At 41.1% G+C, this 72,089-nt stretch overlaps 1 protein-coding gene and 1 non-coding gene across 2 annotated transcripts; one reads left to right on the top strand and one right to left on the bottom strand.

Annotated features, from left to right (window-relative positions):
- Positions 1 to 13,024: 13,024 nt before the first annotated feature.
- Positions 13,025 to 13,131, bottom strand: LOC124507964 (U6 spliceosomal RNA). The gene has a single exon (XR_006961179.1). It is a non-coding gene; the product is annotated as a U6 spliceosomal RNA (small nuclear RNA).
- Positions 13,132 to 31,251: 18,120 nt separating this feature from the next.
- Positions 31,252 to 61,212, top strand: TNFRSF11B (TNF receptor superfamily member 11b). Its single transcript, XM_047073800.1, has 5 exons — positions 31,252 to 31,403; positions 50,130 to 50,499; positions 54,290 to 54,481; positions 57,523 to 57,747; positions 59,999 to 61,212. The coding sequence occupies exons 1-5, from the start codon at positions 31,374 to 31,376 to the stop codon at positions 60,385 to 60,387; spliced, it is 1,206 nt and encodes a 401-aa protein (XP_046929756.1). The 5' UTR covers positions 31,252 to 31,373; the 3' UTR covers positions 60,388 to 61,212.
- Positions 61,213 to 72,089: the final 10,877 nt, after the last annotated feature.

Below are 72,089 nucleotides of genomic sequence, written 5' to 3'. Positions count from 1 at the left end.
GTCTCATGGTAATGGAGTAAATACAAACAAACAAACACAACGAATCATAAAGCTTTTATTTGACATAGAGAAACTTGCTTGGGCAGGCAAAATAATCCATGAGATAACACAGCAGAATTTACAAGTTGGGGGAATCTAGAAATGCTATATAAATCTGCACCTTGCTACAGGACCAGAGCAGTCATGCCTACAAATGAAAAAAATGTCATTTGATTACAAATGCTTTTCTAATTATACTCTGACTCCATTTTAATATGTAAAATCTATTTTGATGTAGTGTTAGGATGTTAATAAATGTAAATTGCTTTTATCCTGACCTTCTGTTTTATTGTTTCTCCTCAGCTTTTATTACAGAATTGTTATTGCTATGGAAATGTTAACTTCCTGTTTGTATTTCTGGAACCCTGAAGGGCATGGAAGTTGGCCAGTTTAGGCTTTATTAGGTAGCTACTGAGAGAAAAATGTCTGCAGCACTTTTGTTTTGTTTTGCTGCAGTTCACTAAATGAAAATCTGCCCATTAAAAGTAAACTTTGTGGTCAGTGCCTCAGAAATGTCTCCCTTTTCTCCCAGTAACAAACCATAAACCTTCAGCTCATTTAGGTTAATTCTGAAGATCTGCAATTGCTGCTTCTAAACAAATATGAACTTAAATCTAACCATTCCCAAAATGTACACGTCTCTCTGGAATACTGGATGATAGCAGTAGTTAAAATTGGATGACTTTTCCGGATGTGTTTGATCATGTCTGCCTCCCACTGGAGGAAGATTACAGTGAAGAGTTGAGTCCTTGGCTTTTGAGTTCATAAACTTGATTCTGTGAGTTTACTTAAATTTTAGCTCTGATACTACCTCATAAACAGGAATGTCGCTTTACTAATTACTGAGGGAGATACTGAGAACAGTAAGAATGAACAACTAGCTCTCTATTCACAGTCTTTCCTCAGAACAAGGCAATTACAAAACTGAATTAGTGATAGAAAGCTGTTTGATGAGATAGCAGTAAAGGGAACTGAATGCCCTTGAAGGAATTCGCATCTTAATTAAAGGAAGATACACCTCTCTCTAGTGATTGGAACATAGTATGTCGGTCTCCTCTTTTGGATGATTACAGGATAATTATTAGAAGAAATTTGTGCTTTCTTTTTTCTCCTTCTGTAGTGCTCGCATTTGTTCTAACTAACATCCCCTTTATTTCACCAAATAGGTCATTTTCTGTATATTGCATGGACAAAATAGACAATCTTTGCTCCATGGAACTTTAATTTAAATGATGAAAACAGACAACTAAATGTGGTATGTAATATTTTATGTGGTTAAAAAACAACATTGGGAATAAAAATAAAGAAGGGTAAGGAGGGAGACAGCAATGAAGGAATTATTGTTTTAAATAGCATGGTCTAGAAAGGCCTCTCTAAAAACATGACATTGAAGGAAAAGACTGATTTAAGTGAAGGGCAGGCCATATGTGTATGTGGGCAGGAGGGCTCCAGGCAGAATAATTTACAGTGCAAAGGCCCCCCAAATGGGACAGTGTTGTGTGGGTTTGAGAAACCAGAAGGAAGTCAGTACATCTGGACAAGAGAATACCGGGGGAGTGGTTTAAGATGAAATACGGATGGAACAAGGTCATGATGAAGAATTTGGAGTGTATTATGAGTTAAATAGGAAATACCTGGAAGGTTCGGAAGAGAGATATGACACAACCTGATTTGTGCTTTAAAGGGTCTCTCTGACCATTGCATGAAAAATAAACTAAAAATACGTGGTAGGCAATTTCTCAGATGCACCCAGTGATTCTTGCCTCCTTCATGCTCTTATATAATCTCTTCCCCTTGAGTGTGGGCAGGATCTGTGACTTGAATTAACCAATAGAATATGATAAATATGATGGGAAAATTGCTTCCATGATTAGATTATATGAAATTGTAACTTCCAACTGGCTAGCAGACTATCTAGTGCCTTCTTGACTTACACACTTTGATGAAGAAAGAAACCATGTTGGAGAAGTCCATGTGGCAAAGGAGGGTGGATGAGGGTGGCCTCTGATTAGCAACCACATAAGAATTGAGACCCTCTGTCCAACAGCCCCTGAGGAACTGAACCTTGTCTATAATCACGTGAGCTTGAAAGTGAATCTTTTCCCAGTCATATCTTCAGATGACACCTTTGCCCTGGATCACCTTGACTGCAGTTTTATTGGATTCCCTGAAGCAGAGGACCTGATGAGCTGTGTCCAGACACCTGACCCACGGAAACTATTAAATAATAAATGTAGGTTGTTTTAAGTCAGTACAAACTGTGGTGATTTGTTATCCATCAACAGATAACTAATAAAGGAGATAAAGATAAAAGCTGGGAGAACATTTAGGTGAGAGGCACCAGTAACCTGGAATAGGGCTACTGTAGTAGGGAAGAAGATCGATTCAGAATGCAGAGCTCATAGTTTTGCTGATGTTTCAGATGTGAACTATAAGAGAAAAAGAGGAGTCCAGGCTAATGCCAAGCTTTTTAGCCAGAGCCATTCAAGTTCCTGTTCACTGACCTAAGGAAAACTAGAAGAAAAGTTTTTTGTTTTTGTTTTGTTTTGTTTTGTTTTTGTTAAGTTTACCTTATATTTGACCTTGGGGGGGGGCGGTGAAGAGGGTACATGTTGGAAATAAAAGTTTTAGCTTAAATGTGCCAAGTTTGAGATCTTTGTTAGACATTTCCAAGTAGATGTTAAATCTAGAGTCAAAGGGAAGGCCCAGGTTGGGTACACAAATTCAGAAGTTATGCAACTCATTCTCACATTCTCCTTGGGAAATAGTAAAGAAGGAAAACCCTGGAAAGTAAAGAAGAAAGTAAAGCATGAAAATAGCTTTTTACTTAATTCCCTGAGGGTCATGGATTGAGTAAGACCAGGAGAAGCTACAGAGAAGGGCTCAGATTCCATTACTGAGAGTCTCTGGTTTCTTCTAGTTCATGAGTGGGCTGGGTGGGAAATGAAGATAAACAAATGAATGGTAAAGTCAAAAATTTAGTTATAAGCCCAACATAATTCTTTCCATTCAAGAAAATATGGCCACAAAGTAATAAATTAAAAGTTTCAAGTCACCAATCAGGTGCCGTTTTGTGAGGAAGGGTTAGGAAACAGACACACAAATGGTATTAACAAAAGAAGTGTGGGGTGCCTGGGTGGCTCTGTCAGTTAAGCCTCCAACTCTTGGTTTCGTCCCAGGTGATGATTTCACAGTTGGAGTGTGAGCCTTGTGTGGGGTTCTGCACTGACAGCATGTAGCCTGCTCGGGATTTTCTTTCTGCCCCCTATCCCCATCTCTCTATCTCTATCTCAAAACAAATAAATGAACTTAACAAAACAAAACAAAACAAAACAGGTGGTATCTGAGTTGCTAAGTTTCAGTAGAAACTGTACTTTAAATTTTGAATTGGGATCATTGCCCATTCCCCGGAGGGTACGAGCCTCTCTTGTGAAACTGGGCAGGCATAGCAGGGTGCAGCCCCCAGTCAGCCACCTCATCATGGGGGTAAATAACCCCTCCACTGACAACCTATCTGTACCCATACGACCATTCTGCTTTTCACCTTCAGTACAGTATTTAATCAATGGCATAAGATATTCGACACTGTATTATAAAATAGGCTTTGTGTTAGATGATTTTGCCCAACCGTAAGCATTGTAATGTAACGTAAGTAGTAGGAGCACATTTAAGGTTGGCTAGGCTAAGCAAGCTATGGTGTTCAGCAGGTTAGGTGTATTAAGCGCATTTTCAAGGGGTGCCTGACCGGCTGAGTTGTTAGGGCATGTGCCTCTTGATTTCAGGCTTGTGAGTTCAAGCCCCGTGTTGCGCACAGAGCTTACTTTGAAAAATAAAAAGAAAGAAAGAAAGAAAAAGCATTTTCGACTTAACAGTATTTTCAACTTACTATGGCCTTCTGGGGATGTAACCCCATCATAAGTCAAGGAAGATTCATTCATTTAATTTGACCAGTTCTTGAGCTAATAAGGGGATGAGCTGGGAGTGGGGGTGGGAGGCAGTAAAGTAGGAACTCATCCTAAGATAAGAGAGGCTGGAAGTCTGGTTTCACACGGCAGTGTGAGACAGAAGTATCTGAAAGCTGGCGATACAGTCCCCTCTAGGAGTTTTTATCCTAACATGTGGGTGATACTCTGACATTACTGAATAAGGCAACAACAGCTTCCCTGGAACGTGTTATATTTCTCTGGCAGAAGTCACTAGGAGGTGGGGCGCCTGGGTGGCTCAGTCAGTTAAGCATCTGACTTCAGCTCAGGTCACGATCTCATGGTTCGTGGGTTCGAGCCCCGCATTGGGCTCTGTGCTGACAGCTTGGAGCCTGGGGCCTGCTTCGGATTCTGTGTCTCCCTCCCTCTCTGCCCCTCCCCTGCTCATGCTCTCTTTCTGTCTCTCAAAAAATGAGTAAACATTAAAACAAAAAAGAAAGAAGTCACTAGGAGGTGAGGCAAGGACACATACATATGAAATCATTCCAGGACAATTTGTGAAATGTGCTCTCTGTTTTGCGAAGCAATATTGCACAATAATTAGCATATTAACAAGGTGTCTACAGTTTCCATGTCACTTTAAAGGAATGCTGCCTGGTCCTCTATCACTCAGAGCATTTCAATGTTTTTGTTTACTTTCACCCGTATTCCTGAGGCACCTCACATACAAACAACTTCAGGAATATCTAATGGGCATATATTAGTTCATTTAATTCTTATAATAACTCCACTAAGCAAGATCTATTTTTTAATAGATGAAATTGAGGTACAAAGAGGTTAAGTAAACTGGGATTAAACAATTAGCAAGTGCTACTACTGAAACGTTCAACCGAGGAGATCTGACTCCATTGTTCTCACTACAATATTGCAATGGACTGAATGTTTGGGTCCTCCCAAATCCCCATGTTGAAGCCTTAACCCCAAATGTCATGGTATTAGGAGACAAAGCCTTTGGGAGCTAACTGGTCTTTGATGAGATCATGGAGGTGGAGCTTCTAGGATCAGTGTCCCTTATAAGAAGGGGAAGAGACCCTAGAGCTTGCCCTCTCTGCCATGAGAGGACACAGCAAGAAAGTGACATCTGCAAACCAGGAAGGGAGCCCTTAGCAGAACTCAACCCTGATGGCACCAGCTTGGACTCCCAGTTTCCAGAACTGGGAGAAATAAATTCCTGTTAAGCCACCCAGTCTATGGCATTTTGTTACAGCACCCAAGCAGATGAAACCAATTATATTCTACTACTTCTGAAGGTCAGCTGGGCAGTTGTTTGAAATTAAGTTCTATCAAAAATTATTGTGTCCACAGCACCGGCTCCCAACACTTTTTTATATATAGGGAAAACCAAATGAAAATTACTACTTAGGATAATCTTAAAAGAGAAAAACCATCCTAAATGGATACAGTGCAATTGAGGACTTTGGTTTGGTGATGGGCAAAGAAACTGATATTGATGGTCCTTATCTACAGAAGGTATGTTTTTCTTATACTATTTGGAACTATCTATTGTGTCACTCAAGGTCCTATCAAGAAATTAGGCTAAATTGAGGGAGGTATAGTAAAGCATCATTTACCCTAATGTGCAGCACCCTGAGATTTTTACCAGTCCTAGGCCTCCTAAAATGAGGAGATGGCATGATTAATGGAACTCAGAAGAGAGTTAGACCTTGTGAGAAGCTGTGACTTTGAGTAGAGAAGCCCAACCATCCAGAGGGGAACCTGCACGAAGGGGTGTACTCCATGCCGATCAGCATCCCCAGGATGGGGTTGGGGTTTGCAGGTGAGGGATGGGTAGATAGCAGACACATCTTTTTTTCCCCTTTAGTTTGCCTGTCAGAGGCCCTACCAAGTTTAAAATGTGTGTCCCAGTCCTACAGAATAAAGGGGCTACACTCAACCTAATACGTACCCAACTCCCCCTTTCCCAGTGAAGGTTCAACATGTCTAGAGTTGACTTTAGGTCAAGATATTTCTAATGGCAGTGGAAATAGGAAAAGTAGCAGGCAGAGACAGTGCTAACCTGGCTTGATCTTTGGCCACTACAGATTTCAGGCTCCATGCAAACCATGCAAATGTCAAAGAAGTAGTAAGGACTATGAAGAGAGGGGGTTCTAGGTCCAATGACTTGAGTGCAAGCCATCCCTGTGACAAGTATTATCTTTGTGATCACTGGTCAAGTTGCTTAATCTCTTTGTCAGTTTCTTTACCTATAAAATGAGCATAATTTTAGTACTTACTTATAAAATTATTGGGAGAATGAAAAAATATGTATGTGCAAGAACATATGCAGAGAGCCACAGTGCTTTCTGATAAGCTCCCAGAGACATAAGAACAAAAGCACTTAGTTAAACCTGCATTAGAATTCCAGAAAAAGGAGGGGCACCTGAGTGGCCCAGTGGGTTAAGCACCTGGCTCTCAGTTTCAGCTCAGGTCATGATCTCATGGTTTAGAGATGATCTAGCAGTTTTGTGAGTTCGAGCTCCGAATTGGGCTCTGTGCTAACAGTGCAGTGTCTGCTTGGGATTCTCTCCCCCCGCCCTTTCCCTTTCTCTCTGCCCTCCCTTGCTCATGTTGTCTTTGTCTCTCTCACTTGATCTTAGCCAAAAGGCCAAGAAGTAATGTCTTTGTCTGTCCCAAAATAAATAAATAAATTTAAAAGAAAGAAGGAAAGAGAAAAAGGCACAAACATATATTGAGAGTCCGCTATGCTTCAAACATTACTAAATGTTTGACATATACTATCTCACTCAATTCTTTGAACACCAGCTATCAAATAGATGTTGATATTACTATTTTACAGTAAGAAACTTGAGGCTCAGAGACATCAAACAATTTGCTCTAGATCACACATCTTATAAGCAGGAAGGTCAGGATTTATACTAAAGCAATATGAATCTCAATCCAATGTATTTTGTTTGTCCCCCACCCCCACCCCCACCACATCACCAATCCTGCCTAGCGCTGCATCAGGAGTACAGAAAAATCGCGTCTCTCATTTCAGAGTTCTCCTGGGCATGAAGAAGAAGACGGCCACCACCTGCCTCTGTGTCTCTGTGTGGTACCAAGAAAAAACCCTGGAAGCCCCAGAGCCCTCTGCTAGGTAGCAGCCAGGGCTGTGGCATCTCTGCCCAAGCTTCTCCCTGCTGGATTCAATATGAAAGGGTGTTCTGTCTCGAGTTTCAAAGTCCAACACCACCAACACTCCTTCTCATGTGGCAGCAAAAGTACAACAGGGATCTCTGCCTTCCCACCTCAGTGCAATGAAGCCCCACACCGCAGAGCTTAGGAACCCATGGGAAACCCATCATCACCATGCTTCACCAAATGCCATTTGTTTCCAGAAAGGAAGCGAAGTAAACAGCCCTTTGATTTGTTGCTTCTCAACTTCTAAAGAAATCTAGACTGAGAATCTAGTTCAGGTGGGTCTAACACACCCAGAGTGGATGGGTGGTAGATCAGGAGGGTAAACATTTGGTTTTATTTTGGTTTTGTGAATGTGAGTTCCTCCAGATGAATGAGGCATGAGTTCTATAAAGGAGGGCCATTTTGCTAAGTGCAATAGTGACATGTTGTGTTAGGGAACTCAGAGCAGAAGCATCAGTCAATAATGGTGCTATTGGCTAGGCAGGGTGGCACCTTTAGGCATGCCCAGAACCAATATCGACCAGGTTACATCCTTATACGCATCAGATCTTAGTCAGGCATAACTATTATTTGCCCTTACGTCCATGTATGAAGAGTTTTGGCCAGCCCATTTTCATAGCTTTTCCTCTCCCACAGGGATGTGAAATTTTCTGATTGCTTTCCTCAGTTTTCGAATGGTAGTGAGTGGGCTCAGCAAAATCGAGAAGCTCATGGATATAAGGACTCTATCTGGAATTCATCACGTGTGGCATAAAGGATATAATCAGTAAACTTTTGTTAAATGAGTAAGCTAATCACCCCTGTGACCTCGCTTCTCATCCAAACTGACAGGTTACTAAGGGCTTTACATTTGGTTCCAGACTAGCTTGTGTGGTAGATATAAATAGTCCCCAAACATATCAATGATTTAAAACAACAAAGGCTTATTTCAGATGAGCTGGGGGCTCAGTACCATACTACCCTCACTTAAGGACCCCAGTGAATGGGGAGGCTACCGTCTGGAATGCTGATGTTACTTGGAAGCAGACAATGAGACTGTGAATCTAACAATGGCTCTTTTCTTAATAGATTTTTATTTTATTTTTTTAATGTTTACTTATTTTTGAGAGACAGAGACAGAGCATGAGCAGGGGAGGGGCAGAGAGAGAGAAAGAGAGAGACAGAATCTGAAGCAGGCTCCAGGTGCTGAGCTGTCAGCCCAGAGCCCAATGCAGGGCTTGAACTCACCAGCCACGAGATCATGACCTGAGCCGAAGTCGGACGCTTAACTGACTGAGCCACCCAGGCGCCCCAACAATGGCTCTTAAAGACTTCTCCCAGAAGCAACAAATGCCAGTTATGCTCATATTTCATTGGCTAAAGTCAGTCACTCGCACTCTAAAAGAGATGAGAAAGTTCAGTCTTACCTACAAGGAGAAGAGAATGACAATATTTATAATGTCTCTATGACTGTCATCTGAGTGTTAGTTCATTTAAACCTTTTCAGCCAGAATACAGACACTATTTTTGTCCCACTTTAAGGATCCCACTGAGGATCTTGAGGCTTAGCATGATCAACTGAGTTGATCAAGGAAATCAGACAGTTGAACTCAACTTCAATCATTTAACCAACCTGTTGAATGTTACTATTATCTGGCAAGTTCTATATGGAGTGACAGTGAAGTCACAAGGGTGTGTGTCTAGGACAGAGTCTGTGCTTGAAATCACTATGAAAGCCTCATAGATCTGTGCCCATGCAGGTGGTGCCTCTGCTCTCTGATTTATCCTCTCTCTTTACTGGAAGAACTTACTATTCCTTGAGCAGGGTGATAGCTGCTTATTTAAGGCGTCACATGCCGGCCATCATCTCGTCCACGGCTATTTTTAAAAGCTAACCAACAACAGCAAATTTCCTTATTTGCCGATGGTAGATAATACTCATGGAAATTATTATGAAATTCATATTTACAACAGAACTATTATTTCCATAACAAATTCTAGTAGCTCAGACATCAGAAGATTGCAAATTCAATCTGTGGCTCACATTTTTCTTTCCACATAGACAAAGAAAAATATTTCCCAAATGCTGAGATTAGGATGTGGACTTAGCTTGTTGAGGATAAAACGTCAGTTGGCTAGTGACCTACAGACAGTTTCTGTGAAATAAAATGAGCTCACTAAAAATAAATCATTGGTCTAAAGCACCGTCACAAAACTTGGACATGATCAGAGGACACTATCAAGTGACTCTTTAGGTAATTTACCAGTGTGGGCATAATGGCCATAAAAACACTCTTGCCAGCTTGCGTAAATAAAGGAATTTATCATAAGGACCTGAGTGGCTCAAAAAATCAAAAGAAAAGCAAATTACCATACCTCTGGAAGGAATGGAAACAGCACAGCTCTGGGGATCAGGTGAACCACCATCAGAATTCATCAGTTCAGGGGTGCCTGGGTGGATCATTTGGTTAAGGGTCTGACTCTTGGTTTCGGCCTGAGCTCATGGTTCGTGGGTTCGAGCCCCACATTGGGCTCTGGGCTGGCAGTGCAGAGCCTACTTAGGATTCTCTCTCTCTCCCTCTCTCTCTGCTCCTACCCCACTTGCACTGTCTCTGTCCCTCTCAAAATAAATAAACTTAAAAATTAAAAAAAAAAAAAAGAATTCATCAGTTCAAACATCCTTCTCCTGAAGGGTAGTCTCTGTCCTGCACATTCTGGTTCCCAGGGTCCCGAAGAAAGCTTCAGAAAGGCATAGCACGGGTTGTATGCTTACTGTTAACAGTGTCTGGCAGATGTTAGCAGCTCAATAAATTGTTGTTGAGTGAGTGAATAAATGAATGACCAAGTTCTCTGGGCCTGCAAGAAATAACACCATCCTTAATTATCCAACCCAGTAATTTCTAGATGTCATTTTATGGTAGCTTAGGGTTTTATTAATGCCATTAAAAGGGACTCTGGCATTCTCAACGCTAAGATAATTACTTAATTAAAATATGGCCCCAACATTTGTAATACCATGGTCCCCAAACAAAATCCCACTTTGTATCTCAGGTTCTTAATGTTCTATCTATCAAACAAAACACCTTTATTTACAATCATTCATGTTTTTTCATTTTTTAAAATCAGACGTACTATTTAACTTCAAGTCTGAGCCTCTGAGCAGCCTGAAATAATAGCTGGCACTGTTTGAACAAATACTTTATGCTAGTCTATCAGCAAATACTTTATCAGTTTTAGTCTTATATGTAATATATAATTTAGCCCCCAAATGACTGTAAGTATTATTGTTATATTCATTGTAAAATGAGTAAACTAAGGCATAGAGTGGCTACTTAATTTGATGCAGGTCACACAGCAGAGCAGAAATTTGAATCCAGGGAGTTGATCTCTTAGCCCTTATCCCATGCCAATTCCCAGGACTGCCACTCTGGTTAGGTGTCATGGGAGTCAGATGCAAGAAAGTGGCTATGCAAGTTTTGCTTTTCTTTCTATTTCTTTTCGTTTTTTTTTCTTTTGGTTTCTTTTGCCTTTTTTTTTTCTTTGAGGATAAATTCGATTTGAAGAGACTAATAATTCAAACCAGACCTGTACATCAGAATAATTCGAAGAAGTATTTCCAGGTATGTTCGCCAAGTGTAGCCCTAGAGATTCTGATTTGCTGTGCCAGGGCAAGTAGACACCTGTGTGTACGTAAAAGCTGCTTATGTAACTCGACACAGACTCCTGAGGAATAGCCGCTGCACCAGGGTTTGTTAGATGCCCAAAGAAGTGCAGAAATGACATCGTTACCTCCAACGACCTGGAGGAATCTAGGAAATCTAAGTGATGTTAGAAAGTTGATAAACAGGGGCACCTGGGTGGCTTAGTCGGTTAAGTGTCTCTTGATTTCGGCTCAGCATGATCTCATGGTTCCTGGGATCGAACCCCTCGGTGCTGTTGTGATTCTCTCTCTCCCTCTCTCTCTGCCCCTCCTCTCTCTCTCTCTCTCAAAGTAAATAAATAAACTTTAAAAAAAAGCTGACTAACAAAAAGCATACCACAACTCCAAAACGATTGTGAATCCAGTCTAGGTGGGAAGAAAACTTTACAGCAGAAATGTGGTACAGCGCAGTATGGTATACAGCATACCGCTATGAAATTAGAAACGTTTATAGAGGAGGCAACTGCCAATGGTCCTGTGTGGCCCCTTTTCCCGTGTCAGGGCATGCCTTTGTATTCATGAGAGGATAGGGTGGAGTGGAGCAAAATAATAAAACTCCAGATGAAAAAAACACTGAAAGTATATTGTGGTTAGAGTCAAATAGCCTCAGTCATTTAAAAATGGAGCCATCTCCTCCAAGAAAGAGCAGTGGGAAATAACTCCATACCTTTTATTCATTTCTAATGCTTTGCAGTCTCCAGGCAAGCTCTCGCTATTCTGCACAAGGGTTTAACGGACTTAAAAAGAAATGCGAGGAGTCATTTCAAAGGATCAGTGTGCTACAACGTGCTCATACTAATTTTGAAGTCTCTCTGCATTACTTCATATGAATTATTTAAAATAATTCACCCCCCTTTAACACGATGACTCATGTCTCTGTCAGTCTCTATGTGGTATTCTTTTTTGTTGTTGCTATAGTCAGAAGACAACTTTTTGGCTTTCTGCTTTGTTTGTACTTGTGAGAAAGGCAAAGGAAGTTTTTCAAACATGTTAATGGCTGCTTGTTTACATAGTCAATTTTTTCAAATAGACTAATTTCATGCCCTCTTCCTTGTTGTGAGTTTCCATGTGTAATCAACAGACACTAAGTACTTTATTAGGATGTACTGAATTTTTTCCATAGCCCTGGGGCCATCTTACACTCTGTTTTTTTCATTAGAACTTCACACATGGTGTTTTCCATAAACTCTTACTTCCTAGGATCTGGTCTTTTTCCATTTAACTCAGGTTTGTCCCTGATTTGCTTTTAGATTATATAACTGTTGCCAAATAAGACATGGTTTTGTAAAACCATCACCACCTCTCCTGATGTTGAATTAATATTTTAGTTTACCCACCCAGGAGAAATATCAACAGTTACCCATTTGAGTGACAAAATTAAAATTTTTTTCATCCAGTCTTGGACTGGAAAGAATAACCTATTTTACTATTCACTTGCCTGACCTGACATTGATTTTCCATTCCCATGACAATGATCCTACAATCAACAAATATCAGTTGAATGCCTATAATTCAGAAAGCAAAGGATTGTGCCAGAACCTGACTATGAGATCCATTAATAACTCCCCACACCTTCTTTTCCTGTTTTGAAGATGATGTTGAAGGCTGACCCAGCAACCACACCGTTTATCACCTCCCTGCTTCACACATATACCTCCTCCTAGCGGACAGAATCTGCCATGTCATATGGAGACTGCAAATGACACGTATATATATTATATATATATGTATATATGTATATATATTATATATATATGTGTATATATATAAAATATATTTAAATTATATAAATATATACTTATATTTATATACAGGTGTGTGTGTGTGTATATATATATATATATATTTTTTTTTTTTTTTTTTCCCAGCTTTCCTTGCATTTGGAGCACGAACATGCAGCCCGCCATGACCACTGGGATCAGAAAGGAACTCTACTGAGAAAGGGGTGAGAAATGGAGGAAGCAAGGCAAGAAGAGCATAGTTCTTCTCTTTAATAAAAAGGATTTGGAGAACAGTTGTCCCTTTCAGCCTTTTTATGTACAATTGCTTAAAATACTATGCCAAATGACTTGGCTGCCATCTTGCAATCACGAGGGCAAAAAGCTCAAGAACAAAACCCAATATTCTGAAGAAGATGGAACAGAAGGTAGAAGATCTTGAGACTTCAATGATTTTTTTTTTTTTAAATATGGAAGGCTTCATGAATTTGTGTGTCATCCTTGTACAGGGGCCATGCTAATCTTCTCTGTATCATTCCAATTTTGATATCTGTGCTGCTGAAGCAAGCACTTCAATGACATTTTAAGCCATTGAACTAAACCCTTGCCTCTGTATTTTATATTATGTGGAATAACTACTGTACTTCTTATCAAATCCATCTTTAATTGGGTAGTCTATTTTGCAACTGAAGGCTAATATATAAGGTGATTAGCCAACTAATAGACCTCCTTATTATTATTCTTCCTTCAAAACTCAACTGAGACATTAATGCCCTCCAAAACTTCCCTCAAAAGCGTCTTTGACAACCGCCCCCCCGGCACTCCCCCCCCCATCCTCTTCCAAGTGGAACAAAGCAAATTTTAGTTTCGATTCCCGTTACCCTGGCATACAGACACTTATTTTCCTACAAACAACTTAGGTTCTCAAAGCCACCTCTCATCTAATAGCCCTCAAATCCAATGCAATAGTGTCTAGTTGATATGACCACTTGCCCCAACTGTGGGTGGCGGGCGAGTTAAGTTCCTTTACTAAGAGGGGGACTTTGCTCACACCTGGAAGGGCAATAATAGTAGTTTAAAGTTCAGAAACAGAGGAAATTCTATGCTGCATTATATTTAAGTCATCAGTGTCCCAGTCTCTTCCTCAAGGTCCTAAATATCTTAAATGAATGTATTGTGCCTTTTTTCTTTCTTTCATCTCAATTCCTCCAGTGCCCTGCAGATAGGTTAGGAGCCTAGCACAGTAGCTCCTCAATAACTCTGTTAAAATGGACCAATAATTAAAGAACTTAAATGTTAAAGCTCAGTAACACTTTAGAGATCCTCTAATGTAAACTCTTAATTTTACAGGTACTGAGATCTGGAGAGTTTACACAACTTCTCCAGTATGTAAAGTAGGAGCAAAGCCAGAACTACCATTTAGGCCTACAGTCTCTTAATCCAGTGCTCTTTCTATTCTACCAGAAGCTGGATACATTTGTAATCTAGATGAACAGAAAGGATACCTGCGAAAATGTAACTACAAGTGCATACAGAGACAGTAAGTGCCATCCATTGTTTCAAGAGGGAAAAAATATTTTGGACTCTGATGGTCAAGATTGGCTATTATATATGTCAGGTAGCACAGTAGTCTGGATTCTTGAATTTATTGCCTTCACTCTTCTGACATCAGCTTGGAGAGGGCCTCTCTGGCTTCCAAGTCTAAATTTGGAAAGCACCCTGTATTTTCTCTCCAAGCACCTTTAACATTTTCACTTCTCTCAACTCCCCACTTCACATTTATTTATGTCTTTGTTTGTTTCTTTCACTTGAATATCCTCCAGAAGGGTAAAGGCCATGTCTACTTTATTCCCCACTGTATATTCAGTGCCCCACACAGCTACTGATACATAAAGACACTCACTATCTAATTGGTCATTAATTTATTCAACAACATTCCATGAGATGGGAGTACAAAGATGAACAAGGCGGACAAATGTCCTGCCCTCTTAGAGCTTATATTCTGCTGGAGGAAGATAGAAAATAAGCAATATAACATAAGCACAATACTGCATATGACATCAACTTGATGCACTGTCATTTTTATGTCTAAACAAAGAAAAAGACATTACAAACTTTGCCATGCTATTGATGTTTCGATGAATAACTTTAAAGATACAAAAACACGAATAAAGGGGAATCTTAGAAATGATGAATATAGTATATTATATATTATATGAAGACAAATGCGACAGTGAAAATTAAAAGCAGGCATGGTGTGTTGAGAGAGTTCCCTGAAGTGATGAGTGAATTAGATGGGAATGAGATAGAGAGATAGTGGGATATCAAAGGAGCAGGTAGTCGTAGAGAATTGATACATGAATTAGGAACCAATTTTGTATTTACATGGTATGTAGTAACTTTAGTGGCAGCTATATCTTAACCCCAGTCCTTCCAATCATTTGTTGTAAGGGCTTGAGCAAGTTTTTGAGCCAAGGTTTCCTAATTTGGAAAATGGCTATTACAAAATGTGATATTTGAGATGAAGTATGTAAAAGACATAGAATTTAAGGGATACTTAATAAGTTGTAGTGTTTATTACTTTTATCATTTTATTCAGTAACTCCTGAATGGAATTCTAGTTGATTTCCTGCTTATTTGTTTATTTGTTTGCTTGTTTGAACTGTTAGACCCTCTCCTAGACTTGCAGTGCTGGGCTATTTCCCCCCTCAATAAACACTGTGTTTGTATTTTACCTTCTATTTCAACTTGTCACTTATCTGTCTTCCCTACTAGATTACAAATTCCTTGAACGTGTGAACCCTGATCTACTAATATCTGTGATATTTGGAGTACAGTACTTGGCACCTAGAAGGTCCTTATAATGTTTCTTGACTGAATGTAAGAACAAATGTGTTGGGTAATGGGCCTTCCAGGCAAAGGGAAAGTTTTCAATAAAGCCCTGGTGATGAATGCACTGGGCATCCATCCATCGCTCAACAAAACTTCTTTTGAGTGTTAACTGGCAATAATTTCAGAGAATACTGCTCTTTGGAACACATAGGAATATCCCATGGAACAAATAGGTCAGTACCCTATCAGAATAGGGCTTTACCCATCACACTAGTTAATCTCAGTTACTCCTTTCAGCTTGATTTAGATGACCCATTCTAGCAGTATCTTCTCATGGTAAGCTGTTAACTTTATAAGGTTCTAAAGAGATTGCAAATGTTTCTCAACATTTTTGTATGTGTGCCAGGATTTACACCCGCCCCGTGGGAGGGTTGCCTTTTCGATATTGCAAAACAACAGGGCAATGACTGGTTTCCCTGTGTCATTTAGACAAGTATGCCCTGGACAGCATGAGCTCAGCTGTAGGCCCATAAGCTGACATGTCAACCTGCAAAGCCACTTCTTTGAAAATGATTTAACTTTTTCATTTCTTAAGAACTGAGTAGGGCTTTAGAAAATGTCCAAAACCAAACTCCCCATTGAAATTTTGAGGTCTCTAAGCAAAAATAACCTCCTTCTGGCTTCACAGGTCAAGAAACCATCAGAAAGAAACTATCTCAGCTGCCTGAGGATGGTCTTAAGTCCAGCCACCCAGGCGCCAAAGCCAACACCAGTTTGACGCAGATGGGTATTCAGCCAGAAGAGGTAGAGCTCCGTGTCAGACTCTCTCTGCTTCTCCAGCCTAGGAGTGAAGGGAGTGCATGATGGGAAGAGAGGAATTCGGGCCAAAGACCCAACAAATTGCAACATGTCTCATAGCCAACTCAGCTGGCAGAGTCCCTTAATGCTACTAACCAGTTTGGGCACAATGCGGAGAGCCAGCTCCTGTATCAGATGAGCCACTTGTAGTCTTCCATATTGGCACCTGCCCACAGGCCTCAAATAATTAGGAAAGGAAGAATTCTAATAACAGTTGAAAATAACCTTTAGTCTACAGAAGTTTACTGTCAAATGATGAAATTGAATTAAGCAGAAATAGCTAGCAAAAGAATGTAATGTATATAAATATCAAATCATTATGTTGTACACCTGAAATGAATACAGTATTGTACATCAGTCATTCTTCAATAAAAATAACAAAAATATGATGGAGCATGAAAGCTTTGAAATAATCGAGAGTTCAAGCTCTTTATTTAATTTTTAGCCCATTACTTGCTAACTGTGCCATCTTGGACTGGCCACTGGTCCTTGGAGTGTAACTTCCCTCACCATAGAAATACAAAGCATGTTTTAACCAATCTACCTGTCGGTTATTGGGAAGATCAAATGATTAAATGATCTGATATTTTGCTGACTTAAGAACACAGTGCACATGTTTGATTTTGTCTTATGGCTTAAATGATAAAATGATGGGTATATTTAGAGGTACTGTGACAATATAGATATACTTTATGAATAAGAACATCTTTCCTATTTAAACATTTGACCCAGTTCGAAACAAAGGCAGATTCTGTTTCCAGACAAGTAACTTTGCAAAGTGGTCCACAGGTGGTCCACGTCATCCAGTCCCTTTCCTCCTAATCCTTATCTGGGTGTGAACAGGACAATATCTTGCTTTTTGGCTTTATTTGCAACGTGGGTGACATGGCTGGGCAGATATGCGACAAATAATGGCTGCTTTCCTATTGCACTGTCTCACTCTAAGCACTAAAAGAACTGAAGTATGTAAAGTATTTTAAAAAGAATAAAATGGTTGGGGCGCCTGGGAGGCTCCATCGGTTGAGCGTTCAGCTTCAACTCAGGTCACGATCTCATGGTTCGTGAGTTTGAGCCCTGGGTCAGGGTCTGTGCCCACAGCTCAGGGCCTGGAGCCTGCTTCGGATTCTGTGTCTCCCCCTCTCTCTGCCCTCACCTGCTCACACTCTCTTTCTCTCTTTCTCTCTCAAAAATAAATAAAGCATTAAAAAAAAAAGAATAAAGTGGCTTATAAACGGTGCCTTAAGGGGTATCTCAAAAATCTTCTGAGCCTCCACTGTTCATAAAGCAATAGTAGCACCTGGCATTCAAAATCATCCCCATTTTTCCTTCAGCCCCTCTCTTCCCTGCAGTTTCAGCCCCAACGACAAGGTGCTGTCCCACCTGCGCTGCTCACCTTCTCTCTGCTGGGGCCATGCATCCCGCAGCACGAGCTCAGCCACCACCACCACTCCGACTACCACACACACAACACCCCTGCCTGTCCCTGGGTCTTCAGTAGCCTCGTGTTTCCTGCCGGGAACCATTTCCTTCTCATATCTGTCTCTCCTCTTTCAGAGCCCCTCTCTTTTTTTTTTTTTTCAACGTTTTTTTTTTTAATTTTTTTTTTATTTTTTGGGACAGAGAGAGACAGAGCATGAACGGGGGAGGGGCAGAGAGAGAGGGAGACACAGAATCGGAAACAGGCTCCAGGCTCTGAGCCATCAGCCCAGAGCCCGACGCGGGGCTCGAACTCACGGACCGCGAGATCGTGACCTGGCTGAAGTCGGACGCTTAACCGACTGCGCCACCCAGGCGCCCCACAGAGCCCCTCTCTTTCAGGAAGCCTTTCCGGGTGCCTCCAATCCCATTTCAAATGCATCCTTCATGCCCCCTAAACTGTTAAAGACTTCATACCACGTTCACATCAGTATGCCATCTGACCTCGTGCAGCACTTCCTTCCTGTAATTTTTTAAAAAGCATGTGTAACCGCATAAGCCAAGTTCTGATTAAGAGACCAAGTAATAAATTCCCAGAAGACAAGGAAGACACATGGACATCGGTGTTTGGTCAGTTTCCACGGTGCTCGGTGCAGGGCTGAACACACTGTAGGCACTCTCGGACACGTGTTCCAACTGATTTCACTGCCAGGGTTGCCAGATTTTCTAATTTGAATGTCTAGTTTATACTTTTAAACAGGTGGCACAGTCTCTGGAACTATAAAATCTCTCCATTCAATGGCCTAGACAACCACGTCACACAGCCCAAGGTACAATCATTCTCAAGTAAGACACCAGTGAATTTGATTATAGATAACCGCTGAGGTTTGTGGAGAGCTTACTGCTTGCTAGGCATTGCTCTAAGCGACTGGCATATATTTGCCCATTTAATGCTCAGAAAAATTCTAACAGGTAAATAATATTATTAGCTTCTCCATTGTACAGATGGAGAAACTGAGACACAGACAAATGAAAGGGTGTAGAGCAAGGCAGCAAGGTTTCAAATCCTAGCAGTGCAGTTTCAGAGCCAGGGCTGAGCTCTTGTTTTTCACCTAAAAGGGTCCCACATGACTTGACCATAGTCGCTACTAAACTGCCAGATCTTCATTCTTTGCTATCTGAACTTTATCTTCCATGGTGTTATGAATTTTTTTTTATTTTAGAGAGCGTGAGCAGGGGAGAGGGGCAGAGAGAGAGAAATGGAGAGAGAGAATCTTAGGCAGGCTCCATGCTTAGCATGGAGTCTGATGCAGGGTTTGATCCCACTACCCTGGGATCATGACCTGCATGGAAACAAGAATCGGACGCTCAACTGACTGAGCCACCCAGGTGCGCCTCATGGGTTGTTTTTGTTTTTTGTTTTTGTTTTTTTTTTTAATTTTTTTTTTCAACGTTTATTCATTTTTGGGACAGAGAGAGACAGAGCATGAACGGGGGAGGGGCAGAGAGAGAGGGAGACACAGAATCAGAAACAGGCTCCAGGCTCCGAGCCATCAGCCCAGAGCCAGACGCGGGGCTCGAACTCACGGACCGCGAGATCGTGACCTGGCTGAAGTCGGACGCTTAACCGACTGCGCCACCCAGGCGCCCCTGTTTTTTGTTTTTAAAGGTGACCAAAACCCCTTCTTTCACTCTTCTCACTGTGAATGCCCCTTGTGACTTATGCTTTTGTATTCCTTTCACCTCCCTACTTCCAACAACCACTAAAGGAGGAGCAGAGTCTCCTTCAGATGTAAACTGTGGTAAGTACCAGGTTGTTAGGAAACCCAGGAGCTACTGAATCAGTCACTGTTTGCTGCTCCCTCTAACAAATATCTCTTTGAGATTCTAGAATGACTCAATCACACATCCCACACCTGCCAAATAGAATCAGCTACCCTGAGATCTGAGCTGTTCTGAGTGTACACAATTTCAAAGGGCAAGCCCATTTATAGTCTCAGTCAATAAAATGATGCACTAGGGAGGAGAAAACAACTCTCATCTATTAAACATCGAAAATTCAGGACAGGCATCTTAGACAAAAACCCAGGAAATATAAATATTGAAATATGACAAATGATAATACAACGATATTATTCTTAACCAAGGTACATCTCTTTAAAACTGAGCAGAAAAGAGTTTCATCACATTCCAAATCAATCTCCCTCCTGGAGTCAGAAGCCAGGAAGCTTCTAAAATTCAATGCAAAACATAGGTGAGCCCATGTACATATTTTTGGCCAGAAGTCCCACAGCCTTTGTGAATTTGAAAGTCCCAGCTGTGAGGCTTGCTCTTGACAAGAAAGCATCCCTGCTGCACTATTGACTGGAGTTAGACCCACTAAGTCGCCATTTCTAGGTCCAGCCTTTGGTTCCACTGTGCCAATTCCTGCCAAGTGGCCAGGTTTCGAAGTTCAAGAGTGCTTTTACCTCTACTGAACTCCTTCCAGCAGAAGCAACATGTCTTTTGAGAGAAGAAATCAAAGCACAGATAATGTCCTTCTTACTGGGACCCAAAAGGTGACCTTAACTGTTTTTGGTTTTCATTGCTCCCACCTGCCTAATTCTCACTGACTGCCATGTGGCGCCCACGGAAATATGAACCTTCAAAGGCCATTTCACGTACGTGAGGAGAAACGGTAGTGACAGAATTTGGGTTGTTTTTCGTTCACACATTGTTTATATTCTTCCAGAGCCAAACTCCATCCTTTTTCTCCTGTATTCTGAGCTACTTCCTGCACACAACTCTTTCCCCTGTCCACTCCCTTGCTCTGGGTTCTTGTTATTATGTCTGTAATTTATTTTAGAATATTTCAGCACAGTGTGATGTTATATACACATTAGTCAGGTTAATCTACCCCCTACAGGTAGACAGTTGACTTAACTAGGATTCCTACATTCTGAGAGGTGAGTTAGCATTTCAAGAGAAGGTCCATATTCCAGCAATTCAGCTCTATCCATCTCCTGGCACCACCAGACTCTGTTATTTAGTATGATGGTGGAAAAATGGGCTCTTATTTGGTGAAATCATGGATATTCAAGGCCCTGGATTGGCTAAAACATGCATTCTTAGTGGGAGCAATATATCCCACAAGCAGACAAAATTTGTTGGGGGGGGGCCTGAAAAAAGTCTGAGATTTTGCAATGATTTTATGTTTCTTTGGAGAAACATAGGCACAACCCTACCTGAAAAAATCTTTTACCTTGGTATTTAATTTCTTTCTTTAAATTAAGTTAAATTAAAGTTTTCTCCTTTGGGGGCAATAATGAAAAAATAAGTGGGGAAACACTGGGCTAAAGTATTTTGGCCCCCTCTATACCCTTGTAGGAAGATAGAATGTAGCCAGTTCTTTGCTCTTTCTTTTTAGAACTGGTGAATATGATAGCCGTGGGTTTGTCTGTATATGGCCTTTATTATATTGAGATACTTCCATTCTATACCTAATTTGTTGAGAGTTTTTATCATGAAAAGATGCAGAATTGTGTCAAATGCTTTTTCTATAGCTATTGCAATTATCAAGTGGTTTTTATCTTTCTTTGTATTAATGTGGTTTATTAATTTGCATTAGTCAAAACATTCTGGCATCCCAGGGATAAATCCCACTTGATCATGGTGTAAGATCCTTTTAATATGCTGTTGAATTCAGTTTGCTAATATTCTGTTGAGGATTTTTGCATCAATTTTTATTAGGGTTATTGGCCTATACTTTTCTTGCAGTGTCCTTGTCTGACTTTGATATCAGGGTAATGCTATATAATATAATAAGTTTGGAAGAGTTCCTTTCTTTTCAATTTTTTTTTCAAGAATTTGAGAAGGATTGGTATTAATTCTTCTTTAAATGCTTGGTATAATTACCTGTAAAGCCATCTAGTTCTGGGCTTGTATTTTTTATTACTGATTTGATCTCCTTACTAGTGATTGGTCTGTTTAGACTTTCTATTTCTTCTTGATTTGGCCTTAGCGATTGTTTGCTTCTAAGAATTTTTCCATTTTTTTCTAGGTTGTCCAGTTTATTGGCATATAGTTGTCCAGCATAGACTCTTATAATCCTTTGTATTTCTTTGGTATAAGTTGTCATCCTCAATGGTTCAACTTTTCTTTAGGATCAGGAACAAGACAAAAGATGCCCAATCTCACCACTCCTTGTCAACATAGGACTGGATGTTCTAGCATCAACAATTAAGAAAAAGAAATAAATAGGATATAAACTGGAAAGGAAGAAGTAAAATGATCTCTGTTTGCAGATGATATGATCTTATATATAGAAACCCCTACAGAGTCCACCAAAAATCTGTGAGAACTAACAAATAAATTCAGTAAAGTTGCAAGATACAAAATAAATACACAAAAATCAATTTCATTTTATACCCAAGCGATGAACTATCTGAAAAAGAAATTACAAAAGCAATCTCCTTTTCAATAGCACCAAAAACAATAAAATATTTAGGAATAAATTATTTTTAGATCCGTGCCCTAGGTTTGATCCCTGAGCAGTGCTGTATCCTTGTGGCTGCATCCTCCCACTGGATATTGTCACATTTGCTTCAGGTCAACCTATAATACAAATTGTGCTTAGAAGATCAAATATTTGATGAGATCTGAGCCTTCGTTAAAGTATAAATTCATGGGGCACCTGGGTGGCTCAGTTCATTAAGCAACCGACTTTGGCCCAGGTCATGATCTCTTGGTTCATGGATCTGAGCCCCCTGTTGGTCTCTGTGCTGACAGCTCAGAGCCTGGAGCCTGCTTCAGACTCCATGCCTCCCTCTCTGCCCCTCCCTCACTCATGCTCTATCTTTCTCTCTCTCAAAAATAAATAAACATTAAAAAAAATTGTTTTTATAGTATAAATTCATATTATGTGACCATTGAGGGTCTTCTTGCTTATAAATATCTGTATATAGCAGATTCTGATCTAAGAAGAAAAGATAACCCTCATCTACTTTTAACTGTTGGCTGTTACTGATACACCAAATACCTAATTTTTCTGCAGGACAAAATTTACTTCTAGCTTTAGAAAATCCTCAAATTTATTATAAGCAGCAGAGCTAGTAGTTAAGAGCACAGGCTCTAGAATTAGACAATCTGGACTCAAATCCATTCATTAGCTGGTGATCTTGTGCAAGTTTCTTAAACTCTCAGAGCCTTAGCCCTCTTTTTAGTAAAATAGGAAGAATAATAGTGTCTGTACCATGGAAGTTAATAAATAGAAGACACTTAGCACAGTATCTTAAAAATTGTAGACACTAAAAAAATGCTGCCATTATTATTATTATTATCATTATTATTTATATTACCATTACTTTGAGGAACAATTAAACCTCAAGTATCTAGAAAAATATGTAGAAACTTGAACAAATGTGAAAGTTTAGGTACTCAGCATAAATGCTTCTTTTTGCATATTTGCTTCTTTTGCCATTTAGTTCTCTTGTTTCCTTCTTACATCTTAGTCACTTACTCCAAACATAGGACACAAGGAAATGTCTTTATTAGTAGTATTGGAAATTTACATAGCACTTTAACACTAATGAGCTCTTCCACATATGTTATCTGATTCTCCTGGTATCCTTAGGAAGTACGTATAGATACATTAGGTAACTAGAATATTCATTTTACAGACTATAAAATTAGAGGCTCAGAGAAACTAAATGATGTGACTGAAGACAGCTGGATATAAATGATGAAGCTAAGGAGTTATGTCCCCTCCTTGGGCTGCTGAGAACAACAGATACTCTGTTATAGTCTGTTGAGATTTTTTGTTCCTTTTTCCCAACTTCCCCACCCAGAAATATCAGAAATTTGGCACAACCTTTGACAGACATTGCAACAAGGAAATTGTGATGTGTGTTGTAAGCTCAGAAAGCCTTGACATATGTTTTCCTCTGCTCAAGTGGGCGGGGTATACTTTTTAATGTAATTGAGCTCTTTTATTAAAAGCCTGTATCAAAGAATGTACATCTCAGGACCTAAGGGTTTGATGATGATTGTCCTGGTGACAACTACCTTCCTATTTCCTGTGGTCCTCTTGCTTCCTTTCTAGCGCATTACCACCACCAAAAACAATCCTTTTGCATGTATGTCAAATCACTTCACTCACATCCTGAGATAGGCCAGTGGCTTCCCTGCCCTTCAACTGAAGTGCTCAATCCTCCCTGGGTATTGTATGAAAGCGATGAATCATGGGAATCTACCCTCGAAACCAAGAGCACACTGTATAACACTGTATGTTAGCTAACTTGACAATAAATTGTATTTAAAAAAATAAAAATTAAAAAAAAAAAGTGCTCAGTCCTTACTCTGATCCTTTTGACTCTGCATGGTGTGGCCCTGCCCACCTCTCTGGCCACATAGGGTTTAAATCTCCCTCTTCTTCCCTTAGCTCTAGCCCACTGACATTTCTCATCTGGGGCACCCCACTTATCCTTCTCTTGATCCGGAAGACTTTCACCCCACCTCATGGAATAGACCTCATCATTCCACTATCTGATCAGAAGTTGCTTTTTCAGAGGGTTCTTCCCTAAGGAGAACTCGGTGAAAGCAGCCCCTTCTTAGCTAAGCACCATTGTACCAACTTACATTATGGGCTTCAACCCTCTTACCACTCTCTGCAATTGGCTCATCCGCCATCCAAAGAATTTATTTCCAGGTTTACTTCATTACTCTCTCACCCTAACTTCACAGGAAACTTCAAATGTGTGGGAACTGTTTTTGTCTATATCAGGGGTACAATGTCTGGCAGCTACTAGGTACTAAGTAAATATTTGTTGTATAAATGAAGATAAGTTACTTTATTTGTACTGAAATAGATTTCCTTTCTCGGTTTTCTCAATGGTATCCCTTCAGCTGAATATTAAATAATTACCTTCTGCCCTTTAGATTGTATTCACCTAAAGAGACTCCTTTAGGCTAAACGTTTCACAGGCAAACTCTGGTTTCAGGAAGCATTTCTCTCTTGCAGGCTAGTTTCTCTGAAGACTATCTCACCAAAAGCTTTATTTCTAAAGGTTTGTTTTAGTTAAAGGAGGGGAGTTTCCCAGGTAGAAGCACCTAATTGACTATTAAGAGAATAGTTCTAAGAGTTCTTATCTATCATATTTGTATGAGCCAGGTGCAGACAAATTACAGGGAGGTTGGGGAAGGGGGAAAATCTTTGCATTGACACTACAGGTGACCAAATTTCCTGAAGAATTTTTGAAGAGGAACTCTGAGTGCGTATGCAGTATTCCCTAACCCTCTTCAGATATAAACATTTATTTGTTCAGCCTCCCAGTGAGTAGTTGTTTGGGATATGCATCCCTGTTTAATTAAGGAACCAATTTCTTGGGAATGAGTAGGCACTGGATGTATATCTGAGTTTCAGGAAACCCTAGTTGAAGTGACTAGAACAACTGGCAGATAAAGGTCAAAGTATTTATAAACAGGAGTTATGTCCCTTCCTTGGACTGCCGAGAACAACAGATACTCTGTAATAGTCTGTTGAGATTTTTTGTTCCTTTTTCCCAACTTCCCCACCCAGAGATATTAGGAATTTGGCACAACCTTTGACAGAAATTTCAATGAGGAAATTGTGATTTGTGTTGTATGTGCAGAAAGGCTTGACATATGTTTTCCTCTGCTCAAGTGGGCAGGGTACAGTCTTTAGTGTAATTGAGTTCTTCTATTAAAAACCTTTATCAAAGAGTGCACAAGATTTCCTCCCAGCTAGCGGCTTCCTGACCTCATACAGTCAGAGAAACCAGAACCATAAATGGGTGATGTGTTTTATAAGATGTTGTAGGCATAACTATGGAGGCTATTTCATTAGATGGAAGAGGGGGAGAGTCCAGAGAAGGAGGAAAAAAGAAATGTAAGAGAGAGAAAAAGATTGACCTTACAGTTATATATCTATAACAGTAATTGAGACTTGTGGCAAAAGTCTAACTTCCCTGGAAACTTAAGCATGGGGTTGTGTCAAGAAAGAGGAAGGTAGACCTATGTGGCTAAGGACTGAATTGCATTTCCCCCAATTCATAGTTTGGAGTTCCAACCACCAACGTAGCTGCATTTGGACATAGGACTTTTAGGAGCTAATTAAGATTAAATGAGGTCCTGAGAGCGGAGCTCTAGTCCAATGTGATTGGTGGCCTTTTAAGAAGAAGAAGAGAGATAGCTCTCTGAACAGGTACCAAGAAGAGGTTATACGAGCACACCGTGAGATGGTGGGCCACATACAAGCCAGGAAAGAGGGCTCAACAGAAGCTGGCACCTTGATCTTGGACTTTCAGGCTCCAGAACTATAAGAAAATAAATGCCTGTTGCTTAAGCCATCCAGTCTATGGCATTCTTATATGGCAGCTCGAGCGGACTAAGACATGTTTCTACCCTCCACTTCTTGATGTGCTGATAGCAGTTGCTGAGCACTGAATTGTGAATGAGGCAGCTCTCCTCATAGATCTCATTTTGAAAGATCCAGTTTCCCGCTCAAAATGTGCAGGGCTCCTTCCAATGCCAGGGATAGGGGGTACAGGCAATAGTATTAACTGGTTTTACTGATCCCCCCCCAAAAGTGGTAAGATTAATATTAAGAATAGTGACGTATTTGGGACACAATTTGGCAGCAGCTTTTGTAAAGGGGTGGGGGAGGTCTGAGGTGAAATGGAGATTTACCCTCCATTCTAGATGTGTCCATACTATTTGAATTTTTACCACCTGCAGGGATTTAAAAGGTTGAAACCTAGTTAAATTGATACAAATACTTGTGCACGTGTGCTGTGATTTTTCGTGTCAGAGGACTTCTTCTTGAGTGTCTATGTTTGGACCTAGAACCCTAAGAAGTTGGTAGGGAGAAGTTCAAAGAATTCCACCTCATGGCAGCTGTATTGATCATGTCACTTTCATGCCTAAAAGCCCTCTGTGCTTCCCACGGTCCTTTGGAAAAATGCAAAAATCGATGACACTTTGCAGCCCGACCACTGTCCACTCACCTCTCCAATCTCACCCAGTTCACACGATGCTTTGCCTTCTGTGTGTCAGCCATACTGGGCCACTTCAGGTTCTTTTAAATCGCACCCTGTTTCCTCCCGTCTCCAGGTCAGTTGGCCCCTGGCCTCCCTGCTCAAATGCTCTCCTTCCTACACCACCTTCTTAGCACTGATTAATACACATTTTGTTGTTTAAAATCATACTGGGTCAGGTGCTCCTGCTCTAACTTATTTCTTCCCATGTAGCACACCGTCCTATTTATATTTATGCATTCGTGTGATTCTTTGCCAGTTTTCATCGAAAGGGTGATTACAATCGAATGAGTGACAATGTTGGTGTCACACCACTGAGTAGGGGATGTGACAGTAATGGCTACTGACACCGGGTCTGACACTGCCAAGCAGACCCTTAAGTAACTGATGACTTACTCAGAAAGTGCTTTTGGTCCTCAACCTTGCTTTTTCATACATTATTTATTGCAAAGCAAATACACGTTCTCTTCTGTACATAGTTTATAACACCTTAAAAGTCAAATAGCTTTTGTCTAGAATATTAACATTCTGAAAATCATGTGTGTTAGTGAAGAAATTGGCAAACATTAATAAGACAAAAGAAAATCAATAGGCAGGCTAGCTGCATCGTATTTCTCCTCCTTTCCTTCTGTTCTTTCTCCTGTGAAATCAGAAAGGGCTTCATTTTAATAGCAATGAAATAACAAGGAATATGTTTCTCTTCTCCAAGTTAATAACCTTTCATTTACATAACTCAGAACTAGTCTTTCCAATTTTCAGATGAGGGAACTTAGGCACAAGATGATCTAGACACTTGATTAGTCACTTCAGAGCCCACGGCATTCCTGGTCTCCCAGATGACCTAAATCAATTCCCGTCCTAAGTTTCAGGCATTTCCATTATGATGATGGTTAAAGTGGCCTTCTGTAGCAGGTGCTTTGATGCTGTGCTAAAGAGATGAAGTGTTTTCCTCACGGGAGCTCCCACTATGCGGGCACTGTTTCTTAGGAGTGGCAGAAATGAAGGCAGGGGCAATCAGAAATACAGGCAGTGAAGGGGCGCCTGGGTGGCTCAGTCGGTTAAGCATTTGACTTCGGCTCAGGTCATGATCTTACGGTTCATGGGTTCAGGCCCCACGTTGGGCTCTGTGTTGACAGCTCAGAGCCTGGAGCCTGCCTCAGATTCTGTGTCTCCCTCTCTCTCTGCCCCTCCCCCCCTCACACTCTGTCTCTCTCTGTCTCTCAAAAATAAATGTTTAAAAAAAAAAAAGAAAATACAGGCAGTGAAAATGTGTGCAACATGGGGCCTAAGTCAAAGGGTTCAGGCAAGAGAAGATGAGAGTTATCTGAAGAGATGTCACCTAGAAAGTCAGCATCAGACATAATCTCGTGACCAAAAACAGAAGGTTAAATTTACGGGACACTCCATTTAATGTCACCAGTGGCCTCTGCCCATGAGGGATCCATCACAGGAAGATGAATGTAGTCTGCCAAGTTACTGTTCGTTCAAACGTCCCCCCTTGGGTTCAGACCCAACTCCCTGGGTCCATTCCAGCTCAAGCTTCAGATGAACTCTGGCTTCAGAGTGTTCAGGGCCTGCTGCCCATAGCAGTGGGTCACATGGGATCAGCCAGATTGCTCCGGGAATATAACAAACGAGATGACCAATAACTCAGTGTCTGTCTGTTTCCTGTCAGTCAGTGATTAATAAATGATCCGGAGTCAGGCCCTGAAATATGCATACAACAGGCAACACAAGGTCGATTTTGTGATTCTAACCAAATGGTGCCCCAACTTTTCTCAAGATTACAGGTAATTATACCTCCCCCCACACCAGCTGCCACCATTGCTATTCCCGTTACTATTATTTATAGTAATTCCCCATAGTTATAGGGAGCCAGACGCTGAGCTTTAAAGCTTCAAGGAATATCACAAGAAGATACATGATTTTGGCTGTCAGGAGTTTATAATCTTAACTCACCCTGTGCTCATATAAATGTACCAATGAGAACCTCAGATAAGAAGAAGAATAATAGCTGGCAGGTAATGAGCACTTCCTATGTGCCAGGCACCATTTTGAATGCTTTACATGTTTTATCCAATTTAATCCTCATTAACAACCTTTGTAATGCTCCGAAGTAGGTGAGATTTTTATCCTCATTATACAGATACAGGAACAAAACAGAAACACAAATAGGTTAGGGAAAACTTGCCTGAGACCACAGAACTGGGATGTAGCAGAACTGGGGTTCAAGGTGAGGGGTCTGGCTCCAAAGATCAGTTCTTAGATGTTGCTAGAAAAGTCATAGCTGTAATTTAGTAAATATTTCCTATAAGTCAGGCATTTTGCTAAGTTATCTTACATGCATTACTCTATGTGATGCTCACCACGAGTGAGTAACCTCCTTTATGTAAGACCTGTTGCATGCTTTCGTTTGTTCCCTCTTACATTTCTGTAATATCAGTATTATTTTTATCCTACAGATGAGCTTAGAGAGACCTGGAACTTCCCCACAGTTAACACTGCAGAACTCAATCCTTGATCAGTTTTCTCCAAGGTTTGGCTCCTGCATATTGGCATTATATTTCAAGAAAAACGCCTTAAAGGGGCGCCTGGGTGGTTCAGTCGGTTAAACGTATGACTTCAGTTCAAGTCATGATCTCCTGGTTCTGAGATCGAGCCGCACATCAGGCTCTTTCTGTGCTGTCAGTGTGCAGAACCAACCTCGAATCTTCTGTCTCTGCCCCTCCCCAGCTCGAGGTCTCTCTCTCTCTCTCTCAAAAAATAAATCAACTTAAAAAAATGCCTTCAAATAATATCCTAGACAAACATCACCTTAATAAAAACAATAATATTGTCGTTTATAGAGTGGCTTCCTACTGACATTTGAATGTATTTGAGTCCCACGGTAAGTCTGTGTTAGTTGCACAGGCCGTAGACGTCAAAACCGAAGTTCCAGGGGCGCCTGGGTGGCGCAGTCGGTTAAGCGTCCGACTTCAGCCAGGTCACGATCTCACGGTCCGGGAGTTCGAGCCCCGCGTCAGGCTCTGGGCTGATGGCTCAGAGCCTGGAGCCTGTTTCCGATTCTGTGTCTCCCTCTCTCTCTGCCCCTCCCCCGTTCATGCTCTGTCTCTCTCTGTCCCAAAAATAAATAAATGTTGAAAAAAAAATTTAAAACAACAACAACAACAAAAAAACCCCGAAGTTCCAAAGTTGAGATCTGAGATCACAGGACTTTGTCCTCACTCACTGATCTTCATTTATTCATAGTTCACTTAAGAAACCATCATGATGTTATGCTCCAGCACTGGGGAGACAAAGCTGAACAAGACAAGACCCTCTGCCCTCTGTCTTTTGATTCACAGACCAGAAGAGTTGCCATTTTCATCCTGTATGTTCTACTCTGTGGATCCTCTTTGAACTTCTGGTAGAAGGGCCTCCATTTGAAGGGGCAGATGCTCTGATCCCTGTGGGCAGTATTTACCCCTAGGGGGCTCCTTTTGTGAGTCATCCCCTTCCATCCTGGAACTCTGGCAGAGAGTAGAATTTGCCCATTTCACGAAAGCTATCAGGGAACACTTGGTCCTGATGGGGAAGCCGGCTCTGAAGTGATGTTTTCAGCACCTGGTGAAACCCTGGGAATCCGTGAACTGCAGGACCCCTCAGGACCGGACTAACTTTCAGACAGCTTGTGGGAGTCAGTGAGGAAGACAAGAGCCCTTTACGCAAGCACCAAACTTCTTTCAACAGCTTGGGGGTAGTGGAACGACCTTGGAGAGGTAATTCCGGAATTCCAGTACTTAGGATACTAAGGCAGCAAGAGCCCTTTGATGATGACGGTGTTGATGAGGAAAACAGTGGCCAAGGTATCCCACAGCCTGCCAAGCTTTTTCCTGTCTTAGGCGGGAAGTTTTTCCTCTGCTGATTCTCTCTGGCCCGAACTACCCCAGACAGCAAGAAGTGCATGGGAGGAAGGCCCCAGCTCTAGAACCAGGCAGAAGTTAGAGACGGTCCTTCCGCATGGTCTGTGCAACCTTGGAGATTCAGGACCGCTCCCAACAGGGCCCTGGGAGTGCGGTGCGTAGAGGAGAGGCCTTGTTACCGGAGCTCTCAGAACCCGCAGAGAGAGGGCCCGGACGGGAGGGGATCAAGTGTGGGGGACGCACGCCTGGCTGCGCCCCGATCTCGGCTGGGGCGGCCGTTCAGGGCGGACGAGAAGGGTACCGCGGCCCCCGGCGTGCGCCCGGCCCTCCCGCCGCCGGTGGCTGCTGCCAGGAGGCCGCCCGCTGGCGGGAAGCGGCCAGGAAACCTCAGGGCCGCGCGGAGACAGCGGCCTCCTTGTTTCGCAGCCTGGTGGCTTCTTCTTTTTTTTTTTTTTTTTCCCCTGGGAGGGCCAGACATCCCCGCCCCACCCCCAGCCCCCACCCCTCCCGGCGGTTCTCCGCCCTGGCTCTGAAAGCGTTAACCCCGGAGCTCTGCGCACACCCCACGGCTCCCGCCCAAGTTCCTAAAAAAGAAAGGTGCAGAGTTGGGTCCAGATAGAGAATGGATGATCAAAGCCAAGCCGGTACTTCCTGTCGCCCGGACGCTATATATAACGTGATGAGTGCACGGGCTGCAGAGACGCACAGGAGCGCTCGCCCAGCCGCCGCCGCCGCCGCCGCCGCCCAGAGCCTGAGGTTTCCCGGGGACCGCAATGAACCGGCTGCTGTGCTGCGCCCTCGTGGTAAGTTCCCGCCCGGGACATGGGCGCCTGGGAGCCCGCCCGCCCGCTGCTCTCCGACCTCCCCGCGGCCCGACGGGCCCCCCAGCTCAACGCCTCCCGGTCCCAGGAAAGATCTGGGCTCAGGTTGGAAAGGGGGACCTTCCTGGAGAGCTCATCGCGTGGCTCCTAGGGTGTCCCTTTGCCCTGGAAAGTTCCTGCTGGGTTTATGGAAGGGAGAGAAGAGTTCTAGACCTCTTTCGTTTGAATGATCTGTATCATTATATTTACTTTCTTCATTGCAGCTTATTTGACGCCCTCAAGGCGTTCATACCATCTTTGCTTAGTTAGTTGGATATTATTATCATTATCGTTAGTATTAAAGTAGCCCCTTAGAAGCAGAGTAAGGAGATGGCAGTCCTTTTAAAACTATTATAACTAAAATAATATTTGGATGCAGTGAACACAATAGGGTACATGATCAGGCTCATTCCCTACTTAAGCAAATGTTATGGGAAATTTTGCATAAGTGGCACCAGAGAAAAGATCATACATACATATGTATGCACACATACACACACACATTTCATAACTATGCGATTTAACATTCCAATAAAATTTTATTTTTAAAATGGTTCACTTCAGTTCTCAGTTCAATATAATGTGGTGGGCTAATGTTAATTATGTTCTAAAATAGATTTAAATAATTGAAGGTCAGCACTAAATACAGCGACAAGTTATTTTTTTTTTAATTTTTTTAATGTTTATTTCTGAGACAGAGAGAGACAGAGCATGAGCAGGGGAGGGGCAGAGAGAGAGGGAGACACAGAATCAGAAGCAGGCTCCAGGCTCCGAGCTGTCAGCACAGAGCCTGACACAGGGCTCGAACTCACAAACCATGAGATCATGACCTGAGCTGAAGTCGGTCGCTCAACTGACTGAGCCACCCAGGCGCCCAAACAAGTTATTTTTAATGTAGTGTTTGGAAAGAGTCTTTGTGACTTCACTTGGCTTTTTTTTTTTTTAATTTAGATTTTTGACCAATCAAGTTAATAAGATTTGTATGTAGATCATTCTACACTATTGACTCATTTCCTTTATGTTACTAAGGTGTAGAATACATTAAGATATGAATTGGACATTCACAAAGGGATAGGAAAACCCATATTTAAGTCACATATGTGTTTTGAGCGTGTTCGAGTAAATGCTTGAATTTCAACATCTAACCCATGAATAGTGAGTAGTAGGCTAGGAAGTCTTCCAATTAGTTCCCAGGATACACAAGCATAAATAAGTAGATAAACAGCAAAGTCACTAAAGAAAATGTAGGTGAGACAGGAGTGCACCAAGAAGTATCTTATCTACCACTACATGTGTAAGATGCAATATAAAAATTGATCCACCAATATTGGTACCATGGAGAACTTTTGAAAAAATAGACTTCATTAAAACATAACACACGTAGGGAATTGCACAACTCATAAGTGCCTAATAAAGTTTCTCAAAGTGAACACTTGTGATCTAGCACCCAGATCAAGAAATACGGATCAAGAAATACCAGCAACCCAGAAGTTCCCTGGGCTCCCTCCCTATCACTACTATGTCTAATGCCAGAGTAATCAATATTCTGACTTCTAACATCAAATTTGGACTTTATATAAATGGACTTTATTACTTTTCTGTTTCTGGCCACTTTTACTTAAGTTCCATTATGAGATCATTTGACTGTTGGATGTATAATAATTTATTTTCATTGGATGGTATTCCATTGTATGGATGTACCACAATTAATGTAATCATTCTAGTGTTTGGCTAGTTTACATAATTCTGCTCTTAATATGGGGACATTTTATTCTTCCTTGCCCTTTGTATTCTGTCAGAGATTTAATTAATAACAAACATTTTACCAATGACTTTTAAATTTCAGAATTTCCACTAGATAATAATGTATGTACCTAATAATAAGTGTTCCTAAACAATATTTAGGTGAAAGTTTTGATATGTAGTCTATCTAGGGAGATAGATGTGTGCCTAGCTAATACTAATTGTAGATGATGCAGAATTATCAAAAGAGAAGACTTCATATGTTGTTGGAACATAGTACACACTTTCAATGGGAAACATTCTTGTTTCCCTTTCTGTAGTTTCTGAGATTGACTTTGTTTGCTAAATGATCGGAAACGAACACTTGGAACTTACACACAAAGGGTCCAGATGCCCTTTTGCAGGCACCGAGGAGCAGCTGTAAGAAGTAGAAGCGTTATAGGAATTTGTCCTTTGTAGCAGGCGTGCCCCTAGGCACCAGGGACAGAATGGAAAGGAAGATGGACACCATTCCTGTCCCCGTGAACCTCCCAGTCTAATGGAGAAGGCAGACACTGGACTATTAATTCTGTGTCTAATGAGAGTACCGAAAGGGGAAGTGCTCGGTGACCTGGGAGTATAAAAGATTCTGCTCTCCACGTTTTTCTAAAGGAAGCTGCAGTACACAGCAGTTATCAGTTGAACCAAACTTCAAATCCCATAGCATCACTACTTGATCAATGACTGTGGGCAAGTTACATCTTTCCTGAGTTTTAGTTTTCTCCTCAGTAAAACAGAGCCAATGATATGTACACATGCAAGATACCACATACATTTCCTGCTTCATGTTAGCATGAAGCTTCTAGCTTCTAGCATTTTGCTCACAGACAACTGTAGCTAAATCTAGACCCAAGTGAATCATGGAAAAGAAATGCTGAGGATGCTCAGTGGAGAGAGAAGGCTTGGAGAAGGAGTGGAATGTTTTCATTGTTGCAGATAAAATCCACGTGTCCTGAACCGAAGAAGTGAGAGAAAGGAAAATCGTGTAGCAAGCTGGAATTCTAGATTCTTTTGGGGATAGCAGAGGATATACTGGTAGGCAAGCAATGTGGGGGTGTGGCCATGAAGGCCAATGCCAAAGTCCCCTCATAGGCTCTCCGGGATGCTCACCAATGTGTCAAGCAGGGGCCTGCACTGCAAAGTGAGGTAAGCATATCACCAGGCCGTTCCGTTCATGGTTGCTCAAGGGCCGTCTGAGACCCTGGGAACATCCAGGCCTAGGCCTAGATTTTAACTGGTGGCTGAAGCTTCCCATTGTGTAGTGCCCAACCATCCACTGGCCTTCTCAAAGCTAAGCTCCTAATTAATGTCTTGGTGATAAGACTTGGGGTGGAGTGTGCGGATGATGGGTTTGGGGGAAAGCAGATGATGGCTTCTCGGGACTACGGCCTGGTTGGCCTATACTTTAGGATAATGCCTTTTCCGGTTTGTTTTGTTGTTGTTTATTTTGGTTTCCTTCCCCTCGCCCGGTGATTGAGGGTGTGTATTTGTCTAGCCTTTATTTGTTGGCTTATCTACTTATTTTAAGAAAATGATCACTCTGAAGTTTCTAGGAGAATCTGACATATATTCAGTCCAAAACAGTTCTTTTTTTTAAAATATTTTTTTTCAACGTTTATTTATTTTTTGGGACAGAGAGAGACAGAGTATGAACGGGGGAGGGGCAGAGAGAGAAGGAGACACAGAATTGGAAACAGGCTCCAGGCTCTGAGCCATCAGCCCAGAGCCCGACGCGGGGCTCGAGCTCCCGGACCGCGAGATCGTGACCTGGCTGAAGTCGGACGCTTAACCGACTGCGCCACCCAGGCGCCCCAGTCCAAAACAGTTCTGATCCCTGCCCCTAGCAACCTTCCTGACCTTTGTCACCTAGCAACCTTCAACACAATTCCCTAATTTATTAAAGTAAATCTTTAATTTTACTTCTAAGGCTTAAACCACAGTTGTCAGATTCCACTGGTTGGGGAAGAAAGCATTCCGTGCCAGATGTTTTATCCACTTAGTTCTAGAAGGAGAGCTATGGCCGTGTCTATCAAAGGGGCACTAAGCACACACCCAACTATTCTTGCTCTCCTATCCACTAACTTGCCTGCTGGGTTTTGCCCTAAGCAACCCTCAGCCCCCCTGCCTGCATGTTCCCTGTTCTGAAAGCTTCTTGTGAAAAGCATTATTTCCTTCAGCATCTCATTAACCGATAGCATTTTCTTTAGCCTGAGTTTCTCCTTTGCAGCTGAAAAAAGTGGACTGGGAAATAGATTGCAGAGAAAGAGTAAGTGTATAAAAATTTATGTTCGCGTTACTCACGGCCTTGACTAATGATGCCTGGCTGCCTATGATGGAGCTATGAAGGAGCAAAAATGCCCACATTATCAGTGTATTTGTATGTTTTGCCCTGTAGGGCAGTAATTCTCCATGCTATCACTTCTTCCATGCACTTTGAAAATAAATCCTTTGTAACAACTCTCTTGCTCTCCTGAAATGAAATTTAGAGTACATATATTTTACCTACATCCATAATTTTTAAAGTCAATATACTGGCATAACTATAAAGGAGAAATAAAAGGAAAGTAGCTAATAATAAAATAAGCTTCACTGTAAGAGATAATGAAGCGGTGATATGTTAGCATGTTGATGTGATGCCATGAACAGGCCACTAGGAGCAAAGGCTGAAGCCCATGTGATACACTGGGGTTTGAAACCAGGATCAATATTGGCTTTGGTGCTGTGCTTTTCTGAAATGGTGACCAAACCTTGCTAAAATTTTAAACAAAGCAAAGTACAACCTTCAAACCAATTTTATGTTGTTAAATCCTATAAAATTTAGTATGTGTAAAAATCATGCAAACACCACTTTGTGTATATATAAAATGTAATCGGAATCTAGGTCAGGATAATGATAAATAGGTTTTTTGTTTAGATCCCTTAAAAAAATTTTTTTTTAAGTTTACTTATTTATTTTGAGAGAGAGAAAAGCAGAGAGAGTGAGTGAGTGCAAGTGGAGGAAGGGCAGAGAGAGAGGGAGAGAGAGAATCCCAAGCACACTCTGCACCATCAACACGGAGCCCTATGCGAGGCTTGAACTCACGAACTATAAGATCATGATCTGAGCTGAACCGAGTGGGACGCTTAACCTATTGAGCCACCCAGGTGCCCTTAGATCACTTATATCAGTTGTCAATAGGACATTTTAAAGTGTGTGAGACGTGAGATTATTCTTGATTGTCCAGGACACTTAGCAGTCTATAGTGATTGTGACAACGAAATCCCCTAGAAATTTTTCCAGAACTGAAAGGGAATAACATCACCACTTTCTGAGAAACAAAGTATAAGCTCTTTGCAAACACAGATTTCCATTTTCTTCATAACTGTACCCTCCCCAGGTCTCCACAGTGTATGATACTAAATGTGTGTTTGTGGAATCAAAGGAACTATAGTGAGATTTGGTGGGGTGTTATATAATCTACCGACAGTTTCCATGAGTGTCCCAACAGAATTTAGCTTACTGCCAGAGATTTAACATTCTAATGTTGGCTTTGATCTCTTTCAAAATATAAACATGACATCCTATCCACTTGACCAATATTTTAGATATTCTTTTGTACATTTCTACTATGAAAATACCTTAGTGAAGACCCATTCTTCTTTTTTATTTTTAATGTTTATTTTTGAGAGAAAAAGAGAGCAGGGGGAGGGCAGAGAGAGAGGGAGACAGAGGATCCCAAATGAAGCGGGTTCTGTGATGACAGCAGAGAGCCTGATGTGAGGCTGGAACTCACAAACTGCAAGATCATGACCTGAGCCAAAGGTGGACGCTTAACCAGCTGAGCCACCCAGGCGCCCCGAAGACCCATCCTTAAGTAAGCAACGGAAATGAACTAGATCCATGTAGTGACCCCTGGAGGTGCTACCTAAACTCAGTCGAACCCACTTTCTGACCTACCCATACGGTTGGTTTGGACATCAAGTATTTGTTTTTTGGTTGATCGGTTTTACATGTTTGTAAAATGTGCCAATGGAGATGTCAAGTAGACATTTGGATTCAAAATGTCAGAGCACAGGAGAAGCCTGGGCCGAAGGTAAAAAAAATCTGGTCATCGGCATACAGCGGGTGTCTAAAGCTGTAGATGTGGGAAGGGTGATGTCACACGGCGAGAGAGGAGTGGGGGAAGCAGCCTCAGCATGCGTTTCTGATACTAATAGTCCAGTAAACAAAATGCAAATATGAACAATAATAGCAGCCATGTTTAGAAAAGAAAACAAAAATCAAAATAAAACTGAGCAACCCACAATAGCAGGAACTAGTGAATCGGAAATCCTAGCAACATCTGTAAACTATCTGTGCAAGAAGAAAGACTGAGGTATGGCCAACTTGAAATAGATACAAGGACGGTATTTTTATGTGACATGTAATTAGTTTTTGGAACTCACTACCACAGAATATTTTGGGGTGACTAGCATAGAAAGTCTAAAAAAAGAATTCTTTTAAACGGTTGTAAGGGATAAGAATAGTGTGACAACACATTAGGTACGAAGCTGTGTGGTACCCACTCCCTCTCACATTTACCTGGCTTCTCTAAATTAACCTTCCGAGGTCCAGAACAGTCTTCAGACACACTAAAATGGTTCCTCCCAACTACAAGGTGACATGACTTCCCTGCCTGGGTAGATTGTTTTCACCCCAATTTCTGAGAGGCACCTGAATCAGCCAGACCATTATAGGTAGAGGATGCAGGAGGAAATGAAGTCTCTTTCCTAAAAAAGTAATGTGCTCCTAACGGCCTTGATTTATTACTTTCTTATTTTGATTTTTTAAAAAAAATTGCCTCTCTAAAATTATGTTTTAATACTATGAAGACATTGTTTGATTTCCTTGAAGCATCTTGTATAAAAATAAAAAGAACAGCCTTAGGATTTTTACTTCAATTTAGTCTGTACCTTGGAAGCATTTTCTGTAAGAGTTTCTTAAATAATCAACTATAAAATAGGGAAATGGGTGTCAGGATGAATTTAGATTTAAAACAAGACAGTAATTCATCTAAACTTTCTGACTGCCTTTAGTCAATTCAATTTTCTTCTCTGGTCTTTGATTCAGAAACTTCAATTCCCTTCCCCATGTAATGTTGCTTTCTTGTTCAAAAAAGTGATTTTTTTTTTTTAATTCTTTGAAGATACGGATATCAGGAACCTATTCTTTAAAAAAGCTCCCCCCCCCCCACCATCAGTTTGCAGTAACAGCACCACCACCAACAACAACAATGTAATTTAGGAACTCATTTGGACATAGTGACAGTAAGATCGCTGCAGTGGCAGACAGGAGGCAAAGGCTCTAATTTCTCAGTTGTGCCTTAGTCTGAGGTCCGGTTGGTGATTCCAGCGCTGTGAGTCTTGGCTTTACCCATCTCTAAAAATTGTTGCATCATTATATTGTATGCCCGAAACTAATACAACCCTGTGTGTTAATTACACTTGGATAAAAAAATCATAGTAATATACATAAATAAATAAAATAAAATAGGGGTATTGGACCAGGTGATATGTGGGAGGACTGCTTTAGTTTTAAGCTTTTGTCATTAAAAAATAATAGTAACAAATTGATGGTATACTACTCGACACTCCAAACACGCAAAAGTCAAAAGGACTTATTTATCTATAAAAAAATTACCTTTAAGGCATGGGCTTTTTTTTTTTTTAATCTATTTTGTTGCCGTTGTCTGTTTCTTCCACCCAGCTGGTTTCACATATAAGAAATTCTGTTGAAGTCCATGAGATCCCAGAGGACTTACTAAAGAGGTATAATTTTGGTTGCTAGCAATCTCCTTAGACTCACTGGGAAGAATTTTCTTTGCAATTGTCTTCACAAGGAAGTACTTGTCAACTGCACATGGCTTTTTGGAATAAATGTCAAACCTGTGGGCAGAATAAGCATGATAATGGGCTAAATACTACCCTTGAGAACTACACCAGGCTGATAGACAGAAATCCTGCTCCCACATTTTCTGTTTTCTGTCCCTTCTTTTAATATTCAGTCAAAAGAAGAGAAAATTACCTAGATTGTGCTAAAATAAAGGTCCATGAGAAAGTATGAGTGATGTTTATTGAGCAATGATGTAGTTGTTAGTGCTGTTTGTAAATTGTTCTCAGTCCTCCCTTCCGGAAACTTGTTAAGACTGTGCTTTCCAGCCTCCTGGTGAGGGTTGGGGGTTGGGAGAGGACACGAATAGTTCTGGCCAATGACTTGTGAATTAAAAGGGTATGCCACTTCCAAATTAGAATACTTAACTGTGGACATATGACCCCTTCCCTCAGCTTTTTTTTCTTCTCTTTCTCTCCTCCACAGCTAACCAGCCATGTTCTAGACATTAGTTGCTTTGTCATCCTAGGTCCTGGACAAAGGACAATGTCAGTTGGCTTCCGTGGACTCACTAGGAATATAGCATGAATGAGAAATCAACCTTTGTTATTTTTTAAAAGAAATTTAAATGTTTTTATTTATTTCTGAGAGCAAGCAGGGGAGGGGCAGAGAGAAAAGGAGACACAGAATGGGAAGCAGGCTACAGGCTCTGAGCTGTCAGCACAGAGCCCACTCTGGGGCTCGAACTTGTGAACCTCAAGGTCATGACCTGAGTCGAAGTTGGGCACTCCACCAACTCAGCCACTCAGGCACCCCAAACCTTTGTTATTTTTAAGCCACTGAAAATTTGAAGTTGTTTATTAGCACGGCATAAAACCCAGCCAGTCCTAACTGACACATTAGCCAAACCCCAGGTCTGTCTGATCACTGACAGGCAGGAACTTTATGGAGCACGTAAAATCACAAATGCTTAAACTTATGATTTAAATGCTTAAATTCCTTCTTCGTCAAAGATATTAGAAGTGTTTATGAGGAAGGACCTCTTCTTTCTTCTGATGCTGCGCATTCAAAACGTAGTCAACTAAAATTACACAAAAGCTTAGCCAGGCTGCAAAAGGGAAAGGTGAACAGATACTTAACAATAGACTCTAAATGAGACACCCTATTATGCAAGACTAAGTGAGCAGGGATCATGTTTTTTCCTCTTTATCACTTCCAACGGATCCTTCCTTCATAGAAGTTCCCAGTCATCTTTCATCAGGGTAACTTCCACCCATTTAAGCTGAGCCAAAGAAGGAAATCATAAACTAGAAAGACACTAATGATTCTTAGAACGTGTTGGTATATGGAAGTCACACATAATATTTCACTTAATTTTCATAAAAACGCAATAATGTGGAGATTAGTGTCTATTTTACAGATGAAGAAACTGAGGTTCAGAGAGTTTAAATAAATTTCCTTAAAGTTACCTAGCTGAGTTTTTTTGCCCTGTAGGAATTTATATCTAGTAGCTGAGTCCAGTGGGGGAGAAATATCCATTGAGTCAGAGCCAAGTTTCTGTGGGTGCCTTCAAACCCAGAGATCTCTTCTCTGCTGAGGTTAAGAAAGCCCCGCATGGGGCTCAGGAGGGTCAAATCTTTGGACAAAGTGATTCTGATGTATTTACTTTTCATCCTTTTTCAGCTCCTCCCTCAGCTCCTGGGGGTCACCATGCTTGTCTTCTTTTGAAATTAAATGTCCTCATCTCCTTATTGGACATGAGTTCTAAGTCCAGATGCTTCAGGAAACACAGCATGAGGCAAACACTTATGTTTTAGTACCTTACTAGAAAGTGCAATCTTAGGGAAAGAGGAATGCATGAAAGAGACTAAGGCAGAAAAGGAAGGAGAGCAAATTCAAGAGGGTGCATTACCAAGAAGCTACTACTCAGTATAAAGTACTGCAGAGTGTCACAGAACCATCCTGCAGAGAGGCTGCGTGAGTTACTGCATTTCATGATAAGAGAGGGAGAAGAAATTATTCAACAGGATAGATAGATGTCTGGATGGACAGATAAACAAGACGGACAGATAGATAAGATGGATAGATAAAAGATAGACCTTATCCAACTTTATATTGTGTTGTAGTTGATTATTTATATGCCTGTCTCTTTCATCAGACTGCAGGTTCCTAGAGGGAAGAATCATTTGTTAAAGGCTGAGATTCAGAGAGGATTGGCTTGAATCCCGGCTCAAACGTGTGTGGCTCTGTGACTTTTGACAAGTCACTAAACTTCTCTGACACTCTGTGTCTTCATCTATGAAATGGGGGTAATCCTGACTCCTCAATGCTGGTGGAGGGGATGGGTGATAACAGCATGGAAACAAAGAGCCCAGTATATAATAATATAATGTACTGTGCTGTTATCATTTCCATGTCCCCGACTTCTAGAATTTCACATGTTGTAGGCACACAGTAAATGCCTCCATGTTTAACTCACATCCTATTTGGTTCCATTTTGATTTGTAGTTTCTGTTCCATTTGATAACCACCATGGCTTTCCATCTCTTTTTCTCACCAGCTGCCTTTAACCATATGGTGATTGGACCCCAATCCATATCATTAACAACCAAAAGAGACTAATAAAATGATGGGAGTGATATATTATCGTCAAAGAAAAGCACTGTAAAAATAAAATGGAATTTAAAAATTGATGTTCAAAAATATCAGCGTACCAAATGTATTGCCAATTCTGAGCCCCAATGCCAGGAACCATCGCTGGAATACTCTGAAGTAATGCTTATCAAGTGGGCCTGAATGGACATAATTATAGAGAAAACTGCAGCCAGCCCTGCTGTTGAGCTGAAGTTTTCAGAATTAATGTTCAATCTCAAATCTGGTGATTAACAGAAGCCCGAGAGAAGAAATGTTAAGATCCTGGGGGCCAAAATATGTGAGATCTCTACATAGCTTTCTTGGAAAGTTTTAAGTGTACCTGTATTACTTTTTTTCTCGGAGATTTTTTTCTCCTTTTTATTTTTTAATCCATCAAACTCAATTGTCTGTAAAACTCCTCTGAAGCACCAAAAGCCTCCTCAGCAAATCTGTCCTGACAATTCTAGTTGATTCCAAACATAAACAAGGTACTGCTAATTAACTTTAAAGGCTTCAAACAGCTAAAGGAAAGCTCTGAAGGGAACGCAAAATCACATTTAAAGTTAAAGTTTACTTGAGACAGTTCTTCAGCCCCAAGGGAAGCAAAATAGTGTAGAAACTGGCTCAGCGATTCATCTAATAAATCATAATTGCTGTGTTTCCTTTCCCGATTGCCTGGCGTTAGCTGTTGGCAGCAAATGAGTTCTGTAGAGATGAACAGATTTAATTCATTCGCGCTTACTTCTTAGAGACCTAACTCTCAACCAAACAACTGGCTATTGTGAAAATTATTATGCAGTGGGAGAGAGACCCTTAGGTGTGGACCTGGCAGCAGCAGATAAACATCTCTGATGAACTACCTGCTTTTTTTCTACATTCGCCTTTAAAATGGAAGCTAAATGCAAATAGAACAGTACCTACAAAACGCCATATAAGATGAAAGGTGCTTTAAACATTTTTTTCCTTCAAGGGTGCCTAGGTGGCTCAGTCGGTTGAGCATCCAACTCTTGATTGTAGATCAGGTGGTGATCCAAGGATCGTGGGCTCGAGCCCCAGGTCAGACTCCATGCTGAGCGTGGAGCCTGCTTAAGAGTCTCTCTCTCTCTCTCTCTCTCTCTCTCTCTCTTTCTCTCCCTCTGCCCCTTTACCCCGAATGCACGCTCTCTCTTACTTTCTAAAATTAAAATACAAAAAAAAAATTTTCCTTTAGGCAAATTCTGCCATCAGTATTATTTTACAGATGAGAAAATTGCAGATTTTTTACTTGTTCTTGCAAATTTACTCTTTATATATTGGATATTTGTCTGCATGCATGTATCATCACCAGTAATCCTAATTACACATAGTAAGCATTCAATGTATCTATTGAATTGCATAAAATTAAATTAGATATATTGAATACCCGATATGTGTAAGATACCATGTTAAGCTTGTGAGGAGTATGGAGACAAATACTTTTCTATCTGGTCCCTCTAAGCAAACCCATGAAACTGCCTTGAAATATTTGATATGGAACAAGAAAATGATATCAGATGGGCAGATACTGAAACTAATTTAAAAAAAAGTCAGGGGCACCTGGGTGGCTCAGTCGGTTGAGTGTCCAGCTTTGGCTCAGGTCATGATCTCATGGCTCGTGAATTCGAGCCCTGCTTCGGGCTCTGTGCTGACAGCTCGGAGCCTGGAGCCTGCTTCAGATTCTGTGTCTCCCTCTCTCTCTGCCCCTCCCCCGCTCATGCTCTGTCTCTCTCTCTCTCTCTCAAAAATAAATAAACATTAAAAAAATTTTTTCAAAAATCAGAGACACTTTTTCTAGAGACAAGAATAAGGTAGAGAATCAACTTACGGCACATCATAGGTGTGTTACTTCCTACTGAACAAAAAACTTCAACATGTCTTCAGAAAGAAGTCTGGTTCAATATGTCTCCCATTTCCCCCCTCCTATGTAATTAGTATATGTAATAATGCCTCCTACGTGTCTGGAAGCTTATTTACCAAGGGTATTTGTGTCCCTCCTTTTATTCATTTGAAATACAACAGTTGTACAGGGATAGTTAAAATAAGGAGTATCCTCATCTTAGATGTAAGATAGTGGCTCAAGGTTACTAAACCTGGTGGTCGAACTGAGCTTGGAACCCCAGTATTTATATTCTAAATGCAAATCCCCAGCTGAAAGTGCTCTTCGTAATTAACATTGATCTAATGGCCAAGCTGTATACTTTTTAGAACTTATTAATTATCCATTTGGCATTCTTTTTGAAACACTGTGATATCCCTATCTTTTTCATCTTCTGTTTTCATCTCATCTTGCATATGTTTATAAGTTCAAGGGTTAACTTTTTGTTCTTTTATGCTTATATGTAATATCCCTGGGTAATGCCATCTGATCTCTCTGCTTCTAGAGCCATTTGTGTGCTCTTAACATTGAAACCTATGTCTTTAGCTGCCTTTCTGTCCTAAGTTCCCAATACATATATCCACTTATCTAGTAGACATCACTTGAGTCTCATAGATGGAAGATGTTCCAAACCAAATTCATTTTCTTTCTCCATAACTGTCTCCTCCTATTGCCGTCAGCAATTAACGACAATACTACGTACCTAATAGTTAAAATTCATGGGCACGTTCGTCAATTGCTTTCTCTAGGACATCCCCCTATGCAGTCAGCCAACAGATCATATCTATCCTTTCCTCTCCTCTATCACCAGTGTCTAACTTAAGCCCCTCATAATTTCTGACCTGTTGCTCTGCTGAGTCTTTTCTTGATCCCCTATCTCCTCTCTTCTGTTTCTAATTGGTTTTCACTGATTTATGAGTATTTTACATCAGGCTGGGCTTTTAGTGGAATGTTCCCATGAAACAGGAACATTAACTTATTCAACTTCATTTAGCAGTATTTCCAGAGCATAGTAATTGTTTTGTGTTTGCTGAATGAATATACAAATGAATTATTTAAGGAATAGAGGAAAAAGGGAATGGACTACTACACTATAAAACTATAGAAAATCCAATACACTAAACTTCATGGGAAAATAGTTTTTTTAAAAATAAGCTTTATAGTTTATACTACGAGAGATCTTTCGGAAACTGAATGACTGTGTCCCTTCTTGGCTAAGTTGGACTGTAAAATGGCATGCTTTCCAAACTACCAGAGGTTTAGCTAACTCTGCATAGTCCTCAAATATTTCTCTGTGGCAAAGATCATGACAAGAGATCACAAAAGGAACTCCCAAACCAAGTAGTTATTTCAAGCTGTGCGTGGGCTCCTTTTAATGAATTTTCCATAAACGGAAACCCACTAGGTCACTCATGGTTCTGTATACTAGGGAGCAAGCCCAGTAGTATGGAATTGGCTGTACTGCATAATGCAAAAATAAATTTGCTGGAGGAAGTATATTCTTCTTTCGTCCTTTAGGACGAAGCATATACCAGTAAAGTGCTCTAGTCAAATCACCATCTGAGAAATTTCTATCTTGGTAGCTTTGGATGAGTAAGAGCTAGTCTCTGTACAAAAAAAAAAAAAAAAAAAAAAAAGTCAGCATCAGTTCATCTGGACTTCAGAAAGGCTTCGTTGATGTTTTGTGTTCTCCTAACTCTATGCCCTTGAGTCTAAATGAAATATTAGTGTGTTAGGTCTCAATTTTAGACTATAGCATAAATGAGAACATTTGGTAAATGTTAAAAGGTTTGACAAAAAACCCCAGTATTCTATGGAACATGCTCTGGGTTTGAATTGTGCTTCCACTAGTTAGCGTGACATAGGACAGTTACTTATTCATTCTAAGACTCATTCTTGTAGCTGGTAGAAACTTAATAATAATAATAAAACATCCTAATGTAGATACAAACCAAATATCCTAAAGATTGTTTTTTGTTCTACTGCCTATCACAGAGTAGAGATTTCATGCATACATGTTAGAATGGAATAGACAAACCAGAATTCCATCTTCATTTTGTCCGTTTTTTGTTGCCTGCACATACCATTACTATACTACTCACTTCCTAAATATTGGGAATTCTAATTAGAAATTTTGCATATTTGGGACTAAGACTTAGATGATTAATAGATAAATCAATTAAAACCTTTAATAATTAAAATTGTGCACATATATCATAAACTAAAACATTTAAATAAACATTTATCCACCTGTGTTTTGAGATTTGGCCAAGGCTTTTCCTGGAATCTGTTTGCTAACTGAAATCCTATGTTGTCTTTCTTACAGAACCCTGATCTATGATGTATTGCCCATCCATTTCAACTCTGGTACTTAAAGACCAGTTTATGAAACAAACTGATTACTCTAGATATTCCCCCCATTTTGTTATTATAATTGTCTCAGCTACTCCAAAGTCTATAGTAGATTTTTGTTTTTGCTTCTTTGTGGTTCCTCTTTATCAAGTTATTCCCAAATCTTTTTCATAGAAAAGTAATTTTTTCACACCCATGTTTGTTGATTTACATAACGTTTCGTTGAATTACTTAAGGATAATTACAACTAGAGCATATACAGATATATATGTACAACTGGCATAAACAGATTCAGCAACAAACGTACAACTGACTTTGGTGAAGTACCAACTCCATGGTAAAAGCAGATGAAAGATGGTGTGTTAGAGAAGTACCTGAGAATTCAGGGTACTGGGGCATCAGTTGGTTCTACAGAGGGAGTAGAAGGCATGCGTGAGTGTAAGAAGTGCAGAGTGGAAAAGAGGATTCTCCTGTAAAAAAGTGGTTTCACAAATAAACTGGTGCAAGAAGTAGGAAGGGAGTTAAAGCAAGACACTTGCTGCTAAGTCCATTAGCTAATTAAGTGCTATCAAAGCACAGAATCTTACAATGGTAGAGCTCAAAAAGGCTTTGGAGAGCAACTAATTCAAACCACTCTCCACCATCCTCCACTAACATTTGATAAATAAGGAAAGATGTTTGGGTTGAGATAGAAAATTCTTTTAACCACTGTCCACCAGTGGCTTCAGATCAGGGCGGGGTAGGGGAGGAAGCACGAGATTGGAGGCCTCTCAGATTCCCTTCAAGCACAGGTGCTCTACACCAAAGGATGGATGGATAGAGAATGGGAGGAGGAAGAAAGAAAAAATAGAGAAAAATCCCATTTACCTTTTCTTTAAAAGTCAAACATAAAACACCAAAACCAGAAAACAGAAAACCCTTCTACAGAAAGCACTTTGTGCTTCTGCAGACACACCTATGCACCTTTCCTAACTTTTGCAGATGTTCATCAATGGTTATGCATTTTACACAGAAATTTATTTTTAAACTCCTATATTTAAGTGCCACCAACTGACAAAGGAGATGGAACCAATGTTAAGATGATGTGTTCTCCTCTGGCATGTTTTTCATTGCTTTTCCAGGAAGTGCTGAAGAAACTAAGAGACAGGACTGAGATGAAGAGCCCTATTGATCTTGCCCATCCTCTGTCCAGTAACTAGTTCCAGAAATTCTGTGCGGGAATTGGGGCTAACCAGAGATTGAGACTTAACCATCCAGTTTTGGCCACACAGTTCTGTCTTTTTACCAAAGTGGAAAAGCTTCAAATAAAACACAGAGGCCCAATAGAAAGTTGCTAAAAACAAGTTATTTTGTAGTTCCTCAAGGCTTTCTGATTTTTAAAAATATATATGATAATCCCATGTGGTAGCCTTGGAGAAATGACCTTCACTAATATAATTGCCTTCTAATCCTTAAGTCAACCTTATTTATTCATTTCTCTGTGGATTCCTTTTACCTCAACTTCCCTGTATTTTGAAGAAATGGCAACCAATTTCCAAAGCATGGTTTCAGGAAACCAACAGTGTCACATCCACTTGCCTAGAAAAATATAAATTGCATCAGTGTTCTTGGTCAGATCTTCTATTTGTGTGGCTCCTTCTAGTGAGGAACACAGGCAGCATGTGGGGGGTTTCCCATCCCATACTCGTCACATCTTGGTCAGGGAGAAAAGAGTCAGCTCGTGAGTAAATGGGCGCAAGTCAACCATGTTGAAGTGAGAAAGGGGGAATGCTGGGGAGTCAGGCTGGAGGATGGTCTTTCAGGAAATCAAACGTGAACAGCAAGAGAGAAAAGCATTTCTTCTTGCTTCCGTGTGTCTGCAAATCGAATCAGGAAAACTTCATTCCCTAGCATTGAAGATTTTAGAAATATTTAAGCCAAATCTACACACGGTAGCATAATACATTCAAATGACCAGGTAGCCACAAAGCTTTTTCTTCTTGCCTTGTTTCCTTCAAAACGTTGAGCGCTATTTGTAATTATTTATGTCTTCGCTTCTTGCCATCTGCCCCCTCACTAGACTGTAAACTCCTTAAAGGCAAGGACCATCTTTGTTTTGTGCACCATTATATGCTGAGTATGCTGAGTTATGCCTGGTACACAGCCGGTGCTCAACAAATGTGTGTTGAATGAAGAAATGGATTCCGTATTTCTGAAAGTCTCAGGGCAAACCAGAATTTCCACCCACTACTGGCTCATTTTTTCTGTCTCCTAATGTCAGTGTATTTCGTTTGTGCCAATAGAAAGCCCCAGGGAAATTCAAGAAGTATTTTCCCCAGAAACCCTCAGGTCATGAGGGTATCTTGAGAAGGCCCCTGGAGCAGCCCTGATTTTGCCCTGTATTCTACTTTTTGTTGGTTAGGATGTCCTTTAGGTCACAGAACTCTGAAAATTACTCTTGGTTCAAAGGTCCATGGCCCAAGGTGAGATATTTTGTTCTTTTCTTCTGGTTTATTAGCTCACGTTGGGTTCAGTCAGCCCTGACGCCTGTCATGTTCCAGTAAGAAGTGAATGATGTTAATTAGATTAAAATGCCCAAATGCTTATGAAAAGGGCCATTCTTCACCTTTGTCACTCCTACTTCAAAAGGGAGTGCTGTTTCCCTAGCTTGGCATGCTTTTCCCAGGTCAAGGGGCTCGCTTCTGTGAGATTTTCTGTGTTCTGCAAAGAAGAGGAGTTTGGAAAAAATTATTGTGTTTGGTCTGCCACCTCCCCAAAGCCTGAAAATAGTCAGTGTCGATCCCTGTACCGTAAACAAACAATAAAAACCAAATAAACCACCCCCTACACACAGACAACACTGTTTCTTCTGAGCGTGTACTTTCTGTAGTTAGTGCGAAGAACTACTCCAATGTTCCCTTGAAGACATTTTCAGATCTAGAATACAAGACAGAACACCCGTGGGCACTCTCCCCCACAAAATTGTCTCTCTCCTGCTGCACTAGACCTCTTCCTGACATTATGTATGGAAACTTCCAGAACCCTGGCTGGAAAACCCTGAGGTTTTTCCCAGTCAACATGAAGAGAAGTGGTCATTTAATTTTCGAGACATTATTTACCTAGGAGAGTCCAGAGTAGGCCATATGATGTTCTGGAGGAAATATGAATCTTAAAATTCTAGGAATCTTTCCAGCGAATTGCAGGCTCCATGAGGACAAGAGTTAGGTCTTACTTATCAGCACATTCCTGGTATATTCCTGATAGGCATTCAGAGCCTAGCTGCTGCATGAATGAATGAATGAATGATCAGGATGACTGTTGATGTAATCATGCAGTCTTCACACATCACCAACTCTTTATTTCACTATACATTCAGAATCAAGTCTCGGAATGGGAAAACTGAAAGAGAGATAGCATCTAGTCCTAAATACAGCTACTGTGACCTCCCATTTAAATGTCATTAATCACCCACCTTCCCTTCCATGTTTCCAGTCTCTTTGCCTTGCTTGTTTTTTGTGTTGTTTTTTTTTAACAACACTTACCTTCTAGCACATAATTTATCCGTAATTTGTTATTTATTCTCTTGCCCACCCCCCAAGAGCAGGGATTCCTGAATGTTTTACTTACTGCTGCATTCTGATTGCCCAGCACAGAGCTTGGCACATATTAATGGCTCTGTAACTATTTATGAAGTGGATAAATGAAAGATCATTACTGAGGATGGACTCCACGCATCGGAGTCACTGCAGGAATATTTTTAAACCCCCTGATCTCACCTTCACACCCGTGGAATCTGAATGGGCAGTAGAAGTATGAGTGCCAAGAGTCTGCATTTTATTGGGGAGTCTAGGAGATTCTGGCATAGCTGTTTTGAGAACCACTAATCCATCCAACTCACTAATCGAGACATAATCCTGAAGCCCAGGGAGATAAAGCCTCCTGTCACCCATGAGCCTGGGTTTGCTTACTATGTGTGTTGCCAGCCCCGTCTTGGCCTTTGAGAGTAAGCTACTGGAGGCAAAAGTCATGGCTTCTGAACTTACTTTGTGTGGTGCAGCCCTGCAGGCAGGAAGATAATGAGGCTTCATGTAGTAAAGGACTTTTGGAGTCTGACGGCGCCTTTGCCCCGAAGAGCCACCCTGTCTCCGTGCTAATGTGCCGCCGTTTCCCTCTCTCCTAGTTCCTGGACATCTCCATTAAATGGACCACCCAGGAAACCTTTCCTCCAAAGTACCTTCACTATGACCCAGAAACCTCGCGTCAGCTGATGTGTGACAAATGTCCTCCCGGCACCTTCCTAAAACAGCACTGTACGGCCAGGCAGAAGACCGTGTGTGCGCCTTGTCCCAACCACTACTACACAGACAAGTGGCACACCAGTGACGAGTGTCTGTACTGCACAACGGTGTGCAAGGAGCTGCAGTACGTCAAGCAGGAGTGCAGTCGCACCCACAACCGCGTGTGCGAGTGCGAGGAAGGGCGCTACCTCGAGGTTGAGTTCTGCCTGAAGCACAGAAGCTGCCCCCCCGGGTTTGGAGTGCTCCACGCTGGTACGCATTGGCTTTCAGCGCGCGGCAAAATTAACGAGATCGCACAAAGTCAGGTAGTAGCGAAGGTTTAAGGGAACACTTCGGCCCCGATGATATTATAGGATAGCAAATTGCAAAGGTAACGGAACCTGCTGGGTACGTGCTATGTGTCTGGATTGCTGCCAGAGGACCATTTCTCGGAGGAACACTTTGCCACGCTGGGGCAATGTGGTGACAAATCTCAAGTGTGGCAAACTGCCCTCTAATGAGATGCGTGATGGATTGCTCTTTTTTAAAGGGGACACACTGTGAGTTGCACTGTTTATAGCTGATATATGATACCCCTATGTTTCCCTTCAGCATGGACAGCTTCAGACTGCTGTGCTTTTTGACAAACATCAGAAATGATAATTGATACCAAGAGAGTAATTAGACTGATATTAATGAGGCTCTGGAGTGCTAACAATGAGCAGTTACAATTAATTATGTAAAAAATGAGAATGGTTAGGGGAAATGCATTTCATCATTAAAAATGAAGCTAGTTCTTCCCTTGGTGTGGGAGTCGAGTGTCTGTGAGGGTAAAGACCAGCAGCAACTCTAAAATGAGCTTATTCTTTATCTGAGACAAAACAGATTGTCAAGCCAAGAGTAAGTGCTTGTCTACAAACAAAGTACTTTCTCGTTTTGCATTTTGAACAGCGTAGGTTAAGACCAGCGTGCATTGAATCTTTTAAAGCTGCAACCTACATTTTTCCCTGTCACATTCATGAAGCTTCCGATGTAGTGTGTATTCTCGAGTGACTTGGGAAAATTAAGAATATTCCCTTACTTTAGCAGTATCCCTGGTCTCTACCCACTAGGTGCCAATAGCACTCTTCCCCCAGTTGTGATGACCAAAAATGTCTCCAGACATTGCCAGTTGTCTCCTGGATGCCAAAACTGCCCGAGGTTGAGGACCACTGGTTTAGAGGATGCTAATTATTTGTAATTATTTTAACGTTCAGAAGTTGTGATACACACAGCCTAAATTACTGGATGGCAGATACTTTCGGTTTAAAGGCATACATAGGAAACATGCATAAATTGAAATCTATTTCGTTTCCTAAGTTGTGAATCGTAGACAAACAATTGTAGGAGGTGCACACTGAATGAGTGTCCCTTAAAATGTCTCCAGCGTGACTATTTGAGGGAGAAATTGGTGACACTTCCTAGCTTTTATCAGATGATTCTTTCGGATTCAAAAGCTAAACCAAATTGTAGGGGGTAAAACTCACCCAACAAAAACAAATCCATTTAATTCAATTCAGTAAGTTGCATGCATATGCAGGAAAATTAATTAAGCAGGGACCATGCAGCTTGGAAACTAGAAAAGTTTGGGAAATAATGGCAATATAAGGAAATTTTCTCACGTAAGCGTGAAAATGTGTTTGTGGAATGAAGTCAGCACTCAGTCAGAAGAGTTAGGCACAGATACACATTTTATTTTGTGGCACCACCATGGGGTTTATTTACCTGTCCCTCCCTGAAAACCCACGGAGCAGTTCCTCAGGGAATATAAGAGGTTTCCAGCCCGAAGGAAGGACTATGTGGTGTTATTCCAAAGAGTATTAGCCATTCCGTGCTGTTGTTGCTTTGAAGTCAGATCATCTCCTCTCCACGTTTTACTGACTTTATTCTGTCTGTGAGTCCTGTAATTCCTGTGCCGTTCCTTATGGCTGGAATGGTGAAATCCTTAACTGGAAAGCAGAGCTCCTCTCCCCATTGTGGTATCTCATATTTTGCCTGTCAGATTATACCTTTTATATTTCCACTGATATTAATAAGGCAAAATCATTTACTTAGATAGATAAATCTTTATTTTTCCATGAAGCTCTAACAATGGTAGAAGAAGGAAGTCCTGCTCAGGAAGGCCATTACATAAGGCCTCCAAATGTATTAAGAAACATTTACTTCCATTGGTCTTGGATTCTGTTTGTTAAAGAACTTTACAGGCGACATCACCTGAAAGAATGTCTTATATCTTTGACTTTCTCATCGGGATGCATGGCAAGACCCAAGCCCTCAACACGTACCTGAAGAATGACAAGATTCTTCTTCGTGCAGTTTGCTTTCCAGAACATGTGGCAGTTGGCAGAGGGAGACTTGGATCCAGATGGCCAAGTCCACTGAGTCCCAGTGTGTTAGCAATGAAAGAATACTATGGAATTCTCGCCCAAACACCTCTGCTTATGATTTTGTAGGAACTGGTGTGGAGCTGGATCCCACTTAAGGGGAGAGGTGTAGTAAGAAAGTACTTAAAAAATTAGACCTCTGTGTAAGTTTTTTTCCTAACACGATGTCACTGCAAAGATGGAAATGGCATGTGAAAGTTTTGGGCTTGTAGTTTGACCCTTCCTCTTTTTTTCCTGCCAGCCCTTTGTCATTTTTACTGGTCAATGCATCATCATCAATCCCGTCAGAAGAGGCAGGAGCTAAAACTAGAGCCAAATCATTTTGCTCTTTTCCTTCCTTCCTTCCTTCCTTCCTTCCTTCCTTCCTTCCTTCCTTCCTTCCTTCCTCTTTCTTTCTCTTTCTTTCTTTTCTTTCTTTCTTTCTTTCTTTCTTTCTTTCTTTCTTTCTTTCTTTCTTTCTTTCTCTTCCTTTCCCTTCCTTCCTTCCTTCCTTCCTCCCTTCCTTCCTTCCTTCCTTCCTCCTTCCTTCTCTTTCTTTCTCTCTCTCTCTCTCTCTCTCCCCTTCCCTCCCTTCCTTTCTCTTTCTCTCTTCTGGTTTTGATACAATGAAGTGGGAGGTTTGCATCTTTAATAAATGAAGTTTATTAACTTTCTGTAGCTTTCATGGTGTCTCTTTTGTATTTGTTATCTCCCCTGAGCCAGAATTGGCCTGGAAAAGCTACATTTGAATATTGAAGTCTGAATCTGTTCAACTAGCTTACACTAGATGGAGGTATTTTCATATGCAAATACCCTATAATGTATAATCTAGCCACGCATAATAGAGCCAAGGCTTTGAAGGTATTTATCTTTAGTTGTTGACTGGTTGAAATTTTTCTAATCAGTGAGTTCTCCAAACTTATCAAGTATCTTTCCGCCATGAAATAAAATGCCCTTGCAGTCACCCTTCCCAGAAATTTTAACGACTGTGCTCTTTTAAAACTCAATAGTTTAAGCAAACGGTATATCATCTCCCATTTACCGTGTAGCTTAACTGCAGTCTTAAGCTTTGGAGTCACTGACCAACTTTATTGCCACCTTCAAAAGTTTATTATAATGTTGTAAATTTTTACTTCTCAAGGTTAGCATACTTATGCGTTGCTTCACAATTAGGATTCAGGAAAGACAACTTCAGTGGGCACCGCTTGGAATTTAACAACATGGCATTCGGTAGGTACTGATCTCAAAGAATGACATTACCGCAGGTACACAGCAGTTATCTTCATGATTTTCCAGCAGAAATGTGTGAAGAATTATGGTTGACAACAAGACTTTACCAATGCTTCGCACAGGCAGGCAGGACAGATGAACACCCCTATTCTTTCCTTTCCTCTTGTTTCCTGTTTTGTAGGTAACAGCAAAACACATTTGTGTTTGGATGACAGGGATGGGAGAGGCTGTAGCCTGAGGGGCTACTAACTGCAGAAGTTTTGTTCTCTCTGTCTAATGAAGGGAAAAATCAAAATGCCTCAAGTCTGTGCAACATAATAGTAGCAGTAAAAACCAAGTGAAAAGTCTTTCCAAGACTGTCTTTATTTAGAGAATGTCTGCTGCAAAAGTGTTTGGGAAGAGGGTGCTAAATTGCTTGGTATTTTCTGTAGGAACCCCGGAGCGAAATACAGTTTGCAAGAGATGTCCAGATGGGTTCTTCTCGAATGAGACGTCATCTAAAGCACCCTGTAGAAAACACACAAACTGCAGTGCATTTGGTCTCCTTCTAACTCAAAAAGGAAATGCAACTCACGACAACGTGTGTTCTGGAAACAGTGAATCGCCTCAAAAATGTGGAATAGGTAATTATATTTCAAAATGTCAGCCTTGTTGTACCGCTTCTGAATTGAATTCAAGACCCTCTGGCTCCCTTCTTAGCGAAACTCCTGTTTTCCCATTCTTGAATGTTAACCAGAGAAGATTGTTCTCTGTTCTCTATGCGTGGCTGCTAACACCCTAAGTCAAAATCTCTCCAGAGGTTTCCCCATGTCATGATCGCACTCCCAAACTTGACTTTCTGCCTTTCACACTTGAATCAAACCTTACCCATGGGGAAAGGGGTGGTGTAAAGATTATGTCCAAGGCCAAACTAGCAGTCCAAATTGTAGAGGTTTTTGGTAAGTTCTGCATTTTCATCACTTTAAAAAAAATTTTTTTTTAGCGTTTATTTTTCAGAGACAGAGAGAGTGAGCAGGGGAGGGGCAGAGAGAGGGAGACACAGAATCCCAAGCAGGCTCCAGGCTCCGAGCTGTCAGCACAAAGCCCGATGAGGGGCTTGAACTCAGGAACCGTGAGACCATGACCTGAGCTGATGTCGGATGCTTAACCGACTGAGCCACCCAAGCGCCCCATGCATTTTTATCACTTTTAAGAATAAAAAGTGACAGCTAAGAGGCACCATGACATAAATCGGTAACAAATCAGAAAATGCAAAATCGGTTTTGTCATGTATGGTGTTATGGCCTACTGCCATATGGCACAGAGAGGTTCTAAGTTCCTCTGGTTGTCCTAAACTCTGTATTCATGAAAGGCCACTAACTCCAAGCTCATGTGAATGCATCCCATGTTGGTGAGGACGCTCATCAGGATGGTGTCCTCACCTTGTCATTCTTACCACTAGACTAATGTCAGACCTTCCATGGAGGGTGCGGCACACTGACGATGACCTGCCTTTCGGCATTTAACCAGCTCGACTCTCCCCCAGCATCTTTTTTTTTTTTTTTTTCCAACGTTTATTTATTTTTGGGACAGAGAGAGACAGAGCATGAACGGGGGAGGGGCAGAGAGAGAGGGAGACACAGAATCGGAAACAGGCTCCAGGCTCTGAGCCATCAGCCCAGAGCCCGACGCGGGGCTCGAACCCACGGACCGCGAGATCGTGACCTGGCTGAAGTTGGACGCTTAACCGACTGCGCCACCCAGGCGCCCCTCCCCCAGCATCTTTTTATCTGACACAGAAGAATACGGAACATGGGAATGGGGCTGAGACATTTAAGATTCCAACCCCGTTCCAGCATTTTTTCCCCATGGAGTCAGAACCTTAGACAGATCATTCGGCCGTTCTGCTTTCTTAAACAGTGGAACGAGGGAAGGGGGGACAAGAGGAGTGACTTCTAACTTTTACATTCTCTTTTCTTTATTTCATTCATTTCTAATTTTATTGTTTTAAATCTTTTTTTTTTTTTTTTTGAGAGAGAGAGTGTGCACACGTGTGCACACATGAGCAGGGGAGGGGCGGGGGGGGGAGAGAGAGAATCTCAAGCAGACTCCATGCTCCGTGCAGAGCCTGATGTGGGGCTTAATTCCATGACCATGAAATCAACATCCAAGCTGAAATCAAAAGTCGGACACTTAACTGACTGAGCCACCCAGGCACCCCTAATTTTTAGTTTTATCATTCATTGAGCACTTAGTATGTGCCGGGTACCTTTGCTACATGAGCTTTAAACTTTACGAAAACATGGTGAAGTTTGCTCAGGTTCAATATTGGTGGTGAAGAGACAAAGTCAGAATTCAGACCCACGTCTGACGAATCCAAAGACAAACGCTTAATCCCTGGGATAAACAGATTCTACCCCCCTCAGGCCATTGTACCTCTTTTCTTTTTTTTTTTTTTTTAATTTTTTTTTTTTTAACGTTTATTTATTTTTGGGACAGAGAGAGACAGAGCATGAACGGGGGAGGGGCAGAGAGAGAGGGAGACACAGAATCGGAAACAGGCTCCAGGCTCTGAGCCATCAGCCCAGAGCCTGACGCGGGGCTCGAACTCACGCACCGCAAGATCGTGACCTGGCTGAAGTCAGACGCTTAACCGACTGCGCCACCCAGGCGCCCCTGTACCTCTTTTCTTTAAAAAAAATTTTTTTTTTAAATTTTTTAACATTTATTCATTTTTGATAGAGACAGTGAACGGGAGAGGGGCAGAGAAAGAGGGAGACACAGAATCCAAAGCAGGCTCCAGGCTCTGGGCCATCAGCAGAGAGCCCGATGCGGGGCTCAAACTCACAAACTGTGAGATCATGACCCGAGCAGAAGTCGGATGCTTAACCGACTGAGCCACCCAGGTGCCCCCATTGTACCTCTTTTCTAAACGACATATTTTTTTTGTTTTCTTATTTTCCCACGGAATATATGCTTATACATCTATATCCCTCCTTATTCTTAAAGGTAAACTATGTGTTTATGTGTGTGTAGAAAACAAAATACTACTCCAGATTGCTTTTCCAGGTCCCGTAAAGACAGTAATTATATTTGTTTTGACATTGATCTTGAAGTAACCTGTGGATGCCAACTAAACCTTTAATAGGATATTTAAGATCTACGTTAAAATATGTTAATGTGGGGCACCTGGGTGGCTCAGTCAGTTAAGCGTCTGACTTCAGCTCAGGTCACGGTCTCACGGTTCCTGAGTTCTAGCCCTTGTCGGGCTCTGTGCTGACAGCTCAGAGCCTGGAGCCTGCTTCAGATTCTGTGTCTCCCTCTCTCTCTGCCCCTTCCCTGCTTGTGTTCTGTCTCTCTCTTTCTCTCCAGAATAAATAAAAAACACTAAAATTTTTTTTTAAATGTTAATGTGTACATTAGAATGTTTGCTACAATTCATTCATAGCAATATTTTTATTAGACATTTGTTTAAACTATCCCCCACAAATGCCCTAAGGACATAAGCCCATTTGGGTTGACATTCAGCTACCAAGACCAGCCAACAGAGGGTTGATTTTATTCAAATTTCACATTTTAACATACTGTATTTTGAAAAACCTTATGGTGCTGGCTTATTTATTTATTGTCCACTAGACTTCCAAGAATCCAGTTGTTAAGTAAATCTTGGTTTTCCCACCTTTAGATGTCACCCTGTGCGAGGAGGCATTCTTCAGGTTTGCTGTTCCTACAAAATTCACCCCTAACTGGCTTAGCATCCTGGTAGACAATTTGCCTGGCACCAGGGTAAATGCGGAGAGTGTGGAAAAGATAAAGCGGCAATACAGTTCACAAGAACAAACTTTCCAGCTACTGAAGTTATGGAAACATCAAAACAAAGATCAAGATATGGTCAAGAAGATCTTCCAAGGTAGGGTAGCCTGAAATAAGCAGATTGATCAGAAATCAAAGACACTCATTTATCATAAACAAGAAGACGACAATGTACATGTTTAGTCGTGTGGATGGTGTTTGCCTTTCGGAATTATTCTTGGATTAAAGATGTTTTCACTAAGTGATCATGTAGAAGCTATCCCTAAAACAGTCCTGCATTCTCACCTCCTCAACACCCCAACTTTTTTTGTTTTTAAGCTTCTTTACTTTGAGAGAGCCAGAGCGAGTGTGAACAGGGAAGGGGTAGAAAGAGAGGAAGAGAGAGAGAATCCCAAGAGGATGTTTTCTCACTGGCAGCGCAGAGCCCCACGTGGGGCTCAAACTCACAAACTGCGAGATGGTGACCTGAACCCGAATCAAGACTCGGACGCTTATCCGACTGATCCACCCAGGCACCCCTCTTTTTTCATACCCCAACTTCTTTTTTAAGTGTATGAACACTCTAAAGTGAGAGACAGTTCATGTCAAATACTGGACCTCAGGAATCGCACCTCCACATCCCTTAGCAGTCTTATTAGCATCCCCTCTGTCCTACCTGGATGTCCTTTAGACACGTTGGATTTTCTCTTTCATTTCCACCAAGAAGCTATGCTGTATTTATTTGTTAATTCTCTCCAGAGAGCCTCCAAGTGTCTTACAGATGTCCTCTCATTAATCCTCACAACATAGCCTATTTTAAAATTACCATTTTAATAGCATATGTTGTGAGGATTAATGAGATGAGGTCTGTAAAATGTTCGGGCTTCTTAGAGAAAAGGGCTGGTGAAAACCAAGTGCTCTCATGTTTTAAAGTTTTATAAAGAATCTTCTTTAGAAACTGCGTGTGGGCACCTGGGTGGCTCCGTCAGTTAAGCGTCCAACTTCGGCTTGGGTCATGATCTCACAGTTCATGTGTTTGAGCCCCGCGTCAGGCTCTGCGCTGATGGTGCAAAGCCTGCTTGGGATTCTCTTTCTCCCTCTCTCCGCCCCTTCCACACACACACTCTCTCTTTCAAAATAAACGAATAAAAAAAAAAAAGAAAGAAAGAAAATAAGAGAAATTGCATGGGGTGTTTGTGTGTGTGTGTGTGTGTGTGTGTGTGTGTGTGTGTGTGTGTTTGTGTGGACAGAATCCAAAGGGGAAAAGGAAGCTGCATGCAGTGTGGACTATAAGCTTTAGGATACACAGTGGAAAGAGTTCTGACTTCAGTTAGCATTGGGAAGGCATGCCTGAAAGAAGGAAGAAGGTTTTCATGATGCAGTCGATGTCAGTGAGAAACCCATCTGCTCTTTACCTGTCACTAGTTAGATGACCGTGGAGTCCTACACTTCCTGAAAAGCTTCCACCATCTGAAACTGAGGCAGCAGATTTTAGGACACTGAGATCTTTGACAGCTGAATGCTTTCACTTGAGCAAAGAGTAAAGTTTTCTTCTGTTTTTGGCAAACAAAATGTATTCTTTGAAAGTATAATTAGCCCCGAAGCAGGAAAAAGGGGGGGGGGGGCGGTGAGCGGGTGGGATACAGAATCAGAGACTGTTAGAATTGGAAGGGGCCACATTCTCTGTTTCATAAATAAGGACATTTCATCCCCAAAAGATGAACTGACTTGCCTTAGGGCTTACAGACAGTAAATGACTCATGTCATTAATGGAAATGTTAGATACTCCCTCTTACGTTTATGTCCTAGCTCGTTACCAAATTATTCTCTAGGCCATATGGATCCTACCATTCTTTGTCCTCATATTAGTGGGTTTTCAGATCTTCTGTGTAGTAATCCTCAGGTGCTATTTATTTTAAAGACCATTCGTCACACCTAACTCTTCAAATGGGGTATATATCAAATATCAACTAGTGAAAGTTTATACAAAATTGCTAACTTGAATACTTATATTTCTACTTTTCTGAAATGTTACGGTTTTAATTTTTCTTAGAAAACAGAGAGTGATGCATTTATAGTATTTTACTGTTCATTTCCAAAATTAGGGCTTTTCACAAAGCTTTGTCGGATGCCTGGAATACATAAAGCATATTATCATTTATAACAAGAAATAATATTTAACTCATTTCTCACCAATAACTAGCATTACTTAACCTTCCTTTGCCACCATAAAAAGGAAGGAGAAGGTTATCCTTAAAGTAAATTTATGAAATTCTGGGAGAACATTCTTTTGCCTCACAGTAGTTTTGTGGTGGTGGCCTTGGAGTATGCATTATGTGAATGTCTCTTTGGGCTTTGGCTTTCTACAGATATTGACCTATGTGAAAACAGCGTCCAGCGGCACCTCGGACACACAAACCTCACCTTCGAGCAGCTTCGCAGCTTGATGGAAAGCTTGCCGGGGAAGAAAGTCACCACAGAAGACATTGAGAAGACAGTGAAGACATGCAAATCAAGTGAGCAGATTCTAAAGCTGCTCAGCCTGTGGAGAATAAAAAATGGCGACCAAGACACCCTGAAGGCCCTGATGCACGCCCTGAAGCACTTGAAAACGTACCACTTCCCCAAAACGGTCACTCAGAGCCTGAAGAAGACCATCAGGTTCCTTCACAGCTTCACCATGTACAGATTATATCAGAAGCTATTTTTAGAAATGATAGGGAACCAGGTCCAATCAGTAAAAATAAGCTGCTTATAACCGGAAATGGTCACTGGGCTATTTCCTCACAATAGACCAGATCCAAGGAATGAGTAAACTGTTTCTCAGGCACTTGACGGGGGTGCAATGATTTCTTTCTCATCACCAAGGACTAGATTTGGCCACAGGGCACAAAAAGAAACAATGGTGTGGAGAAAGAACTAACATCTCCCCCAAAAGTTCAGTAAACCCCAAATGGTTTATCCAACTGATAGATCTGGTCCACTATCTACTGACTATATTTTCCCTTATTACTGCTCGCAGTAATTCAACTGGAAATAAGAAACTAGATTCCATTGTGCCTTACTAAATATGGGAATGTCTAACTTAAATAGCTTTGAGATTTCAGCTGTGCTAGAGGCTTTTATTAGAAAGCCATATTTTTTTTCTGTAAAAGTTACTAATATATCTGTAACACTATTACAGTATTTCTATTTATATTCATTCAGATATAAGGTTTGTACATACTATCATCCTAAGGGGAAACTGTGTAAGACAATTTTAGAAAGGAAAATATATATTCTTTTATAATTATGACAAATGAGAGATAAAATATATTTTTTAATGGAAAATTTATAGCATTTCTTAATAAGTACTGCCATCCTTCCTGTGTGGAGTATTTTTGTAATGTACTTTTACTTATATAAGTTGTAATATCATTTTTTAGAAAATGCATTACTTAGTCAATTGTTTAATGTTGGAAAGTATATGAAATATAAATTATCTGAATATTAGATGCTCTGAGAAATTGAATGTACCTTATTTAAAAGATTTTATGTTTTTACTATATAAACAATATCATTAAAGTTTTCAAGTTATTTTTCATTGCTTTTCCTTTTGCTTTTATTTGAATTGGACGTTAAAGGGTCTGAGCCTTCGTAATTTTTCCTGTTCTTTTCTCATTGGACCACCTGAGAATTGTTAAAATGCAGATTCCTGGACCAATTTATTGAGAAACTGGGGTGGAAGGCAGAGACTTGCACTTTCAGTAAGTTCCAAGGTAACACTACATTGAAATTGCAGAATTTCTGAAGTCAAGCTTAGTATACAGGTGGTACAAACCACTTACAACTGTCATGGCTAGCATCGAGAGACCCTAAACTAATTTTTTTTTTGGTTGCAAGTGATGGAAATGGGCACTGCTTAGTTTGAGGAAGTAATTGGAAGGGTGGGGTATTGGATTCAATGATGGTAACCCCCCCAAAATACATTCACATCAGAACCCCCAGAACCTGTGAATGTGACTTTATTTAGAAAAAGGGTCTTTGTTGAGGTAATTAAGTTAAGGATCTTGAGATGAGGAAATAATCCCGGTGGGCCCTAAATCCAATGGCAAGTATCTCTATAAGACACACATAAAGGGGGAAAGACACGGAAGAAGATGATGTGCAGACAGAGGCAGAGATGGGAGTAATGGAGCCATAAACCTTGCCTAGGGAAGGCAAGGAAGAAATTCTCCCCTACAGCCTCCATAGGGAGTATAATACTGCTGACAACTTGATTTTGGACTTCTGGCCTCCAGAACTATGAGAGAAGTATTATTAATGTCTATTAAGGAACGAATTCATGTTTTTTAGCCACTCAGTGTGTACTAATTTGCCACAACAGCTACAGAAAACTAATATAGGCTGTATCCAAACCACAGAGAAATAACAGAATTAAAATAACTCTGGCAACTTTAGGGGCAGAAGTTCCTACACTTTCTACTAGTCTTTCATTTCTGTATCTTTCAGCTCAAAATTTCAAACTCTTTGGAATAGACACTCTGGTTGTCCTAGATTGGCACTGGTGTAGAGACATGGCCAGTGAGGGTCTGTCTTCTCAGTTGCAATTCCCAAGAAGGGAACATCGCTGTGAACAGGGTCTATTCCATTCCATCATTTTGCAGGCTGCAAACGTATGACTATGACTTAGAGCATGACATTGGCGCTGATCGGCCCTACCTTTGTGAGATCACATCCGTTATGGCCACTTTGACAGAAGGGCAGATCCATGTGAATGCCACACAAACTCATAAATCTGGGGAAATGAAAAGCAGAGGCAAAGTCAAGAGACTCAAAACCTGGAGAATCAGAACCCCATCACTGCAATACTTGAAGTGGAAAAAAATCGTGGGAATTAAGTGCTGAAGGTTTAAGCAGCAGAACATGAGTTAGCAAGGAGCTTGCATTTCCCCTTCAGAAGCTCCAGTTCTTCCATCAGAGTTCCTATTTACAGAAAATGAAATGGCCCACTGGCACCAGCTAGGTTTAGGAAACATTGGAAAGTTAATGGCATCAAGTATAAATCACTGAAATGCTAATTTGATGGGCTTCCCTGGTTGCTACTTTGGGTTCACTCTACCTCAGCCTTATCCTCAAAGGGAGATATGGTGTATGACTTCACGTCTGTTTCTCTTTATTTCTTAACTTTCAATTTTAAAACAACTTTAGAGTTACAGAACCACTGAAAAGATGATGTAGAGTATCCCTAGTGAGCTGTTTTGTAAACTCTGTCTCAATATCGGTCTTTCTGATGTTTTCTCACGAATAGATCAATGTTACGGATCTGGGGGAAGAATATCGCGTAGTTAATGGCCCTTTTCGCATCGTATCGGGGCCAGTGATATTAGCATGACTAATTACTATTAACATTTACCTTTATAACTGAGTTAGCTTCTTTTTTTTTTTTTTTTTTTTTTTTTTTTTTATTTTTGGGACAGAGAGAGACAGAGCATGAACAGGGGAGGGGCAGAGAGAGAGGGAGACACAGAATCAGAAACAGGCTCCAGGCTCTGAGCCATCAGCCCAGAGCCCGACGCGGGGCTCGAACTCACGGACCGCGAGATCGTGACCTGGCTGAAGTCGGATGCGTAACCGACTGCGCCACCCAGGCGCCCCAGTAACTGAGTTAGCTTCTATACATGATGTGAGATATGTATTGAAGCCCTCCCACTCACCTTTTTTACATACAGTTTGGGTTGTTTCAACATGATTTGTTGAAAAGATGAGTGTTTCTGCATTTAATTACCTTTGCATCTTTGCTAAAAGTCAGTTGATTATATTTGTGTGGGTCTATTTCTGGATTCTCTATTCTGTTCCATTTATCTATAAATCTGTCCTTTCACCAATACCACTCTGTCTTAATTACTTGCAATTTATAGTAAAGCTGAAAATTATTTCTGATGATTACTCTGTCACGTGGTAGTATATTGGCTTTTTCTTGCCTTTTTGTATGTCTCATTTTTTTTTTTTTATTAAAAGCCAAATGTGTTGAGTAGGTCAGTGGAAATCAGGGTAAATAGTTTATATACCTGGATATGGGCATGCCTTTCCTTCTTCTAGAATTGTAATGGAAGGCTTTGCATTAATCGAGTTAGTAATTCACCAATTTTGTCCAATTCTTTTTCTTTCTCTTCCTTCCCTTCCCTTCCCTGCCCTTTCCTTCTCTTTCTTTTTTTCTTTTTGCAATGGTGATACTCAGTGCATCAGAGGTTTCAAATTCCTATAGATAGTTTGTTTCTAAGGTGGTGGATGTGTATCAGGGCAATGCTTGTTTGAGTTTTAGATCTTCCTCTTGAGCTGCTCTTCAAAAATCTTCTGTCTGAAAACAAACAAACAAACAAACAAACAAACAAAACATGGCGCTTGGGTGGCTCAGTCAGTTGAGCATGGACTTCGGCTCAGGTCATAATCTCATGGTTTGTGGGTTCCAGCCCCACGATGGGCCTGCTGCTGTCAGTTTGGAGCCCGCTTTGGATCTTCTGTCCCATTCTCTTTGCCCCTCCCCCACTCACACTATCTCTCTCAAAAATAAACATTAAAAAAAAATGCTCTGTCTGCACATTCTTATTCCTTTCCCATCCCTTGCCCAGCAGCATTTTGCTGTTACTTGTCGTTTGACGTTCACTGATTGTGGGCTGTACTTAATTCTGCCCCTTGTCCCAAGGATAGACTTTCCTCACATCCTGCTCCCTTTCCTCAGCTATAATGAGTGGGCAGGACCAACATACCAGAACCAGCCAGTTTTCCCTTTCCCCTGCTACATTGATGTTTTCATTCGTCTGTCTGGGGGGTCTTACTTCTCCCTACAGGGCTACTGCCCCTCCCTTCAAGATCTTTGGTTCATTCTGATCTATTCTGTGAATGCTCAATGGAGTTCACGGAGAAAGAGGCTGCAAAAGTGCTGAAGGAGGTCATCAAGTGGCTGTGATCACTGGTTGACCTGAGAGCTGAACAGAAGGCAACTGGAGACTCCTCACCTAGTCCCCTGTCCTTGGAACATACGTTCTTCCCACCATTCCCACACTAGGAGCCATTTCTAGGGTAGCCCAGGAGAGCAATGGGTTATTGGGACCATCTGGACTGAATGCACAACAGATCCCCCATTAAGGCCTCTATATAAACGTTAAGAATCTGGCAGGCAGGTGCAGAGATCTACTCATCTTACAACTACCCAAGACAAGCCTTGTAAGTAATTCTCTTACTAATTAAGACTGACACCTACCACCTAGAGTGGTCTGTGTCTTTCTTCAGTCTCCCCTTGCTCTCCATGTATGGGGACCAATTTCTGATTTCACCTGAGAAGCTCCCAAGGTTGCAAAGCAACAAAAAGGGTGCAGACCCCTTCAGTTTCTGCAGCACCCAGTTCCACTCTAGTCCACCAGCCCACACATAGCCTTAACCAACTTCTGAGCTATCCTAGCTGAGCTCTTCCGATTCATGTTCAGTTGCATCTACCCCCCAGAGAAGCACATATTTGTGTGCCCTCTTTCCCTGGAATCACTATCTCTTTTTAGATTTGGGGCCATATTTGTTCTGTGACCTCAGGTCTCTCATGAGTGGTTGGCTTGTTTGTTTGTTTTAAGTTAAGACTATTTTTTAAGAGAAGTTTTGGGTTCACAGAAGAATTGAGAGGAAGGTACAGAGATTTCCCACATCCTTCCTGGGCCTGCACATGCACAGCCTCCCTTACTATCAACATGCTCCACCACACTCATGCGTTTGTTGCAACTGATGAACCTACACTAACACATCATTATCACCCGAAGTCCACAGTTTACATTAGGGTTCACTCTTCGTGTTGTAGAGCCAATGGTTTTTTTTTAAGTCATGAAAGTGAATTTAGTTTGGTTTTTTGTCATAAATTTGAGAACAACACTAATTCCATGTCTCTACATTCTTCCCAGGAAGAAGCTAGAACTGGTCAATTCTGTTGTTTAAAAATTTGATATGACAGTTTGGGTGGGAGTTTAAACTATCCTCATGAGTACAAACACACTGTGTCCCCTTGTTCATCCAGAAACCTACACCAGTTGTGAAGTATTTTTGATGGATTAGTATTGTGGACTAAAGTCTCATACAGACTGAGAAATAATTTTGAAATCCTTATTCTGGTCATGTAAAATATTCTATAAAGTTTTTACTTATGAACCAGGATTTTCTATTCTACTTATTTTATTAAGTATCTTATTCAATAGACTATCCAGTATTTTATTCATATGTTGAAAATCTAATTTGTTAATTCATTGAAAATAATATTTTTGAGTGCCAAATTATAGTACTCAATACAGTGCACTTTATACCCAGTTCTTTTTTTTTTTTTAACATTTATTTATTATTGAGAGACAGAGAGAGAGCATGAGCATGGGAGGGGCAGAGAGAGGAGGAGACACAGAATCCAAAGCAGGATCCAGGCTCTGAGCTGTCAGCACAGAGCCCGACACGGGGCTCGAACTCACAAACCGCGAGATCATGACCTGAGCTTACCCAGGAAGCTGGACTGAAGTCGGATGCTTACCCAACTGAGCTACCCAGGTGTGCCAATTTTATACCTAGTTCTAAGCAAGAGATAAAGTGGCAAGCCATCATTACTCCCAGGAGCATAGTTTTGGGTTGTTTTAATTTGCTATTGGTGAAACCATCCCTGTCAAACACAAAAGTGTTTATGCTTGGGTGTAGAAATCGGTGTAAGAGAAAGGGAGAACTTTGAGAACAGAAAACTCTATGCTTTTCTTTGCCAATGGGGAGACTGATAGCCCTGGAAGTAGCTTCTTTTCAAAATACTTTGTGCCTTTGGAGATGTTTCCTAACTGATACCCAAACTCAATCTAAGGGATAAACTTTTATTATTATCTTCCCTTGATCAAAGCTCAAAACAGAGGCTGACACCAGTTCAATTACTGTATGACTGTTGATATTGAATACAACTATACTTTCTAATTCTTTGACTTTCTTGCTGTTATTTTCCAAATTTCTCTTTCCTCAAACCTAGGAAACTATAAAACAGGAATTTAATAGTAATAATAACCAGAAGCAATTATTTCTGCAGCTGAGTTTAAACACATCTGTCCTGAAGATGGTTCTAAGAGAGTTGGAGAGACAGGATATACACGTGGCAGAGTAATTTCTAATACCAGATGATATATACTTAGTACCAATTGAATTGCATAAACATGGCACATTCATCAAATGTCATCTCTGAAGCCCAGGGCAGGCCAAGAAGCAGTAACTTCAGCTAGGTCTTGTGGTCACATCTAGGCAGAGAGAAGGAAGTGGGATGTAGACATAAGGAATTGTACTGGAAAAGCCATAGTGGCTAAAATGTACATAACATGTTGAGGAAACATTGTCTAGACTCATGTAGTTTATATAAAAATTCAAAGAGTAGAATAAAATAAGCTCAAAGAAGTTTATTATAGCACACTGTGGGTTGTAAAACTAACTGCTTTATCTACCCAGAACTCTTTGGTTTAGTCTGGTCAGCACCACCTTCTTTTAGGGAATTGCTCTCTCCCACCCCCATCCCCAACTCAACCACATAGTTCCAATGGGGTCTGACAATAACAGCCTCTGTTTCTGTGCACCCAACTCTTCTCATTGTTACACCAGGGCATTCAGTGAGAGACCTTCCTTAGGATGTCTGCATTTGGAATTAAAGGCAATTTTTTTTTTCTGTACGATGAAAATCTATAAAAGTGTGAGCCTAAAGTGGCCAGAGGCCACAGAGAAAGGGAGCTATCAGAGAGAACTAGGAAAAAGAGACAAGCAAAGAAGCCTGATGATGTTCAAGCCCCTGGTTCCAGCCACATCTTTTCTTCCTGTTAGTTTCATGAACCATTGACCTTCCCTTCTCACCCAAGCCAGATTCTGTAATTCATAAACAAGAGTCCTGATTAATATATAGAGTAAATAAGCTGTCCTTGATTGCCAGACAAAGGTATTTGGATTTGGGGAGCTAACTGCAATGACTGTGAGATTCTATCCTTCTGATAATCTTCAATTTCATAATATTTACTTATAAACACAGTAGGAACCATTGAAGTTTTAAGAAAGGTATTGATGTCTGCAAAGCAGAATTTCAAGATTATTGTGGCAGGAGTGTATAGAATGGATTGGAGTGGGGATAGGCTAGAGACTATTAAGCCAGAAGAACTGACCATTCGAACAGTTCAGCCACGAGGTAAATAGGCAACTCAGACTGCAGGTGGGAGCCCAGAGTGGAAAGGAAAGGTCACAGTAAAGAATCATTAATCTTTCCAGGATAGTCATCAGAGGCGAAGCACCATCACTGGGCATTTGGTTATGACTAACGGATTGAGATTCCTGTCTTTTTCCAAATATTTAATACAAAATAAGTCTCCCATTTCCTTGGGTTTTCTTGAGTCTTTTCCCAGGGAAATCCACCTCATCTTCTGAGACACAAAAGCTTAAGTCATATTTCCACAAAAATCCTTCTAAGTAAAACAAAGACGTTCTTCCAAATTGACATTTCAATAGCAATTTTGGTTTTTCATGACTCACTGACTTCAGACAAGAGGAGGTAAACAGGACAGATCATGCATAAAACCTGTGTCATTCTCATGGAATCACAGGTTTCTGAAAGACAACACGAGGTCATCTGTTTATCCCTCCTGCCTTGTCCAGCCATTCCTAAACCCTCCTGGAGAGTGATGACCTCTGATTTAAGCATTTTTAAAGCATCTTATTGCTATAGTGATTCCCCCCAACACACATGCACACATGTACACACATGCACACCACACATGCATGTGCACACACACACATACACACATGTCCACACACATACACAAGCACACACACACACACACACACACACACACACACACACAGCCAATGGAACCTAATTTCAGGACTTAACAGCTCTCATTCTGACGTTGAGATTGGGTAAAAAATGGTGTCTTTAATAGAAACTCCCACTTTCTTGGGATTTTAGAGTAGGTGGCCTTTATAGATTGTTCCATCCTAGTGTTTATCAACCTGACCTAATCAAAGGCATCACTTGGGATGTTTGTTCAAAATGTACATTCCCTAGCATCCACCCAGGATGAATTTTGAGTCACGGGTCAGGACTGGAGTGCTAGAGCTCTTATTGGGAAATTTTGGGGAATACTGTATCTAATCCTTGAGGGTCCAAATGAGGCTGCAAGAAATTAAATTGCACAGCTGCTGTCAGAACTCAGAGCTCCTCAGTCCTATCAAGATTCTTGTTTAACTTTGTGCTTCTCATAACAAAAATGGGGAACCACCAGTTTTCTCTCTTGGAGTGGGTTTAATCCCACTGTGCATGTAACTATCATTGCACTTCACACCTGACAGTTTAACTGTCTCCCTTGATGCTGATGTCATGGCAATAATATCAACAGCAATAATAATACTCTCTACAATTTACAAAATGCTTTCCTGTTAGATCTGAATCCATTTAGGTTCTGAGAAACAATGTTCTACAAAGGCAAAAGCTAGGAAGTCACTGATTCATCTGATTTGCCCTTGTTTCTACATTGACTCTGGTACTCACAGGAAGGGCCCTTTATTGAGAACTTGTGAGGAACAGAGCCCTACACTTAAGACCATTACAGACATCATCTCATTAAATCCCAATAACCCAGTTATCATATCATCATCATTTTCCTAAAAGCCTACTTCAGCTGAATTCCCCTGACATCCACCATTCTTTTACTGGGACCTCTATTATTGTCTACTTCTTGGGCTGGATGTAATATTTGCCTGACCTAGTCATAGCTATCTCAAGTCTTATACATCCTTCCAATGGTCTATCTCGATTACATCTTTGGATTTAAACTTGAGATACCAAACATTACTCCTGAGACAGAGGGACAGCAAGAGTCAAGAGGGAAAAAAAAAAAAAAAACCCACAATTTTGAAAAACAGAAATCCACTAGCCAGGAATCCAAGAGTAATGGTTTTGCATGGAAAACTCCATCTGTTTTTTGTGGGATCTGGATCGTATTTTTCCCTCCAGCCACGGGAATATGCCACTCAAAAGGATCTGCCTTGGATGGTGACAAGATGTACTCTGCCATTAAGCACTCGTGGCAAGGAAAGCATCCAGGATTTGCTTACTAAGAGGCGATGGCAAAAGAAGTAAGCTGTGCTAAAGCCTCCAGAATAAATTTCTGTTTAAATCCAAGCCATGGATTTGAGACTGGGTATAAAAAAACTTAAAGCCAACAGACTGGCACCTGGGTGTAGCTGGCACTGTATGTTCTCCTAATTATTTGAAAATATGCTCTGTTGACTAAGCCACACTTAAGGAATAGGGAATGTCATCATAAAGGTTCTAGAAAAAATAAAATCTGATCAGGTCTTGGAATAAAAGAAAAATAAGAGCAAATTCTACCTCCAAATGAGTAGTTGTCTTTCTCAGAAGCAGGCCCACGTGGGTTAATGAACCTTCAGTAAAGGAAAAAGGGTTTGGAAGTGAGACGCACCTAATTTTAAATCCTGTCTCTTCTCCTAAATAGTGTAATTGCTTTGGGGCTCAGCCTCCCTGTCTGCAAAACTGATAGAATAAAACCACAGAAGCTTATCCGGTCACCCCACGGAAGTTACTATCACAGCACTTGGCATAGCAGGCAAGTGTTTTTTAAAACCTATTCCTTCGCAAGAGAGAAATTCACATGAGGGATGGCACCCAACCATTTTGTGTGATCATTTGAGGGAAATGAAACACGGGCGTTCCTCCAGGAAACGATGCTGGTTATTTGGTTCAGAGCTGAAACCACTTTACCACAAAATGGAAGAGAGGCGAGATCGGAGGAGGCAGCTGAAGGGACATGGAGGCATCCACAGGCCTGGCTTTCATTCTGGGCCCCAGACATGCTGGTCCTCCCTGGGCAAGTCACCGAAACTTATGGTGTGCCGATGGCAATGGTGCTGTTCAGAGCATCCACACAGCGCACCTGCAGCCGGGATGAGTTTGGACAAATGTGGCACCAGGCCGTTGCAAGCATCGCAGAGACCGCAGATACAGGAGCTGTAGGGATGTTCTTTCTCCCTTCCAACGCGTAGCAGAGATGGTGAATTTTTCAATTACAGTAAGACCCTCTTAAAGACAAAACTCTCTAACAGCCACTGACATTTGAGAGGTTGAGTCAGCATATCCCCAAAGTCTGATAGTTCGCCGAGTGTTCAGTGAAGCCACATCAATCACTTTGACTTCCTTTTGATAAACTGGATAGAAGGAAATCTCGCTCAGAAAGAACCATTCCAATTGGAAATAATCTTAAAGGACAGCTGAAAATAACAATCACTGAACATCTCTCATGTGCCAAGGTCTTACCGTTTTATGTTCATTCTCTTAACAGTTTTCCAAATTAGGGCTTAATATTCCCATTTTAAAGATAAAGGGCTATGGCCCAAAGAGAATAAGTTACATGCCCACCATTTCACAGCAAGTGAGTAACAGAAACTCCATTTGCACTGCATTTTGTCTTTAAGACACCCTGATATCTCATTCCATCACGCTGGCTCAAGAACATTGGGGAAGTCAGAATGGACAATTAAGAAGTACGATGTTGAGTATTTTAATGTTGTATTTAATGTTCTGTGCATTTTCTTTTGGCCTTAGTGTTGAGGGGAAACTAGTTTCACATACTTCTGAGTTTTGCCCACGGATATTTATGTCATGTAGTATCTCCCAAGAAGGTGAGGAGGAATTCAATTCTGACACTAACTAGCCGGAGACAGCGCAGACCTCGCAGGTTAAGGGCAAAGTCCTCCACCAGACTACCTCCATTTCAGAGGTTAGCCACCAGCCGCAAGTCTCAGGGATCTTCAGGCCACAGAAACTTCAGACAGACTGGCTACAAAAGAAAGGGGTGCCCCATGTCCCCAGATTCAATGATTTGCTAGAATGACTCTCAGAACTCAGGAAAGCACTATACTTATGATTATACTTTTTATAAGGGATCCCCCTAGAGGTTAAGATCTGGGAAGGTCCTAGACATGGAGCTTCTGTGTCCTTTCCCAGGGGAATCACAGGAATCACCCCCCTCCTCTTCCCCAAACACACACACACATCACAGCAATAATGTGTATACTAACCAAGAAGCTCCACTGTCTAGTTTTTACTGGGGTTTCATTCCATAAGCATGATTGATTGGGCTCAATTTCTAGCCCTCCTCCATGCCACAGATGTCAAGGAAGCTCAAAAGTCCCAACTCACTAACCAACATGGTGGGTCTTTTTTGTGACCAGCCCCTATGCTACAATTAAGTAGGGGCCTACTGGGAGCCATTTCATTAACATAAAAATGATACTCTTCATCACTTGGGATAGTCCATAGATTAGAGTCTCCTTCCCAGTCAAATTCTTTATTGTAATGCCATCACCCTGTGCCATTCCAGTCCCCAGATTTGTTCTGTTTTCTAGCACCTTCAATTCTATCAGAGATACTGCCCA

This window comes from Lynx rufus, unplaced genomic scaffold (genome assembly GCF_022079265.1).
Source record: "Lynx rufus isolate CCGP_SWC_20201006 ecotype Redwood Valley unplaced genomic scaffold, mLynRuf1.p SCAF_12, whole genome shotgun sequence".
Classification (NCBI taxonomy): domain Eukaryota; kingdom Metazoa; phylum Chordata; class Mammalia; order Carnivora; family Felidae; genus Lynx; species Lynx rufus.
The sequence above is the reverse complement of the archived record's forward strand: the minus strand, read 5'-3'. Positions and strand labels throughout refer to the sequence as shown.

Bases quoted from the DNA above. Each gene is read 5' to 3' on its own strand.
- TNFRSF11B (XM_047073800.1), top strand. From the start codon at position 31,374: ATGAACCGGCTGCTGTGCTGCGCCCTCGTG. The intron at 31,404-50,129 runs GTAAGTTCCCGC...CCTCTCTCCTAG, and splicing joins TGCTGTGCTGCGCCCTCGTG to TTCCTGGACATCTCCATTAA. The intron at 50,500-54,289 runs GTACGCATTGGC...TATTTTCTGTAG, and splicing joins GTTTGGAGTGCTCCACGCTG to GAACCCCGGAGCGAAATACA.